Source organism: Pecten maximus, chromosome 10 (assembly GCF_902652985.1).
Source record: "Pecten maximus chromosome 10, xPecMax1.1, whole genome shotgun sequence".
In the NCBI taxonomy this organism is placed as follows: domain Eukaryota; kingdom Metazoa; phylum Mollusca; class Bivalvia; order Pectinida; family Pectinidae; genus Pecten; species Pecten maximus.
In genome coordinates this window covers 23637629-23709717 of record NC_047024.1, presented here as the reverse complement: position 1 = coordinate 23709717, position 72089 = coordinate 23637629, and the positions used below count along the sequence as shown (strand labels likewise).

The window sequence follows — 72089 nt, the reverse complement described above, 5'->3', positions numbered from 1 at the left end:
CAAGCCAGCCTTAAATATGTAACGGATATCTTCCGAATGTGACTTCCGGAAATCTGGAATTTCGCATTTACCTGTTTAAGGAGAGTCTAGGGACGTGTACTGGGTTGTATCATACGTACAAAGACGAGAAACGGCTTTCCACAAGAATTTGGGGTGTTAATTTTGGAATCGATATTTGAAACAGAACGCGAACAGAATGCTGCAGATAAATATCTTATTTGAAAAGAGGGGATGGTTATAGATGGTATATTTAGCACCATGAAGAGACCAAGGTCACAGTGGATGGACCATGGTCGGAGAATTTTATCTTTTTGTAGGATTGTGTTAGAGTAGGACTGATCGAATATGGAAATGTCAAGTAGGGACATAATAGAAATTAATCAAAGAAACCATTCAATCACACAGAGTCGCATTGAATCATTGGCTTAGTGAATGAATCGTGTCATACAGTTTTATGGAAGTTTTTGCATTCAATGAAAATATGAGGTTTATTTTATCAAGCTAAAATGTTCAAAGATGTGTGTAAATCAAAACAGACAAGTTAAATGCCATCTTTAATACATTTTATTTACATTAAACATAGTTGAAATTTCACACAGACTGAAAAGATATCACGATATATTGATACATATATAATTTCTCACACCTTTACATATGTAAGATAAATTTGTCGCATGTGTACCACCCATGTGGGATATCTCTACCCCACATAGGTGCACCGATTGACCGCAGTTCCGGGATTCCTTTTTTTATTGTGTGACGTCAGTGGGAAAACACTTCTGTTTGTTTATACATCTTTTCATTTTGTCTATGTGCCATTTGAACCAATTATCAATTGTGAACATTGACTTATAGATTCAGTCATATTGTTACTGTTTGTCGAGAATGTATTTTTACAGCGGAAGACTAGATATGTTTCGTTGGGCAAGCAATCATAGGCGGAGGAATATGACGTTATGTCAAACAGTTTCCGGAAAGCCGATCACCACAAAACATCAAACATTAATCAAAATACATTTGCTCTTATCTTGACACTTTGACAGTCAGCTTATTTTTCAAGTTATACCATAATTTGTTCCCATCTTTATAAATATATAATTGGTTTTATTGTCGGTCACCGAGAAAAAAATACAAAGTGTTTTTTTATAGTTTCGCCATGTTGGATCAATTTCCCCATGCATTTCACGAAAAAGGTGTGAGAAAAATAGTCCATTATATGTTAGGTATGTGGGATAGAGAAATCCCTACATATGATGTACTCTATTAATCTATAATTGGCATATAGTAATAACGACAGTGCAGACAGGTAACAAGTTTATTTGTCTATACTGCCGTTATTACTACATGAACAATTATCTATTTCCAGTAATACGCATCCAGCGAACATCTGTTTGTTAGGATCAATTACCTATATTTGAGTCATTACTCACTAGAGCCTATAAACTGTATACCTGGTAATTTTCCCATTCATTTAATTTTCGCCATTTTCGCCCTTTGAAGATAGGGCGAGTTTAAGACTAAGGCGAACATTTCTGAATTCCGAGGGCAACTGTATTGAGATTTCCGAACGGAATTTTTCGATTTTATACACGAGGAAAAGGATATTTCTTGAAAACCATCTAGGGCGAATTTTAACGGGACAAATATGTTCTGTGTTGCTCAAGGACGAAAATTACCAGGTTTACAGTATTTATGTCTATATATGTATATAGCATATATACCTGCTGGTATATTTATATATGTACAAATGTATTTATCATCGTTTTATTCTGAGTAAATATTCATTGATGGAGTAAATCATCAGAAAAAATATTAATATCGTGATTTTATAGGATAAATAATTATGATCACATCGTTAAGATATCAATATCTTAGCAAATCATACGCTACAGTAAAGTACAAGAAAGTTTAATGATTGCGCATCTCCCTGGCAACAGCCATCGCACAGTGTGTAATTTTCTATCAGTTTGTGGAATACCGGTAAACAATACTCTCCAACTCATCAAACACAACTTGATATCATCGTTATACAACCTATCGAGATTCACAGAAATCAGTTGAAAAATGTAAGATCTCAGTATAGAAATTAAACACTGAAGTTAAACTTCCAGAAAAATAGCGGAATCAAAAATTGCCTCTCACGGAAGCGTAACCTGATATCATGATTATAAAGCTGACCAAGTTACAAAGAAATTGGTTGATTATTTAAAAATCTAATTTTGATATAAAAAAAAAATAGCAATAACTTTTGCAAAAAATATTTCAGTCAAAATCTTTCATGGGGGAAACAATCATCCTGGTTAAAACGCCTACCAAGTTTCAAAGAAATCGGTTGAAAAATATAGATTTCATGACAAAAAGTATATACCGAAATAAAGGACAATAATTTTTTCCATGATTATTAAACACATAGATATTTAGTAAAACAAAAATAGCCGAATCAAAATTTACTTGGTGGAAAGAAATATATCATGATTAAAATGCATACAAAGTTTCAGAACGATCGGTCAAAAAATATACAAGATCTCCAAACAAATCAAAGTTTACGCCGGATAAACGGACTGCCCAATGCCATAATATTCCCGTCGAATTAACGGGTGAAGCAATACAATCTAAAAAGTAGATAGTAGCTACTGACGTACCATCAGTAATGCCTTATTCTACCACAATACGCCGTGTTATTCCACTCTCAAGCCATTGCATAAATGTGCCGACTGTTGGAGATATATATGTTATATTCCATTAGTGAAATATGACCTTCCGGTCTTTTGATTGGTCAAGAATTCGAACTTTTACCCAGGCTGCAATTGTTCTTGACGTCATCAATAATGGAATGACGTCACATCACCGGGTCCCAGCCGTCACCTGTACACTTTATTTGCATACGCGAAATTAGACTTGGCCATGATTGTGGTAGAAACAGGTCACACGATTCGTGATTTATGGATATGGAATTTAATTCACACTCGTTAGTTAAGCTTTTTTTTATTACATTTTTACCAAAAATATCAAAAATTATTCATTCTATAAATATTGATATCATAATTAAATACCAAAATAATTGACCAATCGGAAAGCCCGACATATATGTCAGCACCTGGACAGGGGGAACTATTTTTTGTTTACAAAGTATCGCTGTAGGCCTAGTTAGCATACGGGGTAGGTTTTCTTTGATAAAAAATGTAATAAATAAGATATCTAACAGTGTCTTCAGTAATACCAAATATATTTCACTTGTGTGGCTAATATTTTAATATATTTGGTATTACTGAAGACACTTTTAGATATCCTCTATGTAACTTTTCAAAAATAACTTAGTTTAAACTTTCTTTTATTCAGACATTTCAAAAACATGTATAGTTACAAAATTGAATGTACAGAATAGGAAATAGAAACAAGTGTCTCAGACACTTATGTAAATCTATCACCTTATCATAAACAGCAAATATAATGAGGATGGACAACATATTATTGGCATATAAGACCATATATTAACATTGAATAACAAAAGTTTAAGCAAGGAAAAGAAAAGGAAAATGGTGAATACTTGGTGTAGAGTTCAGATTGTTGAGACAGACAACTTGACTTTAAGTACAAAAACATGCTTTTGGAATAAATTTGGAATAAATAAAATTTTATGAAAACCTGTTTGTTTTAAGTATATAATCTTGAACAGGTAAGACGATGACCTTGTTTTCTTGTAGTGAAAGTGTTTGGTTCCCAAATAGTAAGATATCTGTTGTAATATTAAAAGGTAAGGAATATAAATACTGCCTTCTTATGTCGTCATACCTGGCATATACTAAAAGGAAATGGGTAGCGTTTTCAACTTGCCCGCACAGACAAAGCGGGGATTGAACAATGTTTTTATTATATAAATAACTGTTTAGGGAACTACATTCCATTCGTAGACGAGCATGATAAAGTTGACCCTTTCGGGTTCCAAATGTGTAGTGGATAGGTATGTTCCTGCTTAACTGTTGATCGAGGTAAGATTTTAGAGCAGAAACAGATGGGTTTGATCGAACGTGAGGTGGAAGTCTATTCCATTGATCTATTGTAGAGGGTAAAAACGATTGTTTATAAAAAGCAGTTTTGCAAAATATTGGAGTGACAAATGTTTGGTCCGAGTTTCTTGTATCATAGTTATGTCCCTCCGAAACTGTGTTAGGTATAAGACCATATAAATATTGAGGAGTATATTGATAGAACATTTTATGAATTTGAAGAATTTTTCGATTTTGTCTACGATCAAATAAACTAGTCCATCCTACCTCATTTAACAATTTATCAGTACTGGTTAGCAAAAATAACTTACTCGTGTGAAATAAATTCCATATCCATCAACCACTCGTTATGTAATCTCTGTATGTCTAGTTGAATATATATTCATATGTCTCAATTTTTCCGCTATTGTATCCCACCCAGAGAACATGCGTTGTACTTTCTTGCACCATCTCCACAGTTAGCGGTTCATCTTCGATTTTGCTGATCAAAGTTTTAAGAAAATGGCCCTCCTTGTCTAGCAGGATCACCCGTCGCCGGCCTTGATCAGCAACCAGTATGTTGTGATCCCTATCAAACGTGACCCCCTGAGGATCGAAATCTGAAGCTTCAATTTGGTCATCCTCATTTTCTTTTCCGTGGTACTTGAATTTCAAATTAAGCTTTTCGTCGCAGACATACAAACATCCTGGCTCGTTATTTAGGATAGCCAGGTCGCCAGTGTCGGTATTCACACGAATAGTATTCGGTGTTGTCAAAACCATACCCTCTTCACTTTTGGACACGAAGGGTTTCCTTTTCCCACGCATGTCGACCTTGACTGGTGTTACGTGTCCAGGAGTCACGAGCACGATGTCATTTTCAGCTGTGATGCTGATGCTTTGTGGATCGGACTCAAACTGGAACAGCTCTATCCCAAATGTTTCGTCTTCTTCTTCTGGGGATATCTTTTTAAGAGTATTGTCCTCGCAAGCAACTACGAGACTTGTCACATCGTTGCTTTGGGTTATGCAACAGAGATCATTAACACCAGAATTGAGTTCAAGCTTTTTAAGGAAGTCTCCCGTAAATGTGACAAGATGTAGTATGCATTCATCGCCACTGACCCATGCAGAATTTCCATCCATTACCGGACAAATGCGGTAAACGGCGTCATCATCTCTATTACGGAACGAGCTTTTTAATCTTACACTTACTGAGTTCAGCTGTGATGTATCGATTTGCAACTTCCCAAACAAAGCTTCGAGAACTGTTATATCCTCAAAGGGAGAAGGAGCTATGAAAGTTTGGCTTCTGGTCGACGTCCTGCCGTGACTTGCAGATGCATTCTTTTCTAATTCATTCCCTAAATGGAGTGATTTTTTGAAATCTTCATACTCGCGTGAATGCACCAAGTCACGACATTTGTTAGTTTTTTGCTCTAGTTTCGTTTTCACATCGGTAATTTCTTGAAGAACTTTCCTCAGTCTTCTGTTGTTTTTCCGTTGGTATCTTTCGGATTTTTTTCTACCACTTTCAACAATTTCATCGATATGAGCTTTTAAAATTTTGCCTCGTTTTTCTATTTGAGAAACTAATATCTGAGATTCCTTTTCATTATCGTCCATTCTTTCTTTCACATTAGCACAGCCTAAATTTAATTGGTACAATCGGTCGTCGGTATCGGTAAGAACTTTCAACACCTCCAACTTCTGCTCAGAAATGAAGGCTTGCAAATCGCCAAAGATGTGTCCATTATGCCCTCCTATCACGCAGTCGTGACATATGAACTCCCCTTTACATGTTTTACAAGAATATTCCATTGGTAGGTTGTGATCTCTGCATTTCTCTGTTACGTCTATTGTTCTTTCGACCGCTACCTGTCCAGCCATGGCGGTATCACAGCCCTAAAATCAAAAGAAACTTCATAGAGTAGTTGCAAATTCATCTTTTCAATTTTGTATCAAGGTGAGACACCAAATACACACTGTTTTGTTCACATGGTATTCAATGATGTTTGCAAATGCGTCTCAAAAACGTGAAATCCAAATGGAGTCAATGTCAAAAATCCAAATATCATTATACCATGATTTTTAGCAAAAACCAAAATCTAACGACAATAGCCATAATCTACCCAAAGCATTGGAAGGTTTTATCACTACGGTATCTTGATATTTGGTCAGAAAATCTATAAAAGATAAATAAATAATCTGTGCCATTCGTTCAAAGTGGGTCAAATATAAATATGAATGAACGAAATTTAATATTTCTTTGCAAAAGAATTTTAACAATGCGAAACGGTCAACATATAGGATAATTTCTATGAATTGCAAAAATATGATGAATGACTGGCATAGTCAAACAGGTTTGTTTTGTTCCTACCGTCAACTTAAAGACGAAGAATAAGTTACAAAGATTGTCATCTTCAACCCAAATTGCCGATTTAACTACATAGTAGATATATCATATGTTTGGAGTTCGTGACCTGGTCCTTATCTAATCTTTTTGTATTTTGTAATAGTGTATATGCTTTGATGGAATCATAAACTTCATTCATTTACAGCAATAAGCGCGCATTGGGTCTTACTGTGGGAGGAAACAGGAGTAACCAAAGAAAACCCTAATAATCAGCAGGTGACTCCATACCTTTTCACATCCAGTCGGGGAATCGAACCACTGCCGCCTAGGTGAAAGGCAAGCGGGCTACCACTGTACCACCCGAACAACCACAAATGGAGGTTAACACAACACTAGTCCAACACATGTTTTTTTTATAACGGCCGATCGATAATTCGAGTCAATTAGGGCAAAATCGCAGGAATGATACCATAATATTGATCCTAAAATAACTTTATGCATAATATCACTATCTTTTAATTTTTCATCTCACAAATGTTATTGTACAGTGTAGTGGGGCTGTGTAGTATGAGAGGTGTATCAACACCGATTCATTGTTATTTCTCCTGTTATCCACTCCCTATCACAAAGTTACCGGCATTTAAATTCATCATAGTTCTCAGGTTGCGTATTTAGAAAATGGCCATATGGTCTAACAGATGGACTGGTTGGATACTTCCGCTGTAAGATATGATGTCCAGTAACTGACTAATAACTTTAAGAAGCTATTGGCTCATTAATAATCGATATGATTTCATTTGATGAATAAAAGATATTTAAATGTTGAGACCCTTCGACACCAAAATTTGGGACCAGACCAAGCAAGACCAGACCAAACCAGGCCAAAATTTGGTGCTGGACAAATGAAACCCGACCAATGGGACTCGACCAGACCAGACCAGACCCAGTCCAGACCAGACCCATGACAGTCAAGACCAAGACCAGACCAAGACAAGACCAGACCAGACCCATGACAGTTCAGACCAAGACCAGACCAGACCAGACCCATGACAGTCCAGACCAAGGCCAGACCCGTGACAGTACAGACCAAGACAATACCAGACCCATGACAGTCCAGACCAAAATCAGACCAGACCCATGACAGTCCAGGCCAAAACCAGACCAGACCCATGACAGTCCAGAGAAGGCCTGACCAGACCCATGACGGTCCAGTCCAAGACCAGGCCAGACAAGACCCATGAAAGTCCAGACCATGACCAGGCCAGACCAGACAAGACCAGACCCATGGCAGTCCTGACCAAGGCCAGACCCGTGACAGTCCAGACCAAGACCAGACCAGACTAGATCCGTGACAGTCATGACCAAGACCAGACCAGACCCATGACAGTCATGATCAAGACCAGACAAAGACCAGACCAGCCCAAACCCATGACAGTCCAGACCAAAATCAGACCAGGCCCATGACAGTCCAGACCAAAACCAGACCAGACCAGACCCATGACAGTTCAGACGAAGGTCAGACCAGACCCATGACGGTCCAGTCCAAGACCAGGCCAGACCAGACCCATGGAAATCCAGACCATGACCAGGCCAGACTAGACAAGACCAGACCCATGGCATACCAGACCAAGGCCAGACCCGTGACAGTCCAGACCAAAATCAGACTAGACCCATGACAGTCCAGACCACAACCAGACCAGACCCATGACAGTCCAGACGAAGGTCAGACCAGACCCATGACGGTCCAGTCCAAGACCAGGCCAGACCAGACCCATGAAAATCCAGACCATGACCAGGCCAGACTAGACAAGACCAGACCCATGGCATTCCAGACCAAGGCCAGACCCGTGACAGTCCAGATCAAGACCAGACTAGACCCATGACAGTCATGACCAAGACCAGACCAGACCCATGACAGTCATGACCAAGACCAGACAAAGACCAGACCAGACTAGACCCATGACAGTTCAGACCAAGACCAGACCAGACCCGTGGCAGTCCAGACAAAGACCAGACCAGACCCATGACAGTCCATACCAAAACCAGGCCAGACCCATGACAGTCCAGACCAAAACCAGACCCATGACAGTCAAGACCAAGACCAGACCCATGACAGTCCAGACCAAGACCAGACCAGACCAGACCCATGACAGTCTAGACCAAGACCAGCTCGACCAGACCTAGTACAGCCCAGAAAAAACAAGGCAACGTTTGGGACTGAACAAACGAGACCCGACTAATGAGACCTGAGCAGACCAGCGCAAGACCAGAGCAAGGTCGGACCAGACCAGAGCAAGACCAGAGCCAGGTCGGACCAGATCAGAGCAAGACCAGACTTAATGAAGCCGAGATCAAACCAGACCATGAAATATCGTATGAATATTTAGACAATGGTCACCACTTTGAGGAGCTATTTCAGTACTTAAATCACATTCAAATCATTTATTTTAAAAAAAAACAAACAAACAAACAAAAAAAAAAAAAATCAATGCAAAAATGTTGTGTTTGTCCAGCGTATTTCTGATGGACCGTAATGTTCAAACAAAGAATTGAGATTTTAATTGTGTATGAATGAAGCACCAGACCTAAAAGCTCCGGAATAAGTATGTATGGATTCAGACAAAATGACAAGAAATCATGGCATCCTTAAGTAGTACTTATTATTCTTGAATGCTAGTAAGTAAATACTGTATAGATTTATACAACACATTCATACTTTAAAATGAACAAGCACTAGTACTAATATGGAATAATCACTGCGATATCTTATCTTTCCATTGATAAGTGAACGAATGACAAAATGTCGAACTGTGATGCTAGGAGATTGTGACATTAACTTCAACTATCTTTCTTGGTTAAATATAAAATACATCATTCATACCTTTTTTCACATATAGCACAACAGCCAATACACACATACACACGTACAGTACCGCGTGTATGACTCAGCCCTATCAAACAAAACACCGGCAGCACTGTGCATTAAGTTTGTAGATACAAATTTCACGACTTGTTTACATTCTATGAGGAACTGCTTTACTGTTTTATAAACTCAAACGCCACTAATATATCTAACTTTGATAGAAATACCTCTAGTTTACAAAATATCCCCTCTCTGTAATGCATAGCAGGTTAAATAGATTTCATGATAATTTTATCAACAGGTATGCCGTTGTAGTAGATGTTGACATAGAATGTCAAGTACAGTTCAATTTATTGCTTTGAGTTGAAATATAATGTGGTGATCGGGTATGGTTTTTAAATTATTTTGATCACATATATATTTTTTATCAAAAATCTTTGCCATTGTATCTCAATAAAAATAAAAATATAATACAGTGATATTCATGAAAATATCTTTAATTGAAAATACTTTGACAAAAATATAATTTGACAGCTGTTGAAATGATATAAATCAAGTTATATGCAGTCAAACCTGTCTATATAGGACAACAAAGGGACGGATCAAACGTGTCCTTAATAGACAGGTGGCCTCTATACAGAGGTTAATTATATAATAAGTTGGACGGAGGGGTAATGATGCGTCTGTCTTTTATAGACAGGTGTCCTCTATACAGAGGTTAATTATATAATAAGTTGGAAGGAGGGGTAATGTCAATTAAAACAGGTTTAACTGTGGTTTAATTCAAACGATTTATGTAAATTCAAATAATTCAATTTGGTTGTTTCCAGTGAAAGTTCTTTGCAAACAGTTGTATATCATTAAGGTTCATTTACGTCAATGTTTTGAGTTATTTTTTTAAACAAATTGTAGTCTGATATTCCTAATGAACTGTCCGTGTTGTGGTATTGACTAAATTGCCCTTTAATGCATGTTTTAATGCATGAATACTTTTTTCTGAAAATCATTTGGTTTGCAATTAATGCACAATACTCTAATATTCTTACGTGCATTCGTTATTGTAGATTATTGCATGTATCAAGAAACAATTGTCTCTGATCTTAGACTTGAGTCTGTTCAATAGACAATCGTTAATATAATTCTACATATGCATGTTATCAAAGTTATCAAATACTGCAGAAACATATCTGATCGAAACGCGACTGATCTGCTTATCACAAAAATTTAACCAAAGGTTTATGTTAATCATTAGCTCAATACGTAAAGGTAAAAAAAGAAAAACATTCCTTACACCACTTCAAAATCTGATCGAGATGTTTGTATGTAACCAGTTTTTAGATTATTTAGTTTTGTGTGCTGGTAAAGTATGCAATATATATTCATTATATCTATAATTTGGACTCGAGGTATTCAGGCATGTTACCTTTTTTAACAGTCGGGGACAAGTCCGGGCAAAGAATAAAATGTGATACCAGTACACATTTATCTCACAAAGGAGTATATATAGAATGTAGCTATGTTTATGTTTAAAAAATATAATAAGCACTGCTCATCAATCAATATTTACATTTGCTCTGCATTTCCCCATTGACACAATGCTAAGAGGCAGTTGCCACCATATGCCTATAACACCCAGTGCCTCAGGCTATAACACCCAGTGGGTCATGCGACATTAAACGAGGCGGGATTTTTTTGTGTTGGTTTAGTTTTTTTTTTCAAAGTTGACGAAAATGGTAAGACAATGTAAATATGAGTATTGAACAGTGGTTTTGATATTGTTATAGTCGATATAGCAGCAAGATGTATGCTATATCGATTATAACAACATTAAAACCACTGTTCATTGCTTAATTATACACAAATGCCGAACATATATCACAGAAAAGCTATCAATTGTGGAGCAACAAACACATTAAGTGGGAAGTACAGTAATACATATCTACTAACACAAATCACAAAACCAATACCACAGTATTTCAGATACTAACTAGAGTATTATAAAAATAAAAGTAAATAAGGATTTTTTTTCTTACCTTTACGTACAGCGCAACTGCTTTAACCGTAATCGCTCAGAAAACGACCATCTGTTCACCACCAAAATTTTTTTACAGATAAGTACAGGTAATCGAGCTAGGTAGAGAACTACGTCATAGAAAAAATATCGATCTGCCTGATAAACTTCCTGTTTAAATATTTTGCAGACGCTGCCAACTCGAATATTGTGGTCAAGAGATATATTTGCCTTGTGTAAAACTGATGTGTATCATGTTACCGTTTTTAGAAGGCTCACACAACCGTCCAAATCTTTAAAGAGCTGGTGACAAAAATATTGTATACAATGTGAAGGCAATTATCATCAGATAGAATCTTAAGATTGTTTCAAATTTAATGTGTTGAGCTGTTTAAATCGTGTATATAACAAAAGAAAACATAAAGTTAACATCTCGTTGATAAGAAAACCATGAATAAGTTTTAAATCGTAAAGGGTCATTTCTTATCTGTTAAATATTTTTCAATGTGTATTCCTTATTATAACAAAAATCGATACGTTCAACCATTACATAACATATTGTAATGACATTTTATTTTAGAATATATCTGGAACCCATATCACATTATTCAAATATTGACAAAATTATGCATTTACATAGTAATGGCCTGTGTCATGCAGCCAATTACGTCCATACAATAGGTGGAAATATTAGGTAGTTCAAATCTCTACCATAGTATATTCTTTATTTGATATATAACAAAGACATTACTGTTTTACGTTCATAAAATGACTGATGTCAAAACACTGTATATGAAAATTCCTATTCCAACACTTGGTACCTCCATTTTCTTTCCTATCTGTGCCTTTGGGTTCTTTTTTGTGTCCCTCAGACACCCGTCCTCATATGGCCCTGGTTGTAGTAGTGGAGTACAAGGAAAGGCCAAACTCATCATTACACTGAAGACTTCAAAGGATGAGAAAGTCAGGAATGCAGGTGTTCATGAAAGGGACAGGGAGGAAGTGATCATCAAGCAGGGCTGTTAAGGATGCAGAAAGCAGGCTGAAACAGATATAGTTGGGACAGTATGTCAGGGCAGATAGAGTTTAGGAACACCGCACAGACAACCCTGGAGAACAGCAGACTCAATGGAAAGGAGAGGGATAGAGATGGGCTGTCAGAGCGCATGGACAAGATGGAAGATTGAGAAACGGCATTTGACCTGGAAGGATATCTGACAATATCAACCAGCACAACTGGAATTCCAGCTGCAGTCAGTCTATGACATTCTACTATCACCAGTCAATCTCCATTAATTGTACCTGATCCAGAACGTGTGCTGTGCAGCATAAGAGGGGCCTTGGACCATGTGCTAATACGGTGTGAGACAGAATTGACACAGGGTTGTTACACATTGCGACAGGTACTCCAAGAGCGTGCAAACATCCTAGAAAGTAAGAGGAAGACACGAAGGAAAGTATACTATAGAAGAGTGCGGCTACCACCGGATCCGTATAGGAGGGGCAGAGTGAACCGGTACAAGGATCCAACAAGAAAAGGGGCTTACTAGGAGTGGCAGACGACTTGACCATGGAATTGGATCTGCATGGAAGATTATCTTTTTTTCCAAACATAGTACAGACTTCTCTCTTAGGCCAGACATTGTGTTGTGGTCTAAGGGAGAGAGGAAGCTACTACTAGTAGAACTGACCGTGCCAGGGGAAGATAGGTGTGTGCAGGCAATCGAGAGGAAGCGTGCCAAGTATGAGATGACTTGTTGGCATTATGTCGGGAGCAGGGATAGCAAACATGGAACTTCGCTGTGGAGGATGGGTGCAGGCGTTTTCCTGCACAGTCAGTGTGGAGGATGTTCAGCGAGCTGGAAGTGACAGGCCTTAAAAGACAAAGAGCAGTATAGAGGCTTGCCCAAGCAGCTTAACGTGCCTCCAGTTGAGTTTGGAGGACGAGAGAGAGTACTGGAAGCCAACCATTGGAGCACAGTGACTGATCACCATTGATTGGGAAATGGTCATATGAATTACCAAATTTATCACATTCTTTTGAGTCTATAACATTGTCATTAACAGTATACAACATCAAAACATCATATGTATTGATGGCCATCCCTAATCAACTGATAAATTGGAATCATGAAGTTTGGAATGTATTTTTTCAAAATCATCTATCGACACTACAGGCATTAAAGCATTGTTAAGTATCTCAATAAGTGAGAACCGTATTTATCCCAAAATAAACCCTCACCCCTAGTTTAAAAGTGTAGTATTAAAGTTTAGGGAAGGCATTTGTGAACAACTTTTAGTTTACTATACATACTATAATACATACTATGTTCAGATAAATATAGAAGAAAACATTACTGTTTACTTTTTGTACATGAACTACAAGAGTAAGAATGAATTTAAACATTACCAATAGGTTGCCTGTGTTCTTCTGCCAATTTGTCAACAACTGTATCTGTTGTTTTTCTGATGATTTCTGCAAGAATATCCGACTGGCTTGATTTGATCAGTTCTGTCTTCACCGTTGACGCTATGTAATTCGAAAGGTCATCTAGGCGTTCATTCAGTAGCGTTTCTATGATACTAACAGTTTTCTCATTGACTATACCAACAACTTTCTGTTCTATATTTTCAACAGCCTTATTGAAACAATCTGTCATGATTGTGCCAATTTGTTCCTTGAGGGGGTCTGCAAGTGTTGTAGACATCTTATCCATTTCATTCGTAACAACGTCAGATAGTTTTCTCTATATATCTAAACCTACATGCTTCATACTATCAACAATAACATCTCCAAGCTCAGCTTTTGTTCTATGAACAGCGCTTTCCAATTGTTCCTTTAACGAATCATTGGAATCTTTGAGTATCTTAGATCTCTGTTCCTGCAGTTGCACTAGCATTTTATCTATTAAACCTTCAGTAAGTTTAGCCACGGCTTTTTCTGTAGATTTCAATTGTTCTTTATTCTGCGCAACACCTTTTTCACAACTTCTGAAAGCTTACAAACTGTATCATCCTGTGAGTTGGAAAGGTGTCTTTTAATTTTTTCTACATTTTCTGCTTCCTCTGCTATCCATTCATCGACTAATTTTTCATATTTTTCCTGCTGATTTTCATCAATGTGATTGCATTTCATCTCGATGGAAATTCTTTCTATCTTTTGTCGATCATGACATAGACGTTCAAAAGCCAATGTCAAGCCTAACCACATACTTTCAAAATCACTCTCACTAATTGGTTCTGTTGCCCGGTAGTGTGCTAACTTGTTTCGATACCAAATTATACGACAAACATCATCTTTAATGGCAATTTCTTCCTTCATTGGCATATTGTTCCAGTCCCTTTGTGAGTGTTTTGAGATGTTCCGAAAAATAAAACCCAAGACAGACGCATCCAATTCTTTTATATCAACAACACCCGAATTTGTATTAATTTTTTTCCACATTTTTTCCCCAATATTTTTGTGATGTTTAAACATCTTGTCTCTGTGTTGTGACAGAACCATCTGTAAACCACTCGTTCTAAGATATTCTTTTAGTTCAACTTGTGCATGATTAAGGTGAAATATCTCTTCAATGATCGAATTGTTGAATTCGTCAAATCTGGGTAAAGGTCCTCTTGTTGGATAAAGCCTTTCAAATGGTAATGGGACACTGCCTTGAGAAACAGCCAGTTCAAGACGTCTTTTCTGGTCGGCAAGCAGATTGTTAAATACAACATTCAGAATCACTTCTTCTAGTACTTCACATCCAAAACTGTTTATATACATAACCAAACGGCAGAAGTTAGCATTCTGAGTAGCCCTGTTCTGTTCCATGTTGCTCCAGGAAATGGTTATCAATTTGAATGAAAATGTTATACAATCAGCTTGTTGTTCATTACCTGGAATGATAACAATATCTGTTTTGAGAACAGCATAGCTCACCTTATGATGACAAATTTCATGTAAAACAGCATTTGCTATTCATAGATGTACCAAACAAGAGGCCCAACGGGTTAATTTAATTTACCCTTTTTGGCCCCACCCATCAGTCCTTGGGGTCAGTCAGGGCCAACATGTGCATATTAAGCTGTCATCCCTTGCTGATAATTTTAAGAAAGTTAAAATGAATTCCAATAGACATGAAATAAATGATTGTCAAAAATATGAATTCCCTATATAAACTATTGCAAAGTTTACCCTCTCCCAAGGGGCAAATGAGAAACCCAAGGGTCATGAAATTCACAATTTTAGTAAAACACCATAAAACCATTCCTTCTACGAAAAGTTTTTGATTCTATCTTATATAGGTATTGAGAATAAGATTTTGAAATATCAGTCAATTTGACCCTTTTTAGCCCCGCCCGTCAGCCCCTGGGGGTCAGTCAGGGCCAACATATGTGTACTATCAAACTGTTATCCAACACTGATAATGTTAACCAGGTTTGAATAAATTCCAATACAAATCCAATAAATAATAGCCAAAAATGTGATTTCCCTATATAAACTATAGTAAAGTTTACCCTCTCCCCAGGGGCAAAACATGATACCTCTGTGTCATTAAATTCACAATTTTGGTAAAGCATCATAAGACCCTTCCATCTATGGAGAGTTTTTGATTCTACCAAATATGAGAGTAGAGAAGAAGATTTTTGAAATTTCAGACGATTTGACCCTTTTTAGCCCCGCCCTCAGCCCCTGGGGGTCAGTCAGGGCCAACATTTCCATACCATCAAAATGTTATCCTATGGTGATAATGTTGACCAGGTTAGAATGAGTTCCAATACAAACCCAACAAATAATAGTCAAAAATGTGATTTCCTTATATAAACTATAGTAAAGTTAACCGCCTCCCCAGGGGCAAACGTGAAACCCCAGGGTCATAAAATTCACAATTTTGGTAAAGCACCATAAGACCCTTCCATCTATGGAGAGTTTTTGTTTCTACCAAATAAGAGAGTAGAGAAGAAGATTTTTGAAATTTCAGTCAATTTGACACTTTTTAGACCCACCCATTAGCCCCTGGGGGTCAGTCAGGGCCAACATATGCATACTATCAAACAGTTATCCAACACTGATAATATTAACCAGGTAGGAAAAAATTCCAATACAAATCCAATAAATAATAGTCAAAAATGTGATTTCTCTATAAAAACTATAGTAAAGTTTACCCCCTCCCCAGGGGAAAACGTAAGACCCCAGGGTCATGCAATTCACATCACACCACATCTGAGAGTAGAGAGGAAGATTTTTGAAGTTTTAGTCAATTTTACCCTTTTTGGCCCCACCCCTCAGGCCCCTGGGGGGTGTGGACCATATAATTCACAATTTTGGTTGACCTTCAGCCATAGTAACTTTCTGCCAAATTTCATTGAATTTTGTTCAGTGGTTTTGGAGAAGATATCGAAAATGTAAAAAAAATTACGGATGCACGACGCACGACGACGGACAAAAGGCGATTAGAATAGGTCACTTGAGACTTCATCTCAGGTGACCTAAAAATAAGAACACATATCAGAAAATTTGCAATATTTTTCCTATTTGGCCCATCCCTCAGGTTCCTGTGGACCGCCCCTTCGTCCAAGGATCCTTCCGACTAAATATGGACCAAATCCTGTTATTCCTACAGAAGAAGGATTTCAACCAATTTTGTGCATATTTCCATTGTTAAGCCCTTGTTCTCTGGCTTCTGGGGTTTGGGCGTGGGGTGTGGAGGGTGGTGTGGGTAGGCCAACCATTTATACAAAATGCGATCCTTATCACCGAAGGATGCTCTACACCAAATTTGGTTGAAGCCTTCTCAGTTATTCATGGATTGACAAATGACGAATACAGTATGAAGGCCACTACACTACAGACCAGGCGAGCTAAAAACAAAGCCCTTTGGGATTCCAACCAATTACACTTACAGCTGTATCCAGCAACATATTACTTACCACTTAAAAATGATTTGTTGATTAAAACAATCTTGTGCATCATTTTAAACTGTTGCATTTACATACACCAAAACTATGATTTGGTGGGTTAACAACAGTCCATATCAAAGCTTGAACTGCATCGTCAAAAGCTTCTTAAAACTGGCAAATCAGCACTATATTAAAACCTAGCTCAACAATGTAACGGTAACAAGTGATATTTGCTTAATTAACCCCTTTTTGGCCCCATGAGTATGTACAAAAAATATGGAGCATATTGATAACAAAGCATAAAAATGCTTTTAGTATTCAATAATTATCAGTGTCTTTACAATGGTCATTTAGTTTTTACACTAGATTATTTGGATATACATTCTGCACATGTATTAACAAATTTGACCCATGTGACCTTGGACATAGGTCACGATCATTTCTTTTTGCAAATTTTGTAAGGTGACATCCAAAGAACCTTGATTCTATCTTGATTATAGGCCATTTGGTTAATCAGAACACGCCCATAAGCCTAAAATTGGTCACCGGAGTTCTAATATGCATACTGATAAATAATTGTTTTTAAACTAAGTTGCACATTATTTGAATTAACTGACCATACTTGACATTGGAACGTAGCAGATAACCATTGACTGTGTATCATTTTGTCTGGATAAATATATTATCGCTTCTGCTTCAATTATAAAATTCATGTCCGACTTAATTGTCACTTTGAGATACGTGTGTATTGCATCGTGTTAATGAGGTCTTCTTAAACTCCTGAAACAATTTTAGCAAATATGACCATTGTCTAAACAGGGCTTTTTCTGGGGGCTTTTTGGGGCCGTTAATGGGCCCATTCCCACTTGAAATTATTTCATATTTAAGCCAAATTCCCAAAATTTGCAGTTTACTCCTGAAAAATCTTTCCCAATTCAACAATTTTCTTCCCAAAATGAGACAAAAAGGCCCTTTCCCAAACCAGTGAGAAAAAGCCCAGCTAAATTAAACGTTATAGGGCCTGGTATGAAGGTGTTATTGCACTATTACGTCAAAAATCTAATATGGCCGCTGTGATGTCATACCTTGATAATTTGAATTACTTAAACTCAGGCCCATCAGCCTAAAATTGGTCACCGGAGTTCTAATATGCATACTGATCGACAAATGTGTTTTTAAACCAAGATTTAACATTTTTGACTGATGTGACCTTCACCACACCAACTACAGACCAAATATCCTCCCTGGGCCTGCTGGTTGTTGAAAAGAAATTATCTAAATATTTTAGAATATTTGACCCCTGTGACCTTAAATGTATAATTCCATATGATTAATTTAAACAACCTTGGCAGCCTTTCATCCCAGCTTTTTGCAGGCCCAATATCAGCTCTCTGGGCCCATTTTTATTGAGAAGCAGTTGTTTAAAGATTTTAGCATATTTGACCCTAGTGACCTTAAATGCAAGTCGCCAAGGCCATTCAGTTGAACAATGTTGGTATTGCTTCACACATGCATCACCCATTACAAGCCCCACTCTTAATGGAGTATTTGTTTTTATTTTATACATCCAGCAATCTATGTGCCCTATTTTCCTTCTTATTCAACAATTTTGCTGGACATCATGTTCCAAATTTCCACATGGTTGCAATTTCAAAATGGTCATAACAACAAAGGATCTTTGGAAATCAGGCTACCTTCAGTGAGCTATGGTCAATACAATCATCTTTGATGAACGACAGAAGAACAGATGAACAGACGAACCGTTTGACATCAGTTATGATGTAACAGTCACATTTCTTTCTCATTGCATCCTAGTGAAGTCATCCTGCAACATCTTCAACCTGATTGCTGGATGTTCGTCCAAATATATTGTCCATACTTTGAACAAACTGTAAAATAAAAAAAAATATCAGCATTGATATATGATCACAAAATGCCCCTTTCTGTGTATTTAAAAAGACTTATATATATAACAAGTCTACTGAGTATTGCTAAAGCAATAAATGTCCAACCAACCCCTACATAATGTGGTCATTAACAAGAGTCTGAAGTTTGGTCAAAATCCCTCAAGAAATGAAGCAGGTTGAGCACTGACAAAGGATTTTCTATAAATGGTAATAATGGTGACCCTGAAACTCTGGTTTTTCTCCAGGTACTCCGGCTTTCCTCCATCTGCAAAACCTGGTACGTCCTTAAATGACCTTGGCTGTTAATAGGACGTTAAACAAAAACAAAACAAACCAAACCCTGAAACTCAAACTTGTCCGAGATGTTATGGCCCTCCATAATTGTGTGAAGTTTGATAACAAGGTATAAAGTGCTACAGCGCTGACAAACTTAGGTGTACAGGGCTTTTTCTAGAGGCTTTTTGGGGCTGTTAATGGGCCCCATAACCGACTGGAATTATTTCATTTTAAAGCGAAATTCCCAAAAGTTTCTGTTTACTCCTGAAAAAATCTTTCCCAATTCAGTATAGCCTCAATTTTGTGAACATGGATGGAAAGACACACAGACAGACTGAGAGATGGACAGAGCGCCGAGTATATGTTCCCCAAGAATCTTTTTCCGGAAAATAGAGTAAATATCAAATGAACTTAATGACTCATGAAGTTATTCATACAAATAAATTGTTTATAATTCATCAAGAAAATAATATTCTGTATATAATTCATATTATAAAGAAAAATTTGGTGAATCACAAGTTCAGTACAAGACATGATGGACAAACTCAACTGGTCCACACTTCAAACATGCAGACTCAAGACCAGACTCATACTATTATACAAAATCATTCACCATCATGTCGCAATAGACCCACACAGCATCATGCACCCAGCAGACCCTAGGACAAGGCAAACACACCCCTACACCTTCAGACACCTATCTGCCACCAATGACACATACAAATACTCCTTTTTCCCACACACAATAACACAATAGAACCTCCTCCCGGTGGCAGCAGTACAATGTACTACACTAGAGATCTTCAAGGCACATATACACAATGCAGCCCTTGATGATCTCAAGCATACACCGTAAACACACCCTCATGTTTTTATCTTATAGTTTCCACTAAAAAAAAATTAATAAAAAAAAACCTCTCACTGTACCTAAATTCCCTCACTTTTTTTTTACAGCATCCAACCATCGATTGACCGTAATCGTCATTTTTGACGGAGGTCTTACCAATAAAGAAGAAGAATCAAGTAAAACTGTTAACAGTTATTCATCAAATAAATTCTGTCTATAATTCATCAAGAAAAGAATATTCTGTATATACTTCATATCATCATGATGAAATTTTGGTTTTTCAATGATTATAGTAAAGTAGGCAAGTTCCAACCTCCATAATGAATTGATGATATTAGGGTATTTCACTTACAATTTAAAACAGTACCCCATACAATTCATTGCAGTGATATCACCTATTTGTTATAGTGAAATCACTACTATATATGGTTGAAATCACTTTAAAAGATCCATTTTCAGCATTTTATAACGTTTTTTCAATGATATCAAACTGGTTAGATGATACACATGGTAAATTCATGATATTACTAAATGATTGAGTAATACCACCTTATATACCAATTCATAGCTTACACATACATGATGGCTTGGTTTCAGGATTTTGTGTATTAAATGTATGACATCAGTTAACAAGAGATCCAGAGGGCCTGTATCCCTCAGCTGTATATTTCAGTGATTATATTACCTTTCCCCCTGTTTGAGATATGCTAGTCAGTACTTTGCATTGCATTCAACACTTTTCTTTACAAGGATGCTTCAGACCGAACCATATCCAATAACCAATATCCATTGCAAGATCTAGAGAACATGATCTTTATAGAAGTGTTTATTGTAATATAGTTGAATTGACCCTGCTCCTTGTCTCCCAGGGGTTCACCCCAAACATTATATACTGAATCCCACCACCTAGGGATGTATCCAGTCAAATTAAGATTTATTCCAATCAAAGCCGAGCTATTTAAATCAGTGGTTATGAAGAAGTCGTTTGAAGAAATTCTGACAGACGTAGCAAAAATCTACTGTATGTCTATACACAGTATAACTGAAATACTGCCATACCAAAATAATTTCACTTTGCTCACTAGAAAATAACCCTGTACAGTAATCAAATCAAGCTTACCTACTTGACATCGTACGGGAGAATACCGGAAACATTTCAGGATCTCAATCTCAAAGGTAGATACAGAGTTATCGTTCCTAAAATATGTCGAAGTGGAGGAGAAATTTTGTACGTTTTATCTGTCCCCGGTCCGTTATGGCGCGGGAAGGATGTCATAATTAAATATTTTTGCCAAGGCAATATTCTATTTTTGAAACATGTCTCTGGCCTAGGCAAAAATATTTAATTATGACATCCTTCCCACGTATGTATTACAGTGTCCAAATGATAGTCCATTGTATAATACATATATATATATATGGATTATCATTTTGAAACTCGTGTCAAGCCCCTGTGAGCAGAGACATATATAATGTTTTCAGATAGCGACAAAAGTTTACAATTGAGATGAGGCAGTGCATCAAGGACAGAGTTGTAGATATTTGGAACAGTTTACCAGAAAATGTGGTGTCTGCAAATTCTGTGAACTCTTTGAAATCGCGTCTAAACCAGCACTGGCACAATGAACCCTCCAAATTCGCTCCTACGTGTTACAGTGTTACCTGATCGATTAATTGATCACTACCAAGATACGCCTCCAGAAGCCAGAAGGGCTTATATTTGGTGTTTTAATTACATAATTACATAATTACAAGGACATACATGTAGGCAATTCACACGTAATGAGTGACCAGGGAGTAATGAGTGTCCAGGGAGATATTTTTCACGCCAAGAAATTCGTTAATGACGATTTTTTGATAATTTTTTCTGTAAAGTACATATTATCTACCACCATGCAAAATCTCACTTCGATCGGATCACTGCATATTATGAAAATGCACCGATGAAGTTGCAGTGCAGCATGCACTCGGAGTGTCCAGCACGTATTTTTCACGCCCAGGAAGTCGTTGATCTATATTTTTTGATTATTTTTTTCTGAAACATACATATTAAACCGTTATCTAACATTGTGCAAAATTTTACTTCGATCGGACGAGTGCATAATACTAAATTTTACCAGTAAATCTTACGAAGTTACGATGAAGTTGCCCTGTATTTCGGCTGAGGTCAGCACGTGAGTGTCCCGGGCGTATTTTTCACGCCCAGCAAGTCGTTGATTAATATTTTTTGATTATTTTTCCTGAAACATACAGATGAAACTTGTTTTACCATTAAATCTCACGAAGTTACGATGAAGTTGCCCTGTATTTCTGCTGCGGTCAGCACATGAGTGTCCCGGGCGTATTTTATACACCCAGGAAGTCGTTTAGTTATATTATTTGATTATTTTTCCTGAAACATACAGATGAAACCTTAATCTAAGATCGTGCAAAATTTAACTTCGATCGGACAAGAGCTTAATACAAAATTTTACCATTAAATCTTACGAAGTTACGATGAAGTTGGCCTGTATTTCGGCTGGTGAGTGTCCGGGGAGTATTTTACACGCCCAGGAAGTCGTTTATTTATATTATTTGATTATTTTTTCTGTAACATGCAGATTATACCTTTATCTAACACCATACAAAATGTCATTGCGATCGGACGAGTACATAATACTAAATTTTACCATTAAATCTTACGAAGTAGTGTACTCAAAGGATTGGAAGGGAAGTAACTCTATTGTTAAAATAAGAATGTTACCAGACTGCGATGAGGACGCGGTTCTACAAAGAGTCCATTATTTATTTATTTTATAATGAGTATAACCAGAGACATATATAGATGTATATATGTCTCTGGTATAACTTACATATTGGCTACATGTGACATATTTTCTTTATTTTTGTGACTCTCCATAATTTTATTTTATTTCTTAACACTAAGATATTATTTATGATCAAAAAATTTAAATATAAAATATACTATTTGGAATAATTTCCTCACTTCGCATTAAAACGATTATTTATTTGATTATAGATTAAGATATAATTTATTATAAAACTATGTGTATTTTTTTACTGAATAATTTTACAGTGTTTGATAATAACTTAATATCTTAACCAATTTCTGCGTTGTACTTTGCATAATAGTTGTTGTTGTAACTCATACGTTATTCATCTATATTAATGTATTATTTTTTAAAAGATATTTATTTATTGAATGTTTGATAATAACTTAATATCTTAACCAAGATATAATTCTGTTTCAACATCGTTAGAATTAAAGTATACAAGTAAATTAAAACAAATACTTGTACACATATGTAGATGTTTCTTTCTGTAAATATATTATTTACTGTTTTTCTCATTTCAAACATTGATGGTTAACACAGCAAGGAAGTATAAGTACAAGTAGTATAACATAGAAAATAAAACAGTAATGTATTAAATAAAGGTATTTAAGACAACAGACTTTTAAGAGGAATTAAAGGAAGAAAAAAATCATATCTAACATATGATTCCTTTGTGAAATGCCTGTATTTTATAATCATATAAATTAGAGAGTTTGAAATCTGAAATGAAATACAAATAAAACAATTAAATGGCATTGGAAACTAAATATGTGTTTCATATACATCACACAGTGTACTATATTTATCAAACTGTCCTATATCCAATAAACAGTTCTTCAAAATTTATTTCAATATTTCAAAGTTTGAAACCCGAAATGAAATACTGATAATAATTTGTTGATATAATGGTAAAAAGAATGTGTACATGGGATAAGAATGTGAAATGGAAAACTGTATGAAATAAAGGTTTTACATGGAGTGTCCAGTGGAGTCCTTGTCAACTTCCCCTGACACTCATTAGGTACCTAGACAGTCTACCACCAAATGAGTGTACAGAGGAGTCAACGTGTTGAAAATCAAGACTTTTAACCTTCAAAACTAATTTATAATATTAATTATTTATTAGACCCTTTTATGTCCAATAGATATATAATCTGTCAAAATGTATTGCAGTATTTCAATGTAAGAGTCTGCAACGAAATTGTGAATCATGATACGAGATTCGTATCAAATAATAGAAAAAACGGCTGATGGATTTTTACTGAAATGAATGGTGATAATTCGTGCAATTTCGGGAAGATAAATGTGTACAAGTTTGTACATGCAGTGACATACTATACTCCTACATTTGTGTAACCAAGGACAGATCAATTAAAAATCTTAAGTCCCTTATATCTAACATAAAAAGGCCACTGATTTTATTTTGTATCCGACCTTATTGGGCTGATACCTAGTGTGATTAGAACCATCTTCTTGGGATCTAGATAAACCCTATACCATACCGCATTGTTCCGACAATAAATGATCAGTACCTCTAAAAACGGCCCTTTTCAAAGCCGACCCCTTTTCACGAAATGTGTTTAAAAAAATCTCGAAAATGCACAACTCAAATATTTAGAACTAATATTTCAAAAAGCCAATCGTAAATATATAGAACTAATATTTCAAAAAGCCACTCGTACGTATTACGGAGTCATCAATAATAGTAATTGATGATTATTTGTACACGTGTTGTTGCAGTAGTACAAGATGGAGAAAATTACATTTGGTAATAAAATGACTTTATTTTTTATGTTTCTGGTAGCAACAAAATAAGCAAACTGATGGTGTGGGACAAACAGCACGACACCTAATTTGCTAGTTACGTGACTCCGCCTAAGTTTTTATAAGTATTTTATTTCATGTTTCAGATTTGGAATTCCACAATTGACATATAAGAGACGTGTACAGAAGAAACACAGAGAATGTCTTTATTCTTCTCTATTAAAAATGGTATAGATATAAATTTCCTTTGTGACATCATTCCAGAAAGTTGAGGGCAAATCCGTAATATTTTAAATTCCCATCATCTGAGACAACATAACTTTCGATTAGAAAATATGCGTATTTCCTTCTTTCCGTCGTCCATCAAACTGGAATGATCCAGATATTACTATAAAGGATTCGTCTACTTAGAAGTTCATTAAAAGAAATATACCTAGGAAGTATCCAATAATAAAGGCATCTTGGTGTGTGGCTCCCGCATGTTAAAAATACTCCATAGCCGTTTGAAGAACCGTGCTAGCTCTCTTAACTATGACCTTTTCAGAGCAAATTTTAAAATTTATTCTCCTGATTATATGTGTGGTAATCCTTGAACGACCCTTATTGGCCCTTAGTTGTTTTTCTATTTACAATTAACATTGTTATAACCTTTCCACAAAAACCAAACCTCCAACTTTCTCCTATTGGGCGAACCAGAATACGGGCATGTTAAATAAGTCCGTAGCCGATTTCAATACATTTTATCAGGTATTGCAACGGAGTAATTACGTAACAATTGATTCTGTCATAATGCGTTATATTCTATTTGATTTGCAGGAGATTGATAAATAATTGATATATTGATTTTTAAGTCGTTAATTGTTCTAGAATACTAAAACCATATAGTTTTGCCTCTGATTGTACGTTATCTAGCGAGTGTCTAGCTAGATTAGCCGAACACGCGGGTTTGTCACTCATTAAAACTATCTATATTGTAAAAAAGAATGTTAGTATTTAACTTAGAATGTATAGTTTTCGTATTTATTTTAGAACTCAAAGTTTACGATATTATTAAACGTTCTAATTACTGAACTGAAACTGTAACTGAAAGAATAATCGTAGCTGATGAAATAGTAAGTTTTTATTTGTATTTTATTCCGGGTTGCAGTATGTTATATATCAATTAACAGGGACATGTCAAGTTGTTATGTAAACCACTACAATTACCGGTCACACCTCAGGTGGGCGGTGCTACGGGATTACTTTGTCAGATCACAGGTAGATGGACAATGTGATCACCGCAGGCTGGATTCAGTAACAAAATACAATAATTTAGACCCGTCCGATCGAAGTGAAATTTTGCATGATGTTAGATAAATGTATAATCTGTATGTTACAGAAAAAATAATCAGACTCTGACGTCGATCATATAGCCAAGGCTGTAAGGAACCTCTTGCTTGATGACATTAATGTAATTGTTTAGAACCAAATTGCCCCCTTATCTGCTCGAGTAAAATCCCTTGAGGATGAAAATGAAATTCTTAGACACCAAATCGACGAAGTTGATCAGTTTAATCGACGTCCACTTGTAAGATTCTCTGGTTTCCCCGAGAATAAAGATGAAAACACGACTGACATCATTTTACAGGCTACTACGGCATGCGGTGTTGATCTGTCCCCTGATGAGTTCGAAAGGTCCCATCGTGTAGGCAACTCCGTTCCACATCAGACAAAGCCACGCCAAATAATCATGCGGTTGCGATCCGTTGATACCAAGTTCCAGCTGCTGAAATCCGCCAAAAACTTCAAGAAAAGTAAAGATTTCAAACATATTTCCGTGAATGAAGATTTGACCCAGCTCCGTAGTAAACTTTCCTACCCCGCTAGACAGGCTGTCAAAAATGGCCATGCCGAGCACACATGGACAACTAACGGGAAAGTTCTCATTAAAGACAAGAACGGCCGCGTCCACCTCATAAAGTCCGAACGTGACCTGACTTCATTCGGTCACACCATGGGTTTTCTGATACCTGCTGTTACATGACATTGATATGAACTTGAGTAGCATGTAGACCTTTACGGTCTGCAGTACACAAGGACTTAAGTGTACGTTCGCTACAATACCTAACTTTTTCAGTATGTAACAGAAAAATTACATCATGAGCTCAACTTTCTTTATCGAAGTGTCATCAAATGCCTTACATCTATGTGAGTTAGAAATCGTTCTTTCCTCTAGTCAACCACATTAAGATATATGTTTTGAATTGTGTATTTTCTGGGGTTTTTGGGGGGGTTTTTTGTGTGTTTTTGTTTTTCCTTTTCAGTATGCGTATAAAAAAACCAATAATAACCCGGAATTACTTGATGCGCAGATATATTTGGTTTGGTTTGGTTTATTTTGTTTAACGTCCTATTAACATCTAAGGTCATTTAAGGACGGCCTCCCGTGCTTGCAACATGCATGCGTGTGGTGAGTGCGCATGTGTGTTTTGGAAGGCTGCAGTATGTTCGTGTTAAGTCTCCTTGTGATAGGCCGGAACTTTTGCCGATTTAAAGTGCTATCTCACTGAAGCATACTGCCGAAGACACCCAGCAGCACACCCCACCCGCAGATTTATAACTCAGTTTCACACCGAAACGTGTGTATTGTCCGGAATGCCCCAAACCTGTGTATTTGAAAAATATTACCCTGTATTCCTTATGCATTTATCAGATCGATAAGTATTTGTTATTTTCGTCATATGCATATATCAATGATATTAAATACGGCATATATGATTCAGTGTTACTTTTATCGAAATGTAATATCATGTTTTGTCACGGTATCACGATATGTAAGTGTTCAAATACAGTGTCTGTTATGGCACGGTATTTATGTGTATAAATACAGTGTCTCTAATGTCACGATATATATGTGTACAAATACAGTGTATCTAATGTCATGGTATATAAGTGTATAAATACAGTGTCTCTTATGTCACGATATATATGTACAAATACAGTGTCTCTTATGTCACGGTATATATGTGTACAAATACAGTGTCTCTAATGTCACGGTATATATATGTACAAATACAGTGTCTCTTATGTCACGGTATATATGTGTATAAATACAGTGTCTCTAATGTCACGGTATATATGTACAAATACAGTGTCTCTAATGTCACGGTATATATGTACAAATACAGTGTCTCTAATGTCACGGTATATATGTGTACAAATACAGTGTATCTAATGTCACGGTATGTATGTGTATAAATATAGTGTCTCAAATGTCACGGTATATATGTGTATAAATACAGTGTCTCTAATGTCACGGTATATATGTGTACAAATACAGTGTCTTTTATGTCACGGTATATATGTACAAATACAGTGTCTCTTATGTCACGGTATATAAATGTACAAATATAATGTCTCTAATGTCACGGTATTTATGTGTATAAATATAGTGTCTCTAATGTCACGGTATATATATGTACAAATACAGTGTCTCTTATGTCACGGTATATATGTGTATAAATACAGTGTCTCTAATGTCACGGTATATATGTGTACAAATACAGTGTCTCTTATGTCACGGTATATATGTGTACAAATACAGTGTCTCTTATGTCACGATATATATGTGTACAAATACAGTGTCTCTAATGTCACGTTATATATATGTACAAATACAGTGTCTCTTATGTCACGATATATATGTGTACAAATACAGTGTCTCTTATGTCACGGTATATAAATGTACAAATACAGTGTCTCTAATGTCACAGTATATATGTACAAATACAGTGTCTCTCATGACACGGTTTATAATTGTACAAATACAGTGTCTCTAACGTCACTCTTCATAAGTGACAATTATAATTTCACTTGTGCCATGCACATAATTATACCAAAAATAATGTTACTTTTATGTCACCGTATATAAGTGTACACATGTAGTGTATATTATGTCACGGTCCATAAGTGTATATTGAATTATTTTTCCTACCTGTTACAATGTACCCGACATTAAGACGCCCCATAAGGTATAATCGCTAGATTTTTTTTCTCGTCTTTTTCTGTCTAAAAAACACCGCTTCGTATATGCGCACCTACATGTATTTGTTATATCAATAATTATTCACTGATTTTCCTCCTGATCCATTCCATCTCCCACTCCAACATGTTTATGTTATGTCTAGTATTCTCTGTATCCCTTTTTGCACAAACTATTCCCTCTCCATTGTCCACATTCCCCTACCCCTCCCTTGTCACTCTCCTCCCAGATAGCTTGCCGTTCTTATTTATATGCAGTACGTTTCCTGGTATTGTTAAACTCGTCATTCCAGCACGTTTGGCATGAATCCCAAATTCTGGTGTTACCTAGCCAATGTCTGACTGTCTTCTTATGTATCGTGCTCGGATAGGCGCGTTCAACCAACACTATCAATCTGTACATCTTACAACATTTATCAGCGTGCTTGATATCCTTTGTCTAAGTCTGATGTGGTGTATAATTTGTCCTATAGTGATGAACATATATTCTAACATTCTGTCTTTAGGTACCTTTTCAGCGAGACATTCTCCCGCGCTTTTGCTATTTGTCGATTCTTTAGCATTTTCTATTTCTGTTCTCCATGTAGTACTTTATGTTATAATGAAACTATACTGGTCAGGTGATATTGAATGTAACCCTGGCCCATTAAATGATACCACTGATTCTTTCTTAGAATCAAATATAAGTGAATGTTTAGATTATAGCAAATACTCATTTGTCCATTTAAATGTTCAAAGTTTGAAGCCAAAGATTGATATTCTTCTACAGCCTATCAACATCAGATATAAAAGCACATATCCAATTTAAATAAGACACTATTTTTTCGTATAGTACCGATTGTTTTAGGCACTTAACTCCTATCTTGTTGTCGTTGGTGTTTTAATATCAATTTGATCTACTACGTATTTGTTGCGACATTGAATGAGAGGTAAGGTAACTTTTTCAAGTTAAGGTCGTCAGGGGTGATTGGCTAGTGAAATGTTCTTTAATGTGATCATGAAGTAAATACCGTTTGCTACATTTGGTTTGGGATAAACTAATGTTATTTTTTGTATCTCCTCCCTTGGGAGGAGTGGGCCGTTCCCGGAGGTACTGCAATACCGGGCCAACCCGTGGTAAGAGCGGAGCAAGCCCCTGACATCTCACCTGTGTCCAAAAATCAGTTTAATATCGAAGTACCCCAGTGGGGTACGTATCAGATATTAAGCTGATAAGAACAGATACTACACTTTGATCTTAGCCAAAAGGCCGAGAAGCGATACCGCTAGCTACACCAAATCTGGTTTATATTCAATACCGATTTCACGTTTTCACGGTACCTAAGAATATATTCAGTGAGGTTATCGTCCTGTAAAGGTGGAAATCGCCTGTAAGAATTCTTAGTGCTGATGCGGAAGTGTGCATTGAAGAATTATGAACTATTTTGCGAGGACCAGTTGATACCCGCGGCACTGTATTTTCACGCGCGACCTATATTTTCGTAGGGTGGAAAGGACAGGAGACGTAAGGACAACGTTGTACAACGTATCGCGATATGGTGGAAGGGATGTAACTCTAAATAAAAGTTAATATGACGCGAAAGGACATGATTTAGTGTAGAAATGATTCTATTTCGGGGTCAAATTACACATGTATAGTTACCGTCGGGGTTATCCGGGTCAGTTTTCATAACTTACACTCGTAGCTTAGTTTTCTCACAATCAAATAATTTTATCGCACTCTGATATATCACAGAAAGCACTGAGCACAAAATACATGTACAGGGACCACAGAACCAAATCAAAAATAGATTGTGGATTTTCCCCGTTTGGGCAGAAGATTTAATAGGAAGGTGAATGCATCGGGTCCTACTGATTGGATATTCAGACGAGAAAAGTTTCCAAAGTTCTATGAGTGGGCGAGGCAATACACGAAGATGTAAAATGTATAGAAAAAAGTTAATTTTTGTCTAGCCTGTTTTTGTCAGGGGGAGTTAGTTTTGTTGTAAATTTAGGTGAATTTTTGGTGCTGAATTCAATACAAGATGGTGGCCCCCCCATATAATAAAAAGTTTAAATAGGTAGAATGTTTAAACAATCTATTTACAGTTTTCAGAGATGACATTCTTCAAAATAATGGCTAGTGGACCAGTGTTGAAAACTCCATTTAAGCAGGACAGTGGTAAACGTTAACATTATCGTCTATGGGAAATCATTTGGTTCCATGGCTACTATACAATGTGAATAATTCGCACAACAATAGCGAGATTTGTCACTTCTACAGCCTATCAACATCAGATATAAAAGCACATATCCAATTTAAATAAGACACTATTTTTTCGTATAGTACCGATTGTTTTAGGCACTTAACTCCTATCTTGTTGTCGTTGGTGTTTTAATATCAATTAGATCTACTACGTATTTGTTGCGACATTGTATGAGAGGTAAGGTAACTATTTCAAGTTAAGGTCGTCAGGGTTGATTGGCTAGTGAAATGTTCTTTAATGTGATCATGAAGTAAATACCGTTTGCTACATTTGGTGTGGGATAAACTAATGTTATTTTTTGTATCTCCTCCCGTGGGAGGATTGGGCCGTTCCCGGAGGTACTGCAATACCGGGCCAACCCGTGGTAAGAGCGGAGCAAGCCCCTGACATCTCACCTGTGTCCAAAAATCAGTTTAATATCGAAGTACCCCATGGCCAGTGGGGTACGTATCAGATATTAAGCTGATAAGAACAGATACTACACTTTGATCTTAGCCAAAAGGCCGAGAAGCGATACCGCTAGCTACACCAAATCTGGCTTATATTCAATACCGATTTCACGTTTTCACGGTACCTAAGAATATATTCAGTGAGGTTATCGTCCTGTAAAGGTGGAAATCGCCTGTAAGAATTCTTAGTGCTGATGCGGAAGTGTGCATTGAAAGAATTATGAACTATTTTGCGAGGACCAGTTGATACCCGCGGCACTGTATTTTCACGCGCGACGTATATTTTCGTAGGGTGGAAAGGACAGGAGACGTAAGGACAACGTTGTACAACGTATCGCGATATGGTGGAAGGGATGTAACTCTAAATAAAAGTTAATATGACGCGAAAGGACATGATTTAGTGCAGAAATGATTCTATTTCGGGGTCAAATTACACATGTATAGTTACCGTCGGGGTTATCCGGGTCAGTTTTCATAACTTACACTCGTAGCTTAGTTTTCTCACAATCAAATAATTTTATCGCACTCTGATATATCACAGAAAACACTGAGCACAAAATACATGTACAGGGACCACAGAACCAAATCACAAAATAGATTGTGGATTTTCCCCGTTTGGGCAGAAGATTTAATAGGAAGGTGAATGCATCGGGTCCTACTGATTGGATATTCAGATGAGAAAAGTTTCCAAAGTTCAATGAGTGGGCGAGGCAATACACGAAGATGTAAAATATATAGAAAAAAGTTAATTTTGTCTAGCCTGTTTTTGTCAGGGGGAGTTAGTTTTGTTGTAAATTTAGGTGAATTTTTGGTGCTGAATTCAATACAAGATGGTGGCCCCCCATATAATAAAAAGTTTAAATAGGTAGAATGTTTAAACAATCTATTTACAGTTTTCAGAGATGACATTCTTCAAAATAATGGCTAGTGGACCAGTGTTGAAAACTCCATTTAAGCAGGACAGTGGTAAACGTTAACATTATCGTCTATGGGAAATCATTTGGTTCCATGGCTACTATACAATGTGAATAATTCGCACAACAATAGCGAGATTTGTCACTTCTACAGCCTATCAACATCAGATATAAAAGCACATATCCAATTTAAATAAGACACTATTTTTTCGTATAGTACCGATTGTTTTAGGCACTTAACTCCTATCTTGTTGTCGTTGGTGTTTTAATATCAATTTGATCTACTACGTATTTGTTGCGACATTGTATGAGAGGTAAGGTAACTATTTCAAGTTAAGGTCGTCAGGGGTGATTGGCTAGTGAAATGTTCTTTAATGTGATCATGAAGTAAATACCGTTTGCTACATTTGGTTTGGGATAAACTAATGTTATTTTTTGTATCTCCTCCCGTGGGAGGAGTGGGCCGTTCCCGGAGGTACTGCAATACCGGGCCAACCCGTGGTAAGAGCGGAGCAAGCCCCTGACATCTCACCTGTGTCCAAAAATCAGTTTAATATCGAAGTACCCCAGTGGGGTACGTATCAGATATTAAGCTGATAAGAACAGATACTACACTTTGATCTTAGCCAAAAGGCCGAGAAGCGATACCGCTAGCTACACCAAATCTGGTTTATATTCAATACCGATTTCACGTTTTCACGGTACCTAAGAATATATTCAGTGAGGTTATCGTCCTGTAAAGGTGGAAATCGCCTGTAAGAATTCTTAGTGCTGATGCGGAAGTGTGCATTGAAGAATTATGAACTATTTTGCGAGGACCAGTTGATACCCGCGGCACTGTATTTTCACGCGCGACCTATATTTTCGTAGGGTGGAAAGGACAGGAGACGTAAGGACAACGTTGTACAACGTATCGCGATATGGTGGAAGGGATGTGACTCTAAATAAAAGTTAATATGACGCGAAAGGACATGATTTAGTGTAGAAAAGATTCTATTTCGGGGTCAAATTACACATGTATAGTTACCGTTGGGGTTATCCGGGTCAGTTTTCATAACTTACACTCGTAGCTTAGTTTTCTCACAATCAGATAATTTCATCGCACTCTGATATATCACAGAAAACACTGAGCACAAAATACATGTACAGGGACCACAGAACCAAATCAAAAATAGATTGTGGATTTTCCCCGTTTGGGCAGAAGATTTAATAGGAAGGTGAATGCATCGGGTCCTACTGATTGGATATTCAGATGAGAAAAGTTTCCAAAGTTCAATGAGTGGGCGAGGCAATACACGAAGATGTAAAATATATAGAAAAAAGTTAATTTTTGTCTAGCCTGTTTTTGTCAGGGGGAGTTAGTTTTGTTGTAAATTTAGGTGAATTTTTGGTGCTGAATTCAATACAAGATGATGGCCCCCCCATATAATAAAAAGTTTAAATAGGTAGAATGTTTAAACAATCTATTTACAGTTTTCAGAGATGACATTCTTCAAAATAATGGCTAGTGGACCAGTGTTGAAAACTCCATTTAAGCAGGACAGTGGTAAACGTTAACATTATCGTCTATGGGAAATCATTTGGTTCCATGGTTACTATACAATGTGAATAATTCGCACAACAATAGCGAGATTTGTCACTTCTACAGCCTATCAACATCACAGGCGCTTGCATAGAAAATGTGAATTTCATTTTTTTTATTTGACAGTGGTGTGTGTAATCTGTTAAGCACAAGGCCGGAAACTCCGTCACGAGAAACGGCACCCCAGCTCACTTCAATCGACTAAAAAAACACATTTATTCAAACTGACACGGTGCATACTATATACTACCGTCATCTGGAAACATTCATCTTTAACCTACCGTGTCACTCAATACGAATTGTTACATCCAAAACACAATAATCCGTGAAAACATTGCCGAATTCCTCGCTCTGAACGCCATTTTTCAAACGGCTCCCTCAGCCTGTCCAGATTCTTCATTTACATACGGGGTTGAAAAGTCATGCGATTATATAATCGACAGTCACCAGGTGCACTTTTGGGGGTCATCTCGGCATACTTTATTTTACATGTGCATGTACAGGACGTCGTTTGCGAGATCACGGACTAATAAGATAGCATGTTTTAATGCCAGTGATGAGATCGTCCCTTTCTTTTCTTCAACTGCATCATTTCGGTAGTTGTTGAACTTCGTTTTTGAAAACGAAAGATTGCATGTAATGATGCTCAGTAACTTGTTCAGACAGGGCCGGGGCATTATACGTATACCATGAACTAGCAGTATCAGTTGAACTTTTTCGAAGTTAAAATTTGGATGGGGTAATAGCTGATAGTTGTTTGATATTTTGTTTTTTATTGAACTTGCCATCTATTTAGGGTTATGCCTATCTTCAATTAAAAAAAAGGACCACTACATGACTAGTTAAAAATATATTGACCACACACAATATCGGTAAGAATACGAGGTTATTCTGAGTATTCTGGCGTTAGCCCTTAATACTATAAAATTCTGGCGTTGACACAAAATAACTACTACTACCCCTCAACTAATCTCTTTTCTTTCTCATTTAAATCCAGTTTCTTTATTCTGTAAGCACTTCAGCCAGCTTGATCATTATTAGAGTAACGTTGGACGTTTACACCTGACTCAATTAATCAGATAATTCATTAATTAAATATTATATATGCGATGTAAAGTGGAATTACATAGATAATCGGTATTACGAAGAATACTTTACAATGCGTTAAACTCTTTGACGTTGTCACTGGCGGATTTTTTTTTTTTTTTTTTTTTTTAGGTACAAGAAATTTTAATGCCCCAGAACATTTAAAATTTGGACTGCTGCCAGGGTTGAGGCCCTGGATTCAGTATCCTGACAAATATATCCTCATACAAGAGGGCTCTCATTCATCACCTTACATTCATTTACACATTTCATTCCTTTATTTTCTTTCATTGTATTACACACATTCATATACTGGATTCATTACTTCCTAAATAATTTCACTCACCATATATACATATTTAATTATTACGTCACTCACTTGATTGCATCTCGCACATTGATTTCGCACGCACGCACGCACGCACGCACACACCGTATGATATTTGGAAACTTCAATCATGATCACCAGCTGTGAGTCAGTCTTGTTATGGTCTAGCGTGGAAATCCACACTTACCATTACTGACCCACAACCTGTAATCACACTTGATTGACCCATATCACACATACATAATTACATACATACCACACATGTACATACATACATACATACTTATATACATACACTTCATGATAGTTGGATAGGTCAATCATGATCACCAGCTGTGAGCCAGTCGTGTTATGGTCTAGCGTGGAAATCCACACTTACCATTACTGACTCACAACCTGTAATCGCACTTGATTGACCCATATCACACATACATACACAGTACATGCACACATACATACATCATACAAATGTACCTACACAAGTATACAATAAACATACGTGTTGAGTATATTCACCAAATATATCACAACTTTCAATCTCCTTTACTTTCGACACCGCTCTAATTTTCACACCAATTATAATCACTTGTGAATCCACACTTACCACTATTTGGAGGTATTCACAACATTACACAACGTATTACTTAATACATAATAATATATAAATACACACAGTATATAAATAAATGTATATTTAAATGGCATTATTACGTTAGTCTTTTATTATTATTATTATTATCATTAATGGCATTACTGCTTGTTAGCTACGTTAGACTGATCGGTGAGAGTGTGTATGTGTGTTTTGGTTCTTTTATCGTGTTGTCGGTAGATAGTCTCGCTGGAGTAATTAGTAGTACCCAATATTTGTAAAGTAACTTCCGGTTGTGCTTACCGACATGTGGCTGTGTATTAAATTGGACATGAAGTAAGTTTTGAGTTAATTATCGTCATTGAACCGATACTATGTAATATAAACTTGCTCTAACTTATCAAATCTAGACTTGTATATTTCCTGGAGGTATATAAAGTATGTTAAATATTGTTCGCGAGTAGTCTAAAAATAGGTTTCAGGTTTCTACCATGGGTCTGTAATTCGCTGTGGATTATGTTTTTTAGGATATGAAAAGCAGAATTAGCAGACGTTCGTTTGTGTTGGTATTTTATTATATTTCGTACTTTCCATATTGTCCATTTGACACAGATAATTATTAAGTTTGTTATTCTGTGCATCTCACTTTCTTTTTCGTTCAATTCACCGGTTATCATCTTTTCTTCATTTAGTAATATTCTGATATCGTGAATTTTGTCGATAATATTGCACTTAACGAGTTGGATTAGTTGTTTAGTGAACGTGCAGTGATAAAAAAGGTGGGTTAGTGTTTCTATTTCATTGTTGCATAGGTGACATTTTCCATCCGAACGGTTCATTAATTGTAGTTTATATTCTGTATATATAATCCTGTGCAAGCACTTCCATTGAAATTCTTTCATTTTTAGTGATATTGGTAATTGCTTAAGTTGTTTCCAAACTTGATCCCAAGAAATTTCTTGTTGTAAGTAAATTTCCCATTTCTCTTCTGCTTTTGGTTTAGTATATGGTTGCATGATTTTTTGTATTGCATATTCATTTAGTTTTTTAACTGGTTGGAACACATCTTTTTTATACTTACCAAAGCACAAGTTATCATCTAGTATATGTTCTGTATTACGTGACTGTAATAATGTATCTCGCTTTAGTTTTTCGATGAAAGTTCCTATTATTGCCTTTTTCACTTTTGAGTATTCAGCAATCCAGTTTTGTTTGTTAGTTAGTATAGCTAGTAACGAGTTGGAGTCTATAAATTTTGTGTTGACTTTGTTCCATATATCCTTTATTTTGTTAATACCACTCTGTGCAAAGGATTGTATCATAAGAGGCCTATTATTTACCTGTAGATGTATGTTGCCCCATAAGTTTTGGTCGAGCACATCAGATGTGGTCTGTACTGGCATCTTTGCTTGCATTTTTGCCCAGGCTAGTATGGCAGTTTTGTAGAACTTTGAAAATGTATTCACGTTTATTTCTTTAATGTCTGAGCATTTGCATATGAAGTATTTAGTATTATATTTATTGTCAAGCTGTTGTAGATAGAATCTACCTATCTGGTTCCAACTTTGTGGTTTGGAATGGATAATTCTATATATTGTTTTGATGTATATACTTTCTATAAAAGTTTCTATATTAATCATTCCCATTCCGCCTTTCACAATATCATTACAACATACTCTTCTATCCAGTTGGTTATATTTCCCATCCCAAATATATTCCCATATAATTGTATTTATCTCTTTAGCATATTTTGATGGTATTCCTCTGGATTCAATTTCAAATCTAATTACTGAAAGGATTAACGATTTAATTATCAGTGTTTTCCCAGTTATAGTGAGGTTTCTGGTTTTCCAAACTTGCAAGCTATTTTTTATTTTAACTATTTTTTCGCGCCATATTTTATCATCATCAATTATTCTTCCATGGTAAACTCCTAAAGTTTTGACTGCAGTTTTTGACCATTTGATTTTTTTGAAAGAAGGTATTTTATTTTTCCATGCACCAAGGTATATTGCTTCTGTCTTATCATAGTTAATTTTTGACCCTGAGGCTTTTTCATAAATAGAGAGTATTTCGAAGGCTTTTATTATGGACTGTTCTGTTCTATTGAATAATTGAGTGTCATCAGCAAACATGTTAAGTTTAGTCTCAATTTGATTTATACCTGGCAATTTAATTCCTTTTATATTTTGATTTGCTCTTATAGCACAGGCTAGAGGTTCTGCCTGAATTATATACAGCATCGGGGCTATTGGGCAACCTTGACGCGCAGATCTTGAAATATTGAAATACGATGATGTAAATCCATTTGTTTGTATGCATGTTTTTGAATCTTTTAGAAGCATTTCTATCCAATTGCAGAAAACTTTACCAAAGTTGAATTCTTTCATAGTTTTTAATATCCACCCCCATTCAATTCTATCGAATGCTTTTTGTTGGTCAAGGAAGATAATACTCCCTTCTTGGTTTTCTGATTCACAATAATCAATGATATCTTGAATTTGGCGGTTGGCATCCATAATGTTCCTTCCAGGTACAAATCCTTTCTGGTCAGTATGGATTAATTTATCAAGTTTTGTTTTGAGTCTATTAGCTAATATTTTGGCTATAATTTTGTAGTCTGTATTGAGTAATGTCAGCGGCCTCCAATTTTTTATATCTTCCCTTTCCCCTTTTTTGAATAATAGTTTGATTGTACCCCTAGTTTGAGAGTCAGTAAGTTTGTTATTGTTTAAAATTGTATTTATAAGTTCTATTACTTCATTGTTAATTAGCCACCAATATTTTTTATAAAATTCTGCACTGATTCCATCTTCTCCAGGAGATTTATTGTTTTTTAACATCAATATTGCTTGTATTATTTCTTCAGTGGACACCGGCCTGTCCATATCATTTTTTTCTTCATCTGTTAGTCTATTTTCAATACAATGTGTTAATTGATTGGCACTGTCTTCATCCCACCCCTCAGTGTTAAAAAGTTTAGAGTAAAATTTAGTCTGTTCATTTAGTATATTCTTTATTCCTGTTTTATAATTACCATCCTCCCCTTTTATCTTAAATCACTGTTTATTTTCTGCATTTGACTTTTCAAGACTGTAGAAGTATTTTGTAGATTTTTCATCTTCTTCAAAGATTTGTGTTCTAGATCTGACCCTAGTTGCACTTGTTCGATTATCATACACCTGTTTAATTCTATTTTTTAGGGAATTTATTTTATCGTTGGTTATGGTACTATTGTCATTCTGTTCAGAGAGCTTTTCAAGTTCCTTTTCCATCAATTTGAGTTTATTATCTGTTATTTTAAATTTCCTTCCTATTTCCATTGCTAAACTTTTTATTTTTATTTTGGTTAATTCCCACCAGTCACAGATGCTATATTGGTTTTTTTCCATAATCCATTGTGCCCAGCATGCTTGAAGTGTGTTTTTGAATATGTCATCCTCAATAACTTTATTGTTCATTTTCCATGTACCAGGTCCCATTTCTATTTCTTTTAATCTCAATCTTAATGTTAAACTATTGTGGTCGCTGTATGGGCAGTTTCTTATTTTGATTTCGTTTACCGAAGAGTTCATACTTATTGGTGTAAATACATAATCTATCCTCGATTTAGATCGTCCACGTTCAAACGAGTATTGTTTTGAGTCAAAGTTACGTTTTCGCCATATATCTTCAATTTCATATTTTGTCAAAAACGAGCAAAGTTCTGTATATCCAGTATCATATTTCTTTTGTATCGGGATTCGATCTTTAATACCATCCATTACACAATTGAAATCGCCCATAATGATGTTTCTAGTGTCATGATCATTAACCATATACGTGTTAAGTGATTTAAAGAATAATTTTCTTTCAGTTCCTTTGTTAGGAGAATAAATATTTACCAGGTTATATTTTGTGTTGTCAGATTTAATTATGCATGTTAGTAACCTACCTGTGTTGTCATATTTGTTTACTGAGATATCAATTGGTAGATTATTTTTCCATAGTATAGCTACCCCCCTTGAATCACTGGAGCCATTATTCCAAGTACTGCCACCCTTAGCTATATCTTTCCATTGGTTTTGCCATTTTTTTGTGTCATCTTTCGTGCAGTGTGTTTCTTGTAGACATATTATGTGGTATTTTTGACTGTTTAGCCAATGTAGGAATTTGTCTCTTTTTCTATTGTCTCTCAGACCATTAGCATTTAAACAAGCAATATATAATGTATCGTTTTTGTTCATTGGAAGTTAATAAAATAGTATAATAGGGTTTTACTGAACCTATGAATAGTGTTATTTACTTTAGACAATACATATATACATAGACTAAGAAAAAAATAAACCATAGGAACGATATGTATAATAACTTAATGCAATATTGCGACAATAATTAACAGTCAGTAGAGATAAATACTTATGTACAATGTAGCATCATAGGCAGATACTAATTCTGGTTTTTTGGACGACTACTTGCTTGTCTGTCTTCCGGGGGTGTTTCGCTACTGAGGACTCGTTTTCGGGAAGTCATTGGAGTCGACCATGCATTTACCGTTGTGTGTGGAGCCATGATGAAGTCCTCCATGATTGACCACAGCTTGAGAGCTCCATCGACACTGATATGCATTCCGGATGCATCTGACGAGTCGTACTGGCCACATATCGGTACCCCTTTACGGATGAACGCGTTGGCAGTATCGATATACGACAGTGTTCGCGACTTGTCTAGGACACATAGTTTGGCCATGAAAGAATTTACGGTCACAGCAGTTGTGTTGATCGCTTGGATACTGGGGCTCTTACCCTTTCTTGGTATTACACTACAAAGACCGATTTGTTTTCCCGGAAATGCGTCTTTCACCTTGTCAAGCGCGTGCATGATATTGATCGTGACAGAATCACCGTCGGTTCTATGTTTGGTGATGTCGTTTGTACCTAGGCTTATGATAATTTTGTCCACATCATTTTCGCCGAGTGACATTTTTGCTTTTGTTATGTTCGCTTCTATGTTGTTAAATGTTGCACCGGAGATAGAAGCATTCACTACCTTACTGTCGTTAGGAATGTCTAGTCGTCTGCAGTTCGATGCTCCGATTATCACACTGTTTATGTTTTGTACAGCTGGGGTGGGCGTGTCACCTTCATCATCATGGTCCCTGGGCACAGTAGTACTGTCTGTGGTTGCAGATGCTGTAGATTGCAGTCCCACTTCATTGTCGCGGTCGTCGCAGCTATTCTTACGGTGACCTTCTCTTATCTCGTGTACATATTCGCCGTATGTGTCTCTGGCATTTTCCAAACAATCTCGCTGGAGATGGCCAGGTTTCCTGCATCGGTAGCACACCTTTAGTTTTTCAGGACAGTCTTTGCTGTAATGACCGGGAAGTCCACACTGGAAGCATTTTGTTACGGTGTACTCTCTCTGTGGACATCTGTACGAAGGGTGGTCAGTCTGATTGCACCTGAAGCAGGGGGTCCTGTTGTTGTCGGCGAAAACACGTACAGAGAATCTCCCAAACATTGTTGTGAGAGGGAGAAGGGGTTCACATTTCACAATCTGGACATATCTCGTACCATTTTCAATGTCTGTGTCTCGTATTTTCCCGCGTCTCACTGAGCCGTTCACTACTTCACCAAATTTTGACATGAACGAACTGATAACAGAGTCAGTCATTTCAAATGGAGCGTCTTTTATTGTCACATTTGTCACTGTTCTCTCGACCTCCATAACCTTGACAGTTTGGCTCTGGATAACCAGTCCATTTGTCAGAAGTTTGTTTTTGATCGCACTATCTCTCACTGTTACTACACACATCCTGTCCGTGAGTTGAATGGATTTAATGTCTGTTTTGTTAATTATATTTTCTAGACTTTCTAAGACTTGTTCATGATTAAGTCCCCTAAATTGTTTGTGATGGAAATGGACCGACATCGGTCTTTGAAGAAGTTGGTTATGATCCTTGTTGGACAAGTGAGTTCATATCACGATCGTGGACAATGGGGTTCCAACAAAAAAGGTTGCTAAGTGAATCTAAACATGATCTACTCACCGTAGACTGCACATTAGTTGAGTAAAGTCCTTTCTCTAACCTTAGTTGGGAATAAACAACACACAGAGGATCGAATTGAGTGTAGAACACCGATTCCAGTAGAAATATCGAGAGCCTCTGAAAAACACAACTATCGCCATTCAGGGGACATAACTCACTCACTGGCGGATTTAAAGCCCCCACCCCCACCCCACCCCATCCCCTAAAATTGTCAAAGTAAGGGTATCTCAAAAAGCGAATTCCCTTATCAATCAGCGAAATGATAGTATAAAATCATTAAAAATATCTCTCATATACTGTACTTGTTTTTATAAAACACACTAGGTATGAATCTATCGTGAAATACACTAGAATGCAGGATTTTGCATTTACCTGCTAAAAAATTTAGTTCCCTAATTGAAAATCCTGTGTCCGCCCCTGATTGTTGACACTAAGCGGCCAAATGTTATCAAGTTTATTAAAATCGCAATGAAGTAAGTAAGTAATACTGTTTCGAAGTGTGAATAAAAAGGGGTTTAAAATAAAATGAAACTCCTCAATATTTCGATAATCATACAGTGATAGATCTATAGATAAGTCCAGAGTCTTGTATGTACTCATACAATTTTGATTGAACTCGAAGAATTTCTGGCAAACAGTAAATCTAACATTATGGGTAATGAAAATAAATTGATGATAGATCATCGATCACAAAGTACAAAACGTTTGGCAGGTCTGAAGTATGATTTCGTATTTGACGACAACATGATATTTGTAAAATGTGTAGAAAGAAATGAACAAGTCTGAAGTAAGTAATGTTGGTAGACATGTATACGTTCCGGTAACCTGATGACAGTCTTATTCGTGATTCACTTTTCTTTTTGTTCGTCCAGATTTCAGTAAACTGACAAAAGTAAATCTATAAATAAGCATTGTGTTCTACCTTTGTGACAAAAGTATGCGAATCCATTTCCCATTTATCCTCTTTTTTTTTCTCTTTTTTTTTTTAATTTTCCAGTATAAAATGTCTAGGCCTACTACGCGAATGTGATTGCAGAATAGGCATTCTTGACTTCGTTTGCTTTTCCTGTATACTGTCATTTACGGTGCATGGTACTCTCACGTTCAAAATGATCAATAATTTATGATTATAAATCATCATTCATTGACTAAAGTCTTCAAATAATCGTAAATTAGACAAAACTCTTCAGCGAGCCGAAGCGTTTTCCGGACAAAATGCACGCGGAGATGACCCCCAAAAGTGCACCTGGCGGCAGCAGATTATATAATCACATGACCTTTCAACCCCGTATGTAAATGAAGAATCTGGACAGGCTGAGGGAGCCGTTTGAAAAATAGCGTTCAGAGCGAGGAATTCGGCAATGTTTTCACGGATTATTGTGTTTTGGATGTAACAATTCGTATTGAGTGACACGGTAGGTTAAAGATGAATGTTTCCTGATGACGGTAGTATATAGTATGCACCGTGTCAGTTTGAATAAATGTGTTTTTAGTCGATTGAAGTGAGATGGGGTGCCGTTACGCTCGTGACGGAGTTTCCGGCCTTGTGCTTAACAGATAACACATACCACTGTCAAATAAAAAAAATAAAAAATGAAAATAACATTTTCTATGCAAGCGCCTGTGATCAACATCAGATATAAAAGCACATATCCAATTTAAATAAGACACTATTTTTTCGTATAGTACCGATTGTTTTAGGCACTTAACTCCTATCTTGTTGTCGTTGGTGTTTTAATATCAATTTGATCTACTACGTATTTGTTGCGACATTGAATGAGAGGTAAGGTAACTATTTCAAGTTAAGGTCGTCAGGGGTGATTGGCTAGTGAAATGTTCTTTAATGTGATCATGAAGTAAATACCGTTTGCTACATTTGGTTTGGGATAAACTAATGTTATTTTTTGTATCTCCTCCCGTGGGAGGAGTGGGCCGTTCCCGGAGGTACTGCAATACCGGGCCAACCCGTGGTAAGAGCGGAGCAAGCCCCTGACATCTCACCTGTGTCCAAAAATCAGTTTAATATCGAAGTACCCCAGTGGGGTACGTATCAGATATTAAGCTGATAAGAACAGATACTACACTTTGATCTTAGCCAAAAGGCCGAGAAGCGATACCGCTAGCTACACCAAATCTGGCTTATATTCAATACCGATTTCACGTTTTCACGGTACCTAAGAATATATTCAGTGAGGTTATCGTCCTGTAAAGGTGGAAATCGCCTGTAAGAATTCTTAGTGCTGATGCGGAAGTGTGCATTGAAGAATTATGAACTATTTTGCGAGGACCAGTTGATACCCGCGGCACTGTATTTTCACGCGCGACGTATATTTTCGTAGGGTGGAAAGGACAGGAGACGTAAGGACAACGTTGTACAACGTATCGCGATATGGTGGAAGGGATGTAACTCTAAATAAAAGTTAATATGACGCGAAAGGACATGATTTAGTGTAGAAAAGATTCTATTTCGGGGTCAAATTACACATGTATAGTTACCGTTGGGGTTATCCGGGTCAGTTTTCATAACTTACACTCGTAGCTTAGTTTTCTCACAATCAAATAATTGTATCGCACTCTGATATATCACAGAAAACACTGAGCACAAAATACATGTACAGGGACCACAGAACCAAATCAAAAATAGATTGTGGATTTTCCCCGTTTGGGCAGAAGATTTAATAGGAAGGTGAATGCATCGGGTCCTACTGATTGGATATTCAGACGAGAAAAGTTTCCAAAGTTCTATGAGTGGGCGAGGCAATACACGAAGATGTAAAATGTATAGAAAAAAGTTAATTTTTGTCTAGCCTGTTTTTGTCAGGGGGAGTTAGTTTTGTTGTAAATTTAGGTGAATTTTTGGTGCTGAATTCAATACAAGATGGTGGCCCCCCATATAATAAAAAGTTTAAATAGGTAGAATGTTTAAACAATCTATTTACAGTTTTCAGAGATGACATTCTTCAAAATAATGGCTAGTGGACCAGTGTTGAAAAGTCCATTTAAGCAGGACAGTGGTAAACGTTAACATTATCGTCTATGGGAAATCATTTGGTTCCATGGTTACTATACAATGTGAATAATTCGCACAACAATAGCGAGATTTGTCACTTCTACAGCCTATCAACATCAGATATAAAAGCACATATCCAATTTAAATAAGACACTATTTTTTCGTATAGTACCGATTGTTTTAGGCACTTAACTCCTATCTTGTTGTCGTTGGTGTTTTAATATCAATTAGATCTACTACGTATTTGTTGCGACATTGAATGAGAGGTAAGGTAACTATTTCAAGTTAAGGTCGTCAGGGGTGATTGGCTAGTGAAATGTTCTTTAATGTGATCATGAAGTAAATACCGTTTGCTACATTTGGTTTGGGATAAACTAATGTTATTTTTTGTATCTCCTCCCGTGGGAGGAGTGGGCCGTTCCCGGAGGTACTGCAATACCGGGCCAACCCGTGGTAAGAGCGGAGCAAGCCCCTGACATCTCACCTGTGTCCAAAAATCAGTTTAATATCGAAGTACCCCAGTGGGGTACGTATCAGATATTAAGCTGATAAGAACAGATACTACACTTTGATCTTAGCCAAAAGGCCGAGAAGCGATACCGCTAGCTACACCAAATCTGGCTTATATTCAATACCGATTTCACGTTTTCACGGTACCTAAGAATATATTCAGTGAGGTTATCGTCCTGTAAAGGTGGAAATCGCCTGTAAGAATTCTTAGTGCTGATGCGGAAGTGTGCATTGAAGAATTATGAACTATTTTGCGAGGACCAGTTGATACCCGCGGCACTGTATTTTCACGCGCGACGTATATTTTCGTAGGGTGGAAAGGACAGGAGACGTAAGGACAACGTTGTACAACGTATCGCGATATGGTGGAAGGGATGTAACTCTAAATAAAAGTTAATATGACGCGAAAGGACATGATTTAGTGCAGAAATGATTCTATTTCGGGGTCAAATTACACATGTATAGTTACCGTCGGGGTTATCCGGGTCAGTTTTCATAACTTACACTCGTAGCTTAGTTTTCTCACAATCAGATAATTTCATCGCACTCTGATATATCACAGAAAACACTGAGCACAAAATACATGTACAGGGACCACAGAACCAAATCAAAAATAGATTGTGGATTTTCCCCGTTTGGGCAGAAGATTTAATAGGAAGGTGAATGCATCGGGTCCTACTGATTGGATATTCAGACGAGAAAAGTTTCCAAAGTTCTATGAGTGGGCGAGGCAATACACGAAGATGTAAAATGTATAGAAAAAAGTTAATTTTTGTCTAGCCTGTTTTTGTCAGGGGGAGTTAGTTTTGTTGTAAATTTAGGTGAATGTTTGGTGCTGAATTCAATACAAGATGGTGGCCCCCCATATAATAAAAAGTTTAAATAGGTAGAATGTTTAAACAATCTATTTACAGTTTTCAGAGATGACATTCTTCAAAATAATGGCTAGTGGACCAGTGTTGAAAAGTCCATTTAAGCAGGACAGTGGTAAACGTTAACATTATCGTCTATGGGAAATCATTTGGTTCCATGGTTACTATACAATGTGAATAATTCGCACAACAATAGCGAGATTTGTCACTTCTACAGCCTATCAACATCAGATATAAAAGCACATATCCAATTTAAATAAGACACTATTTTTTCGTATAGTACCGATTGTTTTAGGCACTTAACTCCTATCTTGTTGTCGTTGGTGTTTTAATATCAATTTGATCTACTACGTATTTGTTGCGACATTGAATGAGAGGTAAGGTAACTATTTCAAGTTAAGGTCGTCAGGGGTGATTGGCTAGTGAAATGTTCTTTAATGTGATCATGAAGTAAATACCGTTTGCTACATTTGGTTTGGGATAAACTAATGTTATTTTTTGTATCTCCTCCCGTGGGAGGAGTGGGCCGTTCCCGGAGGTACTGCAATACCGGGCCAACCCGTGGTAAGAGCGGAGCAAGCCCCTGACATCTCACCTGTGTCCAAAAATCAGTTTAATATCGAAGTACCCCAGTGGGGTACGTATCAGATATTAAGCTGATAAGAACAGATACTACACTTTGATCTTAGCCAAAAGGCCGAGAAGCGATACCGCTAGCTACACCAAATCTGGCTTATATTCAATACCGATTTCACGTTTTCACGGTACCTAAGAATATATTCAGTGAGGTTATCGTCCTGTAAAGGTGGAAATCGCCTGTAAGAATTCTTAGTGCTGATGCGGAAGTGTGCATTGAAGAATTATGAACTATTTTGCGAGGACCAGTTGATACCCGCGGCACTGTATTTTCACGCGCGACGTATATTTTCGTAGGGTGGAAAGGACAGGAGACGTAAGGACAACGTTGTACAACGTATCGCGATATGGTGGAAGGGATGTAACTCTAAATAAAAGTTAATATGACGCGAAAGGACATGATTTAGTGCAGAAATGATTCTATTTCGGGGTCAAATTACACATGTATAGTTACCGTTGGGGTTATCCGGGTCAGTTTTCATAACTTACACTCGTAGCTTAGTTTTCTCACAATCAGATAATTTCATCGCACTCTGATATATCACAGAAAACACTGAGCACAAAATACATGTACAGGGACCACAGAACCAAATCAAAAATAGATTGTGGATTTTCCCCGTTTGGGCAGAAGATTTAATAGGAAGGTGAATGCATCGGGTCCTACTGATTGGATATTCAGATGAGAAAAGTTTCCAAAGTTCTATGAGTGGGCGAGGCAATACACGAAAATGTAAAATATATAGAAAAAAGTTAATTTTTGTCTAGCCTGTTTTTGTCAGGGGGAGTTAGTTTTGTTGTAAATTTAGGTGAATGTTTGGTGCTGAATTCAATACAAGATGGTGGCCCCCCATATAATAAAAAGTTTAAATAGGTAGAATGTTTAAACAATCTATTTACAGTTTTCAGAGATGACATTCTTCAAAATAATGGCTAGTGGACCAGTGTTGAAAAGTCCATTTAAGCAGGACAGTGGTAAACGTTAACATTATCGTCTATGGGAAATCATTTGGTTCCATGGTTACTATACAATGTGAATAATTCGCACAACAATAGCGAGATTTGTCACTTCTACAGCCTATCAACATCAGATATAAAAGCACATATCCAATTTAAATAAGACACTATTTTTTCGTATAGTACCGATTGTTTTAGGCACTTAACTCCTATCTTGTTGTCGTTGGTGTTTTAATATCAATTTGATCTACTACGTATTTGTTGCGACATTGAATGAGAGGTAAGGTAACTATTTCAAGTTAAGGTCGTCAGGGGTGATTGGCTAGTGAAATGTTCTTTAATGTGATCATGAAGTAAATACCGTTTGCTACATTTGGTTTGGGATAAACTAATGTTATTTTTTGTATCTCCTCCCGTGGGAGGAGTGGGCCGTTCCCGGAGGTACTGCAATACCGGGCCAACCCGTGGTAAGAGCGGAGCAAGCCCCTGACATCTCACCTGTGTCCAAAAATCAGTTTAATATCGAAGTACCCCAGTGGGGTACGTATCAGATATTAAGCTGATAAGAACAGATACTACACTTTGATCTTAGCCAAAAGGCCGAGAAGCGATACCGCTAGCTACACCAAATCTGGCTTATATTCAATACCGATTTCACGTTTTCACGGTACCTAAGAATATATTCAGTGAGGTTATCGTCCTGTAAAGGTGGAAATCGCCTGTAAGAATTCTTAGTGCTGATGCGGAAGTGTGCATTGAAGAATTATGAACTATTTTGCGAGGACCAGTTGATACCCGCGGCACTGTATTTTCACGCGCGACGTATATTTTCGTAGGGTGGAAAGGACAGGAGACGTAAGGACAACGTTGTACAACGTATCGCGATATGGTGGAAGGGATGTAACTCTAAATAAAAGTTAATATGACGCGAAAGGACATGATTTAGTGTAGAAAAGATTCTATTTCGGGGTCAAATTACACATGTATAGTTACCGTTGGGGTTATCCGGGTCAGTTTTCATAACTTACACTCGTAGCTTAGTTTTCTCACAATCAGATAATTTCATCGCACTCTGATATATCACAGAAAACACTGAGCACAAAATACATGTACAGGGACCACAGAACCAAATCAAAAATAGATTGTGGATTTTCCCCGTTTGGGCAGAAGATTTAATAGGAAGGTGAATGCATCGGGTCCTACTGATTGGATATTCAGATGAGAAAAGTTTCCAAAGTTCTATGAGTGGGCGAGGCAATACACGAAAATGTAAAATATATAGAAAAAAGTTAATTTTTTGTCTAGCCTGTTTTTGTCAGGGGGAGTTAGTTTTGTTGTAAATTTAGGTGAATGTTTGGTGCTGAATTCAATACAAGATGGTGGCCCCCCATATAATAAAAAGTTTAAATAGGTAGAATGTTTAAACAATCTATTTACAGTTTTCAGAGATGACATTCTTCAAAATAATGGCTAGTGGACCAGTGTTGAAAAGTCCATTTAAGCAGGACAGTGGTAAACGTTAACATTATCGTCTATGGGAAATCATTTGGTTCCATGGTTACTATACAATGTGAATAATTCGCACAACAATAGCGAGATTTGTCACTTCTACAGCCTATCAACATCAGATATAAAAGCACATATCCAATTTAAATAAGACACTATTTTTTCGTATAGTACCGATTGTTTTAGGCACTTAACTCCTATCTTGTTGTCGTTGGTGTTTTAATATCAATTTGATCTACTACGTATTTGTTGCGACATTGAATGAGAGGTAAGGTAACTATTTCAAGTTAAGGTCGTCAGGGGTGATTGGCTAGTGAAATGTTCTTTAATGTGATCATGAAGTAAATACCGTTTGCTACATTTGGTTTGGGATAAACTAATGTTATTTTTTGTATCTCCTCCCGTGGGAGGAGTGGGCCGTTCCCGGAGGTACTGCAATACCGGGCCAACCCGTGGTAAGAGCGGAGCAAGCCCCTGACATCTCACCTGTGTCCAAAAATCAGTTTAATATCGAAGTACCCCAGTGGGGTACGTATCAGATATTAAGCTGATAAGAACAGATACTACACTTTGATCTTAGCCAAAAGGCCGAGAAGCGATACCGCTAGCTACACCAAATCTGGCTTATATTCAATACCGATTTCACGTTTTCACGGTACCTAAGAATATATTCAGTGAGGTTATCGTCCTGTAAAGGTGGAAATCGCCTGTAAGAATTCTTAGTGCTGATGCGGAAGTGTGCATTGAAGAATTATGAACTATTTTGCGAGGACCAGTTGATACCCGCGGCACTGTATTTTCACGCGCGACCTATATTTTCGTAGGGTGGAAAGGACAGGAGACGTAAGGACAACGTTGTACAACGTATCGCGATATGGTGGAAGGGATGTAACTCTAAATAAAAGTTAATATGACGCGAAAGGACATGATTTAGTGTAGAAAAGATTCTATTTCGGGGTCAAATTACACATGTATAGTTACCGTTGGGGTTATCCGGGTCAGTTTTCATAACTTACACTCGTAGCTTAGTTTTCTCACAATCAGATAATTTCATCGCACTCTGATATATCACAGAAAACACTGAGCACAAAATACATGTACAGGGACCACAGAACCAAATCAAAAATAGATTGTGGATTTTCCCCGTTTGGGCAGAAGATTTAATAGGAAGGTGAATGCATCGGGTCCTACTGATTGGATATTCAGATGAGAAAAGTTTCCAAAGTTCTATGAGTGGGCGAGGCAATACACGAAAATGTAAAATATATAGAAAAAAGTTAATTTTTGTCTAGCCTGTTTTTGTCAGGGGGAGTTAGTTTTGTTGTAAATTTAGGTGAATGTTTGGTGCTGAATTCAATACAAGATGGTGGCCCCCCCATATAATAAAAAGTTTAAATAGGTAGAATGTTTAAACAATCTATTTACAGTTTTCAGAGATGACATTCTTCAAAATAATGGCTAGTGGACCAGTGTTGAAAAGTCCATTTAAGCAGGACAGTGGTAAACGTTAACATTATCGTCTATGGGAAATCATTTGGTTCCATGGTTACTATACAATGTGAATAATTCGCACAACAATAGCGAGATTTGTCACTTCTACAGCCTATCAACATCAGATATAAAAGCACATATCCAATTTAAATAAGACACTATTTTTTCGTATAGTACCGATTGTTTTAGGCACTTAACTCCTATCTTGTTGTCGTTGGTGTTTTAATATCAATTTGATCTACTACGTATTTGTTGCGACATTGAATGAGAGGTAAGGTAACTATTTCAAGTTAAGGTCGTCAGGGGTGATTGGCTAGTGAAATGTTCTTTAATGTGATCATGAAGTAAATACCGTTTGCTACATTTGGTTTGGGATAAACTAATGTTATTTTTTGTATCTCCTCCCGTGGGAGGAGTGGGCCGTTCCCGGAGGTACTGCAATACCGGGCCAACCCGTGGTAAGAGCGGAGCAAGCCCCTGACATCTCACCTGTGTCCAAAAATCAGTTTAATATCGAAGTACCCCAGTGGGGTACGTATCAGATATTAAGCTGATAAGAACAGATACTACACTTTGATCTTAGCCAAAAGGCCGAGAAGCGATACCGCTAGCTACACCAAATCTGGCTTATATTCAATACCGATTTCACGTTTTCACGGTACCTAAGAATATATTCAGTGAGGTTATCGTCCTGTAAAGGTGGAAATCGCCTGTAAGAATTCTTAGTGCTGATGCGGAAGTGTGCATTGAAGAATTATGAACTATTTTGCGAGGACCAGTTGATACCCGCGGCACTGTATTTTCACGCGCGACCTATATTTTCGTAGGGTGGAAAGGACAGGAGACGTAAGGACAACGTTGTACAACGTATCGCGATATGGTGGAAGGGATGTAACTCTAAATAAAAGTTAATATGACGCGAAAGGACATGATTTAGTGTAGAAAAGATTCTATTTCGGGGTCAAATTACACATGTATAGTTACCGTTGGGGTTATCCGGGTCAGTTTTCATAACTTACACTCGTAGCTTAGTTTTCTCACAATCAAATAATTGTATCGCACTCTGATATATCACAGAAAACACTGAGCACAAAATACATGTACAGGGACCACAGAACCAAATCAAAAATAGATTGTGGATTTTCCCCGTTTGGGCAGAAGATTTAATAGGAAGGTGAATGCATCGGGTCCTACTGATTGGATATTCAGATGAGAAAAGTTTCCAAAGTTCTATGAGTGGGCGAGGCAATACACGAAAATGTAAAATATATAGAAAAAAGTTAATTTTTTGTCTAGCCTGTTTTTGTCAGGGGGAGTTAGTTTTGTTGTAAATTTAGGTGAATGTTTGGTGCTGAATTCAATACAAGATGGTGGCCCCCCCATATAATAAAAAGTTTAAATAGGTAGAATGTTTAAACAATCTATTTACAGTTTTCAGAGATGACATTCTTCAAAATAATGGCTAGTGGACCAGTGTTGAAAAGTCCATTTAAGCAGGACAGTGGTAAACGTTAACATTATCGTCTATGGGAAATCATTTGGTTCCATGGTTACTATACAATGTGAATAATTCGCACAACAATAGCGAGATTTGTCACTTCTACAGCCTATCAACATCAGATATAAAAGCACATATCCAATTTAAATAAGACACTATTTTTTCGTATAGTACCGATTGTTTTAGGCACTTAACTCCTATCTTGTTGTCGTTGGTGTTTTAATATCAATTTGATCTACTACGTATTTGTTGCGACATTGTATGAGAGGTAAGGTAACTATTTCAAGTTAAGGTCGTCAGGGGTGATTGGCTAGTGAAATGTTCTTTAATGTGATCATGAAGTAAATACCGTTTGCTACATTTGGTTTGGGATAAACTAATGTTATTTTTTGTATCTCCTCCCGTGGGAGGAGTGGGCCGTTCCCGGAGGTACTGCAATACCGGGCCAACCCGTGGTAAGAGCGGAGCAAGCCCCTGACATCTCACCTGTGTCCAAAAATCAGTTTAATATCGAAGTACCCCAGTGGGGTACGTATCAGATATTAAGCTGATAAGAACAGATACTACACTTTGATCTTAGCCAAAAGGCCGAGAAGCGATACCGCTAGCTACACCAAATCTGGCTTATATTCAATACCGATTTCACGTTTTCACGGTACCTAAGAATATATTCAGTGAGGTTATCGTCCTGTAAAGGTGGAAATCGCCTGTAAGAATTCTTAGTGCTGATGCGGAAGTGTGCATTGAAGAATTATGAACTATTTTGCGAGGACCAGTTGATACCCGCGGCACTGTATTTTCACGCGCGACGTATATTTTCGTAGGGTGGAAAGGACAGGAGACGTAAGGACAACGTTGTACAACGTATCGCGATATGGTGGAAGGGATGTAACTCTAAATAAAAGTTAATATGACGCGAAAGGACATGATTTAGTGCAGAAATGATTCTATTTCGGGGTCAAATTACACATGTATAGTTACCGTCGGGGTTATCCGGGTCAGTTTTCATAACTTACACTCGTAGCTTAGTTTTCTCACAATCAGATAATTTCATCGCACTCTGATATATCACAGAAAGCACTGAGCACAAAATACATGTACAGGGACCACAGAACCAAATCAAAAATAGATTGTGGATTTTCCCCGTTTGGGCAGAAGATTTAATAGGAAGGTGAATGCATCGGGTCCTACTGATTGGATATTCAGACGAGAAAAGTTTCCAAAGTTCTATGAGTGGGCGAGGCAATACACGAAGATGTAAAATGTATAGAAAAAAGTTAATTTTTGTCTAGCCTGTTTTTGTCAGGGGGAGTTAGTTTTGTTGTAAATTTAGGTGAATGTTTGGTGCTGAATTCAATACAAGATGGTGGCCCCCCATATAATAAAAAGTTTAAATAGGTAGAATGTTTAAACAATCTATTTACAGTTTTCAGAGATGACATTCTTCAAAATAATGGCTAGTGGACCAGTGTTGAAAACTCCATTTAAGCAGGACAGTGGTAAACGTTAACATTATCGTCTATGGGAAATCATTTGGTTCCATGGTTACTATACAATGTGAATAATTCGCACAACAATAGCGAGATTTGTCACTTCTACAGCCTATCAACATCAGATATAAAAGCACATATCCAATTTAAATAAGACACTATTTTTTCGTATAGTACCGATTGTTTTAGGCACTTAACTCCTATCTTGTTGTCGTTGGTGTTTTAATATCAATTTGATCTACTACGTATTTGTTGCGACATTGTATGAGAGGTAAGGTAACTATTTCAAGTTAAGGTCGTCAGGGGTGATTGGCTAGTGAAATGTTCTTTAATGTGATCATGAAGTAAATACCGTTTGCTACATTTGGTTTGGGATAAACTAATGTTATTTTTTGTATCTCCTCCCGTGGGAGGAGTGGGCCGTTCCCGGAGGTACTGCAATACCGGGCCAACCCGTGGTAAGAGCGGAGCAAGCCCCTGACATCTCACCTGTGTCCAAAAATCAGTTTAATATCGAAGTACCCCAGTGGGGTACGTATCAGATATTAAGCTGATAAGAACAGATACTTTTTTTTATATATAAAATGGTTTTATTTACAGATTACAAATAAAAACGTCATGAGACACGACTCTATGACGCCAGTGTACTATGGACAACCGGTAACCCCGGTTAGGTGCAATTATCCCTACACTGAATATGGACAAATTATTGACTTTGGTTAACTGTAATACGGGAAAAGACATACTTTTTATATGCTAAAATATCCATGACTCTGTAGTGATATCAGAATACAAACAGAAATCAACAAAACATATTAGATCATGTGAAAGATCGTTGCAAAATCATGAAAAACTCAGATATAAAACTTACTTCAAAAACTTAATATACATAAAGATTAAAAATCACAAGGGGAGATTGATAATTAGTTCATCATCTCGTACAGAACAAAAAATATCTGTAGTATACCAGTACTCAGAGAAGATGTTTATAGTGAAGCGAGCGAAATCGGACCTGATACGGAGGGGCCGTGGTGGCCGAGTGGTTAAGGTGTCCCGACACTTTAACACTAGCCCTCCACCTCTGGGTTGCGAGTTCGAAACCTACGTGGGGCAGTTGCCAGGTACTGACCGTAGGCCGGTGGTTTTTCTCCGGGTACTCCGGCTTTCCTCCACCTCCAAAACCTGGCACGTCCTTAAATGACCCTGGCTGTTAATAGGACGTTAAAAAAAAAAAAACAAACAAACAAAACCTGATACGGAGAATTATACTGCTCAGAAAGTGGCAGACAAGAGAATCAGAAGTGGGAGACTTTCTGTCGTATTTTTTAACGCAACGGATATGCCAAATAGAAGATAAGGATTCTGCCACTAGAAATAAAACGAGAGTCTTTACTTTTAGAGTGAGACTGACTGGGGAGTGAAAACGCCAAAGTGCCGAATCAGTGAGAATTTTGTTCTCTTAGATCTGGTGAATCCATGAATTAACTAATGATACTAAAGGCTGAATAAAAGGACACTCAAAAAACAAATGTGAAATTGTTCCAAAACCAATACAAAATGTAAATACTTAGAAGACTCAACACCAAACCTATGCATTCTGAAATTTACAGGTAGAATTTCATGTACGATTTTAAACACGACATCCCTTGAGTGGGTATCTAAAAATATAATGGAAATATTGAGAAAAACAGGAGCAAAGTCTATAGTAGGAAAAATCCTGACAATTCGTGGTGTGGTGATGACACCAGATAACAAAGTACCATACAACTCCTTAGTTGTCTCTGACTGAAAGTTGGACTTTGGAAAGTCCTCTATATATTTCTGAAAAATTCTATAAATACGAGTATAAAACGTAGGACACCACTTGCTATGAGGAGAATTATTATCAACGGATGAAAAATATTCACGCAAATCTAATGAAAGCCAGTACATGGTAAAAAAAAACCTCCATTTGGCCTGTGTCGCTTTAAAAATAAAATTCTGAAAATGTTTCAAGTAAATAGCTTGAAGTTTAACTTTTATATTAACTATAGCAAGTCCACCACTAGTAGGAGAAGCATAGGCTACGGAGCGCGCAAGTGGCTCTGACTTAGAATTCCATAAAAATCTAAACAATATTCTCTGAAAGAGTTCTAAATAATGCCTTGGCATTATGACAACAGTACCAATATACCAGATTTTGCTGCAAGCAAGGACCTTTATAACAATAGATTTTTGTGTAAATGATAAATTTCGAAGTTTCCATAAATTTAAGGTCCTTGGTATTTTTTAAAAAACTGGCTGCCAAATATCGTCAGGGGTGATGTTATTACCAACTAGAACCCCACAAATTGTATGTTTTTCCACCCAACTAATGCCAAAAGGATGATCTGAACGCGATTTCCATTTCCCAAGCCAAATTCCCTTACTTTTCTGCCTATTCAATTTAGACCCTGACGCTCTGCCATACTAATCGCACCATGAAAACAATTTTGAAATAGATGAGCCTGTGCAGCATATACCAGTACTGTCATCAGCATAAAGGGAAATTTTGGCTGACTGAGAGGAACCCGGTAACTTTACACCAATTATTTCAGGATCGTCACGGACCTTTTTTTGCAAAGGGTTCCAATACCAAAACGTATAAAAGGGGAGATAAATTACAGCCTTGTCTTACACCACGAGTGATGGGGAAAGGGTCAGAAATAAACCCATTAACAATGACGGACGAGTGGACATTTTTGTATAAAACACTGACCCACCTGATAAAATCGGGTCCAAAGTTGAAAGCGGTAAGTACCTTAAATAAAAACTCATAATTCACTCTATCAAAAACCTTTCTCTTGGTCAAGAGATATAAATGCACATTTTAAGTCTTTTTGATCAACATAATTAAAAATATTACGGAGTAAATGACAATTTTCAAAAATAGATCGTTCTTTTATCGCACATGTCTGGTCAGTGCCAACACGTTTATCAATAAATTTACTTAATCTGTTAGTAATCACCTTAGATAAAATTTTGTAGTCTATATTAAGAAGGGAAATAGGCCTCCAGTTTTTCATATTACAAGAATTATTTGGATCTTTACACAACAAAGAGATATAAGATAGTTTTTGGGTGTCACATAGCTCATCATTCTGAAAAACGGCATTATATAACAAAACAAGCTGATCACTTAACAAATCAAAAAATGTAAGATAAAATTCGTTAGTTAAGCCATCGCTAGCAGGGGACTTATTATTTTTCATATGTCTTAACGCAACAAGAATTTCCTGCTTCCCTATAGGATCCTCACACATTGACATATCAAGTGCGTTAAGTCTGGGAAGATTTTTTCACAAAAGGAATCGGCCAACTCAAAATTGATAGCTTCCTCAGTAAAAAGTTTCACATAAAAATCCCGAAAAGCAGCCAAAATGTCACTAGAATTAGAAACAGAAGTGTCAGGTAAGTCAATTTTCTCTATGAATTTCTTCTTACCTCTATCACTTTCCATTTTAAAGAAATATCGTGAAGGTTTTTCAGAAAATATCTGACCTTTACAAACACGACGTTTTGCATTGTTGCGGTCAAATTTAAATGTTAATACTAATTCCTATCAAGATGGTCGTTTTCTCTGATCATCAAAATGGCGCGAAATACAATCCTGTCTAGGTTTACCATACACATCGTGACAAGACCATTAGTAATGGGATTCATGTTACAAATGCCACTCTTATACATATTTCGACGACAAATCCAGGTCAATTTAACTGGGATAAGCTCAAGTTATCCGGACATATACGGAAAACGCTTGACTCTTTGGGATATTTGCTCTGTGATTTAGTATCAGTGTCCCGATCATTTGTTCCGTGATAAAGCACCGGTCTGTCGATATTTCATAACGTCACTCTACTCCAAATGGCATTTGTTCTGTGACATCACTCCACTCCCCATGACATCATTATGACATTACTCCAAGCCGCAGGATAATTTTTTGTGACATTACTCCAAGCCACAGGATAAGTGTGTAATATCGCTTCTCTATCAAGGACGTCTTTGTGACATCGCTCCACTCCCTCGGATAACTGTTTTGTGACATCGTTCCACTCCCTCGGATAACTGTTTTGTGACCGTGCTCCACTCCCTCGGATAACTGTTTTGTGCCATCGCTCCACTCACCCAGTATAATCGTTTTGTGACATCGTTCCACTCCCCCGGATAATTATTTTGTGACATCGCTCGACTTCACCGGATAATATTTTTGTGACATCGCTACACTTCACCGGATAATTGTTTTGCTACATCGCTACACTTCACCGGATAATTGTTTTGCTACATCGCTCCACTTCACCGGATAATTGCTTTGTGGCAGTGCTCCACTCCCTGGATTTTTTTTTGTGACATCGCTTCACTACCCCGGATAACTGTTTTGTGACATCGTTTGACTTCTCCGGATAATATTTTTTTGTGACAGTGCTTCACTCCCCCGGATATTTGTTTTGTGACAACGCTTCACTTCTCCGGATAATATTTTGTGACATCGCTCCACTCTCCCGGATAATTGTTTTGTGACATCGCCTGACTCTCCCGGATAACTGTTTTGTGACATCGTTTGACTTCTCCGGATAATATTTTTGTGACATCGCTACACTTCACCGGATAATTGTTTTGTTACATCGCTACACTTCACCGGATAATTGCTTTGTGGCAGTGCTCCACTCCCAGGATTTTTTTTTGTGTGACATCGCTTCACTCACCCGGATGACTGTTTTGTGACATCGTTTGACTTCTCCGGATAATATTTTTTTGTGACAGTGCTCCACTCCCCCGGATATTTGTTTTGTGACAACGCTTCACTTCTCCGGATAATAATTTTTTGTGACATCGCTTCACTCACCCAGGATGATTGTTTAGTGACATCGCTCCAATCCCTCGGATAACTGTTTTGTAACATCGCTGCATTCCCCCGATAATTGTTCAGTGACATCGCTCCACTCCCCCGGATATTTGCTTCGTGACATCGCCTCACTCCCCATGATAATTGTTTTGTGACATCATTCCACTTGCCTAGATAATTATTTAGTACATCGTCACTCACCAGGATAATTGTTTTATGACATCGTTTCACTCCCCAGGATAACTATTTTGTGACAGTGTTCCACTCCCCCGGATATTTGTTTGGTGACATCGCTCAACTCCCCATGATAATTATTTAGTACATCACTAAACTCCCCCAGATAATTATTTAGTACATCGCTCCACCACACAGGATAATTTTGAGACACAGCCTTTGTCCCCAGGATTATTGTTTCGCGACATTGCTCCTCTCACAAAGAAAACGTTTCTGTAAATCGTTCATTTGTCCACGACATATATGTATTACCATACATTGATATTTTCACCAGGACATTCACATTGCTGGCTAGGAGTATTTTAACCACTTAGTCGCTGAAACAAAATCACATCTTAATCAGAGTGTGTTTTACGTCACAAATATCACTGCAATAATGATAAGCGGTATTACGCGGTTTGTTTTCTTTGTTATTACCGTTACTCTTAGCTCAAATTCGATGCAAAATGTGGATAATTTGGATCAATTTAGCTCCAGGGCAATTGAACAGGAAAATGACTTTAACGGAAACAATAGTTTTCTCAGTTCTGATCTTTCTTTACCACGTCGAAACCACAAACTACGTGAAAGCAGGGCGATAATAGAGGAGTGCTCCAAAAGTAAGTTAAATCATATCCATCTCAACAAAATTATCATTTCTTTTTTTTAATTTGAACATGTTTTTATTCATTTTTTACATCACAAATACAAAACATATCACAGTACATACATACATCATATGACAATTGACAACACAATTGTGACACTACAAAAAGCTGTAGGACCATTTATGGACAAGGCAGTTGTTACAATTGAAAAATTCTACAGTGTATACATGCGTAGAAGATTTAAATAACTTTGTCATCTAGCATCTCGTGCCATCCTCCCCATCTTTTCAGAAATTTAGAATAACAATTCTTTTGTTTATGAAAATATTTCCCTATTCTATAGTAGTAACAAATCCGAGTTTTGAAAACTTCAGAGCACATGTAAATTTTACGAAGTCTACATAAGTGAATATATGGCTTAAATAGCATACATATAATATTAATTGCAGTATTAAAATTACCCGGTAACCCGAACAAAACTGATACCGGTGATAGATTAAAATTAAAAGGGGTTTTATCTTGTATCCATTGTTCTAATTCATGCCGGATTTTACTTGTCCGAGAACATTCATAGAAAAGATGTAACAAAGTTTCTTCTTTTTCATTGCAAAAAGTACACATGGGAGAATCTAGCACTTTAATTCTGTGAAGAAAAATATTTGTAGGCAAAATACGATGTATCAGTCTATACTGCAACCATTGTAACTTAGTATCTTTAGACATCTTAAAATTAGATCTATTAACTCTCATCCCCCATTCATCATCTTCCTCAAAGTCTAAATCCCTGTTTCATTTTGAAATGTATGTTTTTGTTAGTGAACGCCCAATTGAATGTATCAGTTCTTTATATATTTGTCTTTTTCCTGGCCCATCATTTAATATAATATGTATAAATTTGGGGTGCAGGAGTTGGTCTCCATTTACACTTATTTTTTCTCTGAGGTTGGGAAGAGCTTTTATCATTGTCCTCTTCAAACCTTCAAATAATGTGAATGGTGGATTGAAATTATAGAAGAGGCAAACATTATCATATGTATAGAGATTACCATTAGCATCCAATAAATCACGTACATTAAATATACCATGCTCATACCACTCTTTATAGTACAAGCTTTGCTTATTAATTGTTGTAACGTAAACTGAGCGTGATTGATGATATTTGCACGAGAAGACAGACTACAATATATACAAGATTTATTTACAATTTGTACAAGCATGTATATTAACATTTATTTATAAACACGCTCATTACACAATCTTACATACAACACACTCTGATACATTCATAGACACATAAGCATAAATACATAAACATAGACACATAAGCATAAATACATAAACATAGACACATCAGCATAAATACATAAACATAGACACCCTATTCCCTACAAGTCTCTCAAAGGCCACCACAGTTGAACATCGAGTCCACACAGTTACGTTGCTAAGCAATAGATGAACATGAATGTCTCCATCATCGGTCCCTCAGAATCCAATCAGTGCCGTCTTATACAGCGGAACAAAATCACACACGCAGTGCTCAATATACATGTACTGAACATGGTCAGCATCCACAACAGGGAATCAACGTTATAGTAGAACAGAATCTCTACGTCTGTAATGATGATCCCAAGACATTGAATATATCGACAACTGTGACGTCATCAATAACAATGTCACATCTCTGCCGCGATGTGTATCACCGCTCAGACATACCACGCAGGTTATGTCGGTCCATCCTTCCAAAACAGGGAAGGTTCACAACAGGCATACAGTTCATAGGACGAGTAGGATCTCGTAGTACATAAATCAGTACAGCTATTCGGCCCTCGGCTCTAGGCCTCCATACCATAGGTGGGTAGTGTTCATGGTCTCATCAATTACGGTGTAGGCCCATCAAGCTACAACAATATAGTAATTACAATTTACTTTACAGTTATATTTTATGTATTAAACTATTTAAACAATATATATTCCACACTACATATAAGCAAAACCATACTTGTAAACATACTAGATACTCGCGCTCATTTACCGACGACACACAATACACCGCACGTGCCTCACTAGTACTAGGTCACGCCTAACAATACAGGTAACATTTAGTGACTATAAAACACTATAAACACACTCAAACTGGCAAATATAACAACAGACAACCTATTGATAACGTTATGGGGTAATATTGGGTTATATTTGAAGGAAATACTTACCCCAATCTGTAGTTTGGGCGTCGAACAGGGCTACGCTCCAAATACCCGCTGCTAGGTTTTTTACCTGTCCGCCTGTACTCCCGCTTACCTGTTGCTCATGCGCACACACCCTGCCGCGGTCTCAACAGTTGAGAAACGGCGCGCAATTTAAAACTCTTAAACCAATACTCAGGACTAAAACAAATACATACAAGTTACAAATACTTACATACACCAGATATGGCATGTGACAATTGTAAAAAGAGAGTTGTACCAAAGAGGTTCTGATAATATGAATTCATCCTTTGGTGGCGCTATTCTTTTAACTTCACTCAACATTAAAAAGACTTCTTTCCAAAACTGATTATGAATAGACCTAGAAGTTTGCTTGTAAAAGTCATCACTAAAAATGTCAATTTGTAAGCCTTCCTTAATTATGGATTTGGAAACTTCTTGTAAAATATGAGCCCAAAATGTATATGTGTTATTGACTAATCTTTTTATCCAGGTAAGCTTGAGAGATTTTAAATATGATTCCAGGTGTAACATATTTAACCCTCCATTATCCTTTGTTTGAATTAACAGTTTTCTTGCAATCCTGTCAGTTGTGTTACCCCAAAGATAAGAATACATAATTTTATTTAAAGTAACAATGTGTTTTGTTGTTGGATTGGGGAGACTTAAAAATAAATGTACCAGTTTAGATATAGCCAAAGTCTTAATGACTGTTATGCGGCCTAAAGGAGTTAAGTATCTTTTAGACCAATTTTTAAAAAATACATCAATTTCATTTATTTTGTCAGCGTAGTTTAATTCAACCATACCCTCTAGTCTGGAACAGAATGTGATTCCTAGAATTTTTATTGGACCATTAGTCCAATTTATGTTGACATCTGAACACATTTTTTTATCAGAGTTAGCTTTGCTACCAATCCACATGGCATTTGTTTTTTCAATGTTAGGCTTTAGTCCTGAATATTTTGCATACTGATCAAGTATATGTAAGGCTGATCGAAGAGAGCTTTCAGATCCATCCAATAAGTATCATCTGCAAATTGTATAAGTTTTGCTTCTTTTTGTTTAATAGTTATACCCTTTATATCTTTGTTATTCCTCACCATAATAGCCAATATTTCAGCACACAATATGAAAATATAAGGAGAGACAGGATCTCTGCCTACATTAAAAAACTGTGAAAAATATCCATTCTGAATAATACACAACTTAAATTTATGGTTCAGAATTCTCATCCACTCAGATATATTTGGTTCAAAATTAAAAAAATCTAATGTTCTTTGTATAAATCTCCATGAAACTGAGTCAAATGCCTTCTCAAAATCTACAAACAATGCTAGACCAGGCATTTTATGTGTACATGTATAACTCATTATATCATAAAGTGTTCGAGTATTCTCACCAATAAATCTTCCTTTCAAAAACCCTGTTTGATTTTCATGAATTAAATCAGACAATACTAGTTTGATTCTATTGGCTAGACATCCAGCCAATAGTTTGTAAGTGGTATTTAGGAGTGATATTGGTCTCCAATTCTTGAGCAAGTTCCTTTGTTTATTTCCCTTGGGAATTAAAGTTATGATGCCTTGCTTTTGTGTAATTGACAATGACTTACACTCGAAAGAATGTTTTATGGAGTTATATATGAATGTCTTAACATCTTTCCAAAAGAATTTAAAAAAAACTCAGCTGGAAAACCATCAGGGCCTGGGCTTTTATCATTATTAAGTTCTTTTAAAGCTGAGCCTACTTCTTCCATTGTAATCTCACCCTCAAGGTCATCCCTTTTATCCTCAGACAATTTTGGGACAGTACAATTCTGTAATAGGACATTCAAGTCAACATCATCTAGATTTTCGTCTCTACTTTTATAAAGATTGGAATAAAACCGTTTGGTTTCTGAAAGTATTTCTTTCTGATTGTTTATTTCAGAACCATTCTCTGTATTAATTGAAGTAATTGTTTTATTAACATAATGCCTTTTCTCTAAGTTTGTAAAATATTTGCTTGGTTTCTCACCATCCTCTATCCACTTTGCTTTGGCTCTTATAAGAAGACCCTTCATATATTCTCCCCTTATTATTTCTTGTTCTGCTTTTTTCTCTAATAGCATATTTGAAAAGACTTCAGAGTCTGGCGAACTATCGCACAACTGCTGTAGAAAAATTATTTGATTTTCAATATTACAATATTTTAATTTCTTTTCTCTTTTAACTCCTGCACTGTAACCTATAGTCATTCCTCTTATTTCAAGAAGTAAGGTCTCTAGCAGTAAATGCTCATCTATTACAAAGTGTAACTGAGCTGGGTCTATATCTCTCAGATTTTCTCTATTATAAGGTGTGGCGGCATATCTATCTGTGACTACTTGTATCACCTGTTTAACTTTATCAACATATTTGTTATCTCGTAGAAGAGAGGTGTTGAATTTCCAAAAAACCTTTGCCCTTATTGAAGTTGGAAAACTTCAACTTCAGTTCAACTATAGCATGGTCGCTTCTGTATCCTGGGCTAATGTCAGAATGCTCATAAACAGACAATAACTGTTCAGAAACAAGGAAAAAATCTAACCTCCCCTTTTTCATAGGGGATTGTTTAAACCATGTGTATCTTCGGAGGTCAGGATTATTCACTCGCCAAGGATCGCACAGTTGCAATTCTTCAATCATTTTTAAAACTTCCTTTCTAGAGTTTGGATTGTTAATATGAGCATAATTACATGTATCTATTTTTGGATCTAAAGTTAAATTCCAATCGCCACAGAGAATTACAAATTCATTATCGAACAAGTTTACAGTATCTCTAATTTTCTTTAAAAAAAAAGTAGGATTATCTCTGTTTGGTGCATATATGTTAATAAGAGTAAAGCAGTAGTTTGCAACTTTTATTCTTAATGCTATCATGTTACCCTCATCATCCTGTTTTTTGTCTTTTATCTCATACTCAAAGTTTGTGTTAAACAAGATTGCAACTCCTCTGGCATTCCCACGAAAATGATTAAGAAAACATTCATAGCCCCACTGAGATCTTATAAACTGAAAGTCGGAATCCTTAAAATGTGTATCTTGAATACAGTATATAGAACAATCTCTTTTTTAAGGTAGTTAAAAACGTCTTTTCTTTTATTACAGTCGCCCAGGCCCTGTGTATTTAATGAAAGTATTTTAACTGACATATTGTAAGATGTAAAAAAAAAATCATTTGTTTCTTCTCGTAACAATGCATGATTAATCCTCGAGAAAAAGGTCCTACTGACAAACATACACAAAAAAGATGAAGATACATATAAACACAAAACAGAATTTTTACCCTTCCACTAAACATTCCTGACTAGCTTCCTCAGAGCAAGTATGGCTGTCTGTTTAAATTGTAGTCTGGCCATTCAAATTTTTTTTTTAAAATATCTAAAAAGTGAAGGATGTACAGTGCAAACAGGGAAGAAAGAAAAGAAAAGTTTTCACTGCACATTCTGCAGTACAGAAAACATCCAATCATCATACATGGACCCACTCATGAACTATCTCATGTTATTGACCTCATGTTTTCAACTTCACTAAGTATAATATCATGTTTGCATGGTTTATTAATATTTGTTGAATTATATCTAGGATAACATTAATTCAGTCTTTCACATTCATAATCATTGATTATTCAATATTATGTCTTTTAATCAGTATATTTATCTCATATGTCAAAAATAAGTGGATATATACATAATGTATATATACACTTTACTTTCAGAGTTAAATTGCTTCCATATGTTAAAACCATGCAAAGTTAAGTATTCACTTATATCAGTGAAATGGTTGTGTAACAATAAGTTACAACATATTATGCACATGCTGTATAATCAAATATATGTATTGTACATCCAAAGTGTATTATCATCAACTTACAATGTGTTAGTTGAATGTGATTGCTGGGAATAAAATCTTCAGTATTTATCTGGTTATTGTTTGTGTTCATTGTAAGAAAGTTTGTCAATACTTATAGTTGTATTCATGAAATACAATAACAGCTACAGTATGAAGTTGCTGTGCTCATATTCAATCAAGCCGGTCTGTATTTGAAAATAGAATGACCCATGATATCCATGGTCAAATACGTATCAGTTATCATGACTGGAATATTTGAAACTTAGAAACTAACAAAACACAAAAGCATAGATCAAGTAATGAACAGTTCGGCATTCTGCCTAATTTCATCAAAAGTAACTAAAACATAATTAACAGGAAATTATCACTCAAGTCACTGGTGTTAAACTTTCTTCCATGTTCCCTTGGATGGGTCTTTAGGCCTAACCTCAAGCCACACATCCCCTAGACTCAGAGATTCTTGGATTCTGGTAATGATAGTTTTGTCTTTTTGTTTCATCTCATAGGCTTTCCTAGCTAGACCTGCTCTTTTCTTTTTAAGCCTTTGTGGCAAATCCGTTCTAATAGTGATTCGTGTACCTTTCGGAATGTTCCTCGCGGATGCCAGAATTTTATTTCTATCCTCCATCGTGGCAAATTTGATGATAATACTAGGTGGACGGTTGACACTGTCCTGGCCTGGAGCCTGGTATACAGGTAACCGGTGTGCGTTGCAGTTAATAATTTTGTTCGTTACAGATTCATCAAGATTTAACTTTGAGTGGAAGAAATCTCTTACTACAGCCATAGTATTTTCTTGGGTCTTCACGGGGATTCCGTAAATGAGAACATTATATTTCCTACTTCTGGCCTCGGCATACTCGGCCCTTCTTTCTAGCTCCGCGATTCTCTCGCTGATACTGTCAATGCATCTCACTTTGTTTTCATTTTCTAAAATTGACCCTTCGATTCTCTCAATGTCTGATTGTAATCGGTTAATACGTTCATCAGTTTCTTTCATATGTTCAGCGAAAGAGAGTTCTAATTGCTTGACCTGTTTTTGCAGTTCGCTCGTAACTTTCTTTTCCATTTCAATGATTAAAGATTTAATGTCGCTATTGCTTACTTGGTCTCCGTGGTCAGAACACGTGCTTTCTGCCATGTTGCCTCGTACTGGCTGTTTCTTTGATTTATCGTTGTTCTGGAAATATCCCTTCACAGAATTGTTTGTTGAAACTTGATTTTGTAGCTTCTGCGTTTTGTTTTTCCTAGTATGCGGCATCATATTCACGTATATCTTAGGTGTTAGCCATCGCTTGCTCTCCGCCTTCTTACAGTCGACTTACCGCGGCCGCCATCTTACCGGAAGTCCAAATTATCATTTCTTAATTAAGAAATGATTAACGATGATTCGTGTATTATTGCAGGATATACAGCGAGGACGAGGATATTTTGCAATTAAATTAATAACGAAGGCCGCAGGCCTGAGTTATTAATTAAAATTGCAAAATATCCTCGTCCTCGTTGTATATCCTGCAACAATACACGATTCAAAGTTGATTATTTCTATTCTACCATGTACAGTTTAGTTCTTAGATCGACTTCTTTCTAATAGAAAAACAGCAAAGAAACCCCGAGAAAACCTTGTGATTTATTTCTTGAGTATTACATTATTTGTTGATGAAATATACAGGCAATACAGTACTACGATCAAGAGCATCTTTCATATGGCATTGATTTTGAAAATAAAAAAAAAGGATAAAAAAAAAAAAGGGAAAAAACGTGGACCTCCGTAGGATTCGAACTCGCGTCGTGATAAAAATTAATGAAAGACTAACCCATTAGCCCACTAGGCTATGGTGACCTTAAAGAAAACGGGTAGATATATAAAATTGTGACTCCCGACCGTGTATTATTGGCACGAGCGTGTATTATTGGAAAATAATACATGGTTTTAAACCAATCAAAACTGGCGTTGCATAGCAAACATGGTGGAATTGTGGATAATTACTTTCTTTTAATGGTCTTTCTCTGGTATTTTTTTTCAAGTGTTGAATGTTTTTCGCATAGAGAATAGTCAGGAGACCGAAGAAAAAATTTGTCCACCAGAAACATATCATCAACTTGAGAAATACGAATGCTGTTTAGACTGCCTAGAACGAGACACAGGAATAGGTTGTGGTAAGTATGTACTATGTACTACTGAAATGGAACTCAGACTCAGAACGACTAACCAATGAGAATCGTATATAGGGATTGGTCTCAACATCCCGTTTAGTGCTTTGATATCTCATACATTTTATTTGTGAAATGTATTTTCAAATCAATCAATTCCGTTATTTTACAGACACTGTCAATATAACGTGCTTTGATTCAAACATTATACAGTGAAACCTGTCTTTACCGACTATTGGCTTAAACGACATTCTTTTTCATCCTTTTTCGGGAATTACATATTTATTTGTTTACCTACGAGTGCTTAAAATGGCGTATATTTGTTAATTGCGATGAACGTATCGGTTTGGTGACGACAGTTTTCTTTTTCATTTTGATGTTGAATTTATATTTATAAATAGATAATATCATTTTATATTCAAAGACTTGCCAGTACTTAATGATCCTAATGGTTGGCATATATATATTTCCTTGTGGGATATATAAGCGCAAGCAAGGACCACTTACTCTTCCGTGATACCTGGAATCAGTTTCTTTGTACCTTTTTCAAGGGCTTCTTTTACATCCTCGTTATTATGTCAGTAATATTTGTTTGTTACAGTACCACGCAACTGTTATCAGATCTACGACTGTTTGCCTGCATCCCGTCTTGGTTGGACGTATCTGGACTTACGTAATAGTAACATCACCGTTCTTCCAACGAATCTACTCGAAGACTTGTCAGAATTATCTCTTCTTCTATTATCTAATAATCGACTTGTAGGTCTCCCTTATAACACATTCATTGGGCTGTCCAAGCTTACTCTTCTGGATATTGGCGATAATTACTTAACAGTTCTTCCGGGTAATATATTCAAGGACTTGTTAGAACTTACTCATCTTATAATGTATAATAATAACATAATATATCTTCCTAATGACATATTCAATGGACTGTCAAACCTCGCTTACCTAGACCTATACAAGAATAAAATTACATTTCTTCCTTATAATGTATTCAACGGCTTGACTAAACTACGGGTTCTTAGTCTGCGTTGGAATAACATATTAACTCTCCCTCCTAACGTTTTTAGTGGACTTTCTCAACTTTCCTATCTCGACCTGTACAACAATAACCTTGTGTTTATCCCTTATAATATCTTAAGTGGTCTATCTAAACTTCGCCGCCTCTTCCTTAACAACAATGATATAATACTTCTTCCGGACAACCTTTTCAATAGTCTATCGGAACTTCAGTATCTAGATTTGTCACATAATAATATAGCAGCTATTCCATTTAATCTGTTCATGGGGCTGTCTAAACTGACTGACTTATATCTGCACGGCAACAACTTAGTAGATCTTCCCAATGATGTATTTGTTGTTAGTAATTCAATTGGACATCAAAACCTATTGAATAATGAGTCAGCTGTCGTATCACCTTTACCCGAGAACCTTTTAAGAGTAGACCTGGCATTTAATTCATTGGTCCATTTACCACGTCTACCAAGAACACTCTCTGAAATTAATATTCGGGGCAACAACATAAAAGTGACCGAAAATATGTTTAAGGGTTTATAGAACCTAACGAAAATATTGACTGCCAATCTCTTCGTTTGTTGTGTTAAGCCGACACCCGAGACTGAGTGTTTTGAACCAATATCATCATTGCAGAGTTGTCATAGGAACCCAGACACCTGTAGATATAAAGGTCATGCAATATCATCATGTTATGCTTTGATAAGTTCATATATTCTAAAAACCTGCCTTTGGATTATTGGAATATGTGCTTTAACAGGAAATCTTGCCGTCATAGTCTACAGAATATTCTTTGACAGAGAAAACATTACAAAGAACTATTCACTGTTCACATTGAATTTGGCTATTTCTGATTTACTAATGGGTATCTACCTTCTGATAATTGGTATGGTTGATGCGCATTATAACGGTGTATATGCCTGGAATGACCAGAAATGGAGAAAGAGCATTTTATGTACCACGGCAGGTATCCTATCTAGTGTATCCAGCGAAATGTCGACATTTCTTATTTTAATGGTTTCAGTAGACAGACTTATTGTTATTATGTTCCCCCTATCCCGTCTCTCCCGACGGAGTATTTCATGGAGAATGGCACTGATTGTCTCAGTGTTATTCTGGATAGTCTCCGTAACGCTGGCAATCATCCCTACGGTCACTCTGCAATCCTACTTCAAAGGCGAATTCTACTCTCAATCAAGTGTATGCCTCGCCCTTCCTCTTACAACGGACATCCAATCAGGAACAGAATATTCCTTTGCTGTATTTGTTTGTCTCAACAGCATCATCTTCACTATTAAAGTGGTATGTCAGATATGTATTTTCAAAAGTATCAGAACCAGTGGAAGACGAGTTACATCATCACAGAATCGCCAAAGAGAGACGAATGTTGCAATAACTCTGTTCTTTGTGGTAGTGACAGACTTTTGCTGTTGGTGTCCCATTGGTATCATGGGTATGTTGCTTTCTATAACGTCTTGTCAAAATCGTGATTTATACTCTATATTATCTTATTTCGCCCGAGAACACACTATAAAGTTCTCTTGCATGAATCTTACTGTTGTAATAATAGAGACTACGACATGAACATGAAACATTTGTAAATGTATTCAACTTTATATTTTTACCACATATTAATCAAACATGCAATAAAATACAAAATACAAAAAGTAAACATATCTATTTATTTATTTATTCATCTTAAATCTAATATATATATATCATTGTTATAATTACTTGCCTATGATTCAATTGCTTTATAAGATACAAGACAGTGGTGGACAATAACAAGGGAAAGTAATTCACCATCAATTTTTAAAAAATACCTAGTCTACCAGCTTTTTACGGCTAGACAGTATGACGTTTTATTGGGAATCGTGTCACAGTATTAAAGCCAATCAAGAAGTATGAAAATATCCTTTTATAACAAAATATGACCTGCACGTGATATGTTCCAGGTTTGGCTTCTAGATATCGGGTGGAGATTCCTGGGGGCGTGTATGCCTGGGTGATGGTGTTCGTACTACCAATTAATGCCGCCATCAATCCGTTTCTGTACACCGCTACAGCAATCTGGAGGCGAAGACAAAAGGTGGGTTTATATTAAATTAATTCGGATGGTAAGTTTTTCTTTCGCGTACTTTACTTCTTAAATTAATATTTATCTATTTTTTAAACACCATTTATTGTCATGAGCAGAATCAAACAATATTAAAAAGTATTTAATAATTAGGTAAGAATAGAAATAATAGAAAATCCATTAATTAAAATGATAAAAATATTGTAATAATTAATAATTATCTATGTCAGGAAGATGATCTTTTTATCAATGTTCATGACAGCAATGCAAAACTTGGTGTTTTATGGTAGGTTGCATGCTAATCATGCGTGTGTTTACTTGTTTTAATTGAAATTCATGTTTTACTTTCACTTGCGAACTTCCGCTTTTATACCATTTTCAGAGGTACTTAAGTCGACTTATTTCTACGAAATTGCCTACGCTTTGATGTATAAACTGTTAACGAGAAATCCACGATTATTTTCTTTCATTTATCAGAAGATGCACACCGAAAAACAAATTTTCGCTGATATAAATATGTTAAACGTATTAAGAATAAAAGTCAAAACCAAAGGTTAAACAATATCTAAGTAGGTTTCATATTTAGCTCTCTAAATTATAACATTCCGAACGAAAATATTACTGCAATACAAACGCTTAATTTGAGAAGAATTCATTGAAATATATATCCAACAAAGCCTATTCAAACGAAGTAGGACATTACACTGTGTGTTTGTTTATTTTCTTTACATATAACAACCCCCTGCCGTCACTGAAACCATTTTATGAAATTGGAGAGAAAATACCATTGATAAGAATATCATGAAAAATGAACCGCTGTATTGTTTTACTAATCATATACGGCAATTGAAATTCAATACAAGTGAGAACTATTTAGATTGCCATATCACATAGCGAAAGGGCACACACATGTATATGGCATATGTATAGGTTTCAGAGTATGCCTATAAACACAGAGGTCATGCTTCATTGTTGCACGTGTTTGCCAGACATTATAGTGAGCATAGTCTACTTAAGGAGTGAACTAACTTTGATTACATTTAATGCGCATGTGTACAGAGACAAGAAGTTACCGTGCGCATGTCCAGTCGACTATGCTTCAACCACCGACTTTACTTTGGTCCGACCACGGCAACTA

At 36.6% G+C, this 72089-nt stretch overlaps 3 protein-coding genes, 1 long non-coding RNA gene, 10 other non-coding genes and 1 pseudogene across 14 annotated transcripts in view; 2 read left to right on the top strand and 13 right to left on the bottom strand.

Moving 5' to 3' along the window:
* The window catches only part of LOC117336602 (G-protein coupled receptor GRL101-like), a 7759-nt gene extending 5899 nt beyond the window's left edge, over window positions 1–1860 (top strand). Inside the window, exon 4 of the mRNA XM_033897214.1 lies at window positions 1–1860. This exon is cut by the window's left edge and continues 937 nt beyond it. The gene's annotated coding sequence lies outside the window, so the exon portion shown is untranslated.
* Window positions 1861–4373: 2513 nt separating this feature from the next.
* Window positions 4374–5876, bottom strand: LOC117336601. Its single transcript, XM_033897213.1, has one exon. It carries the CDS (start codon window positions 5874–5876, stop codon window positions 4374–4376), a length of 1503 nt encoding a protein of 500 aa, XP_033753104.1.
* Window positions 5877–29818: 23942 nt separating this feature from the next.
* LOC117336937 lies at window positions 29819–30011 on the bottom strand. The gene has a single exon (XR_004534717.1). It is a non-coding gene; the product is annotated as a U2 spliceosomal RNA (small nuclear RNA).
* A 1301-nt stretch (window positions 30012–31312) lies between these two features.
* On the bottom strand, window positions 31313–31511 carry LOC117336946. The gene has a single exon (XR_004534726.1). It is a non-coding gene; the product is annotated as a U2 spliceosomal RNA (small nuclear RNA).
* A 1301-nt stretch (window positions 31512–32812) lies between these two features.
* LOC117336935 lies at window positions 32813–33005 on the bottom strand. Its single transcript, XR_004534716.1, has one exon. It is a non-coding gene; the product is annotated as a U2 spliceosomal RNA (small nuclear RNA).
* Window positions 33006–43897: 10892 nt separating this feature from the next.
* On the bottom strand, window positions 43898–44090 carry LOC117336934. Its single transcript, XR_004534715.1, has one exon. It is a non-coding gene; the product is annotated as a U2 spliceosomal RNA (small nuclear RNA).
* A 1300-nt stretch (window positions 44091–45390) lies between these two features.
* Window positions 45391–45583, bottom strand: LOC117336933. Its single transcript, XR_004534714.1, has one exon. It is a non-coding gene; the product is annotated as a U2 spliceosomal RNA (small nuclear RNA).
* Window positions 45584–46883: 1300 nt separating this feature from the next.
* Window positions 46884–47076, bottom strand: LOC117336976. Its single transcript, XR_004534737.1, has one exon. It is a non-coding gene; the product is annotated as a U2 spliceosomal RNA (small nuclear RNA).
* Window positions 47077–48376: 1300 nt separating this feature from the next.
* On the bottom strand, window positions 48377–48569 carry LOC117336967. The gene has a single exon (XR_004534730.1). It is a non-coding gene; the product is annotated as a U2 spliceosomal RNA (small nuclear RNA).
* A 1301-nt stretch (window positions 48570–49870) lies between these two features.
* LOC117336956 lies at window positions 49871–50063 on the bottom strand. Its single transcript, XR_004534729.1, has one exon. It is a non-coding gene; the product is annotated as a U2 spliceosomal RNA (small nuclear RNA).
* A 1301-nt stretch (window positions 50064–51364) lies between these two features.
* LOC117336944 lies at window positions 51365–51557 on the bottom strand. The gene has a single exon (XR_004534724.1). It is a non-coding gene; the product is annotated as a U2 spliceosomal RNA (small nuclear RNA).
* A 1302-nt stretch (window positions 51558–52859) lies between these two features.
* Window positions 52860–53052, bottom strand: LOC117336932. The gene has a single exon (XR_004534713.1). It is a non-coding gene; the product is annotated as a U2 spliceosomal RNA (small nuclear RNA).
* Window positions 53053–54352: 1300 nt separating this feature from the next.
* On the bottom strand, window positions 54353–54533 carry LOC117336948 (annotated as a pseudogene).
* Window positions 54534–60801: 6268 nt separating this feature from the next.
* LOC117335756 lies at window positions 60802–62061 on the bottom strand. The gene is made up of 2 exons (XR_004534487.1): window positions 61835–62061; window positions 60802–61522 (listed from the first exon to the last, which is right to left on the bottom strand). It is a non-coding gene; the product is annotated as an uncharacterized LOC117335756 (long non-coding RNA).
* Window positions 62062–67869: 5808 nt separating this feature from the next.
* On the top strand, window positions 67870–71241 carry LOC117336600 (G-protein coupled receptor GRL101-like). The gene is made up of 5 exons (XM_033897212.1): window positions 67870–67927; window positions 68459–68691; window positions 69418–70327; window positions 70830–70963; window positions 71182–71241. The coding sequence occupies exons 1-5, from the start codon at window positions 67870–67872 to the stop codon at window positions 71239–71241; spliced, it is 1395 nt and encodes a 464-aa protein (XP_033753103.1).
* The last annotated feature ends 848 nt before the right edge of the window (window positions 71242–72089 follow it).

Coding starts and splice junctions, on each gene's coding strand:
- LOC117336601 (XM_033897213.1), bottom strand. CDS start 5,876: ATGGCTGGACAGGTAGCGGTCGAAAGAACAATAGACGTAACAGAGAAA.
- LOC117336600 (XM_033897212.1), top strand. CDS start 67,870: ATGTACTATGTACTACTGAAATGGAACTCAGACTCAGAACGACTAACC. Junction 67,928..68,458: donor ACGACTAACCAATGAGAATC/GTATATAGGGAT, acceptor TGTTTGTTACAG/TACCACGCAACTGTTATCAG. Junction 70,328..70,829: donor GTGTCCCATTGGTATCATGG/GTATGTTGCTTT, acceptor GATATGTTCCAG/GTTTGGCTTCTAGATATCGG.